General features: G+C 48.0%; 3 protein-coding genes and 1 long non-coding RNA gene across 21 annotated transcripts; 1 reads left to right on the top strand and 3 right to left on the bottom strand.

The window, feature by feature from the left end:
* Window positions 1–25797: 25797 nt before the first annotated feature.
* LOC100191925 (uncharacterized) lies at window positions 25798–31113 on the bottom strand. Its single transcript, NM_001137349.1, has 3 exons — window positions 30727–31113; window positions 26874–27033; window positions 25798–26270 (listed from the first exon to the last, which is right to left on the bottom strand). Exons 1-3 carry the CDS (start codon window positions 31082–31084, stop codon window positions 25934–25936), a joined length of 855 nt encoding a protein of 284 aa, NP_001130821.1. The 5' UTR covers window positions 31085–31113; the 3' UTR covers window positions 25798–25933.
* A 5507-nt stretch (window positions 31114–36620) lies between these two features.
* Window positions 36621–37229, bottom strand: LOC100274938 (uncharacterized). The gene has a single exon (NM_001149181.2). The coding sequence runs from the start codon at window positions 37111–37113 to the stop codon at window positions 36838–36840; it is 276 nt and encodes a 91-aa protein (NP_001142653.1). The 5' UTR covers window positions 37114–37229; the 3' UTR covers window positions 36621–36837.
* A 2665-nt stretch (window positions 37230–39894) lies between these two features.
* On the bottom strand, window positions 39895–47188 carry LOC100281180 (gamma-glutamyltranspeptidase 1). Its single transcript, NM_001154099.2, has 7 exons — window positions 47172–47188; window positions 46716–47074; window positions 41358–41873; window positions 41035–41270; window positions 40594–40858; window positions 40354–40491; window positions 39895–40225 (listed from the first exon to the last, which is right to left on the bottom strand). Exons 1-7 carry the CDS (start codon window positions 47176–47178, stop codon window positions 40004–40006), a joined length of 1743 nt encoding a protein of 580 aa, NP_001147571.1. The 5' UTR covers window positions 47179–47188; the 3' UTR covers window positions 39895–40003.
* Window positions 47189–50776: 3588 nt separating this feature from the next.
* Window positions 50777–57572, top strand: LOC103648594 (uncharacterized). 18 transcript variants are annotated; one of them, XR_004856190.1, is made up of 8 exons: window positions 50777–51698; window positions 52145–52231; window positions 52485–54950; window positions 55057–55126; window positions 55204–55450; window positions 55547–55588; window positions 55683–55779; window positions 57026–57572. It is a non-coding gene; the product is annotated as an uncharacterized lncRNA (long non-coding RNA). The 18 variants fall into 18 exon arrangements; XR_004856194.1 differs by having other exon boundaries at window positions 51504–54494; window positions 54575–54724; window positions 54877–54950; XR_004856188.1 differs by having other exon boundaries at window positions 52145–54950.
* The last annotated feature ends 13657 nt before the right edge of the window (window positions 57573–71229 follow it).

The following is a 71229-nucleotide window of genomic DNA, read 5'->3' as shown; positions in this document are numbered from 1 at the left end:
ATAAATCTTCGGTAATAACCAGCTAATCCCTGAAAACTCCGAATCTGACGGACAGTTGTTGGTGGCTTCCAGTTCATCACCTCTTGCACTTTATCAGGATCAACAGCTATTCCAGCCTGAGAGATAGTGACCCAAGAATTTGATTTCCTTTAGCCAAAAATCACACTTGGATAACTTGGCATAAAGGTGGTGCTCTCGCAGACGTTGAAGCACTACATGCAAATGCCCGGCATGTTCTTCTTCGTTCTTTGAGTACACCAAAATATCATCGATGAAAACCACTACGAACTTGTCCAATTCTGGCATGAAAATAGAATTCATCAGATACATGAAATATGCTGGTGCATTTGTCAGCCCGAATGACATCACCAAGAATTCATATAGCCCATATCTGGTTGAGAATGCCGTCTTCGGAATATCACTTGCTCGTATCTTGATCTGATGGTAGCCAGAGCGAAGGTCTATCTTGGAAAATACCTTGGCCCCGACCAACTGGTCAAAAAGAACATCAATACGAGGCAAAGGATACTTGTTCTTGATAGTTACCGCATTAAGAGGGCGGTAATCTATACACAGCCTCAAGCTTTCATTCTTCTTCTTTACAAACAGCGCTGGACATCCCCAAGGCGAAGTACTTGGGCGAATAAATCCCTTATCCAGCAACTCTTGCAATTGCTTCTTCAATTCTGCCAACTCAGCGGGTGGCATTCGGTAGGGCCTCTTGGAAATTGGGGTCGTTCCCGGTTGCAACTCGATGGCGAACTCAATATCCCGGTCTGGTGGCATTCCTGGCAATTCATCAGGAAAGACATATGCATACTCACAGACCACGGGGATCTTCTTCAGAGGTAACTCCGTCATAGAGAAAGCACATGACTGAGTAGAACCCTGACTAGGCAGAATTAAGGTGAAGTTCCCGCAGAACGGAGAATTAACTTCCATGGTACGGCTGGCTACATCAAGCACAACTTGGTGCAAGGTCATCCAATTTGCTCCTAGAATAATGTCCACATTTTCCAATCCCAACACAAGAAGAGTGGTTTTGACAATGTGGCTTCCCAGTTGAATAGGCACACTTTGGTTTAATTGATTAGTTGCAATTTTACCCCCAGGTGTGACTATCATGAATGACCCTTTTGAGTGAGAAAATGGCAGTTTACATTTAGCACTGAACTTTTGGCTAATGAAACTATGAGATGCACCGGAATCAAACAGAATTAAAGCAGGTTGATTATAAACTGAAAAGATACCGGTCATGATAGGAGCTCCCTCATGTACTTCCTCCAGAGTAGTGAAGTTGAGCTTCCCTTGCCTGACTTGCACCTTCTGCTTTCTTCCCTTGTCTTGATTTGGTGCTGGCATCTGCCTCTGCTGGTTCCTGGGACAATTCTTGGCATAGTGGCCCACATTGCCACAAGTGAAACACTTGTTCCCATTGCCCTGGCAGAACTGCTGCTGCTGCGGAGGCTGATTGTTCCTTGGGGCGGGAGCTGGAAAGCGGTTGGGTGCCGGCTACTGCTGCTGAGGTGGCCTGATCACCCATCTGCCAGCCTGCTGCTGAAAACCCCTGCTCTGATTATGAGAAACAATCTGGAACCTCTGAGCCTGAGCGGACGGTGCTGCCATTGGTGCCTTTCTCTTCTTCTCTGCCCGGTGAGCAACAATGCAATCCTCCTGGGAGATGGCCATGTTGACCAACTCATTGAAGCTATCAGCCCGGACAGTGTTGAGTCGTTCTCGCAGCTTGGTATTGAGACCCCTGCGGAAGCGATCTCTCTTCTTTTTATCAGAATCAGCATGGTACCCTGCATACTGGCATAAGTCGTTGAAGGCTTGCGCATACTGCAGTACCGTGCGGGTTCCTTGATTAAGGGCCAGAAATTCATTCAACTTCCGATCAAGAATGCCAGCTGGGATGTGGTGTCCTCTAAAGGCAGTCTTGAATTCCTCCCAAGACACTTCACGATCAGCGGGGAGCATAGCACGGAAGTGGTCCCACCAAGTCCGAGCAGGGCCGCGAAGCTGCTGTGCGGCGAAGCGAGCCTTGGCCTCATCAGGGCAGTCTCCCGTGAGGAGGGGAAACTTGGACTCGACGACGCGAAGCCACACGTCGGCGTCCAACGGATCCTCTGCCTTGGTGAACAAGGGTGGCTGCGTGCTCAGAAACTCCTGGTAAGTTGCCATAGCCGGAGGTCGCTGATGCTGGCCTCCACCATGCTGCTGAGGGTGGGGCTGGCGCTGCAAGAGCTGTCGCAGAATCTCATTCTGCTGAGCCATCAGCTCCTGCACTGTGGGAGCTGGAGGAGGTGGCGGGGGAACCTGCTCGTTATGCCCGCGACGCTGCCTAGCTGCCATCTGAAAACATAGATTGTCTCCATTGTTATCCCAACTCACAGTTTCGAACGACAAGATATCATCTCATATGGAAGGAAAAAATGCCATAATCATAATATTAGGTTCGAAATGAAGATAACATGGTGACAAATATCCCACAGATTTCAAAAGTTCACAGGGTTACATCAATCAGGGGAAGGTACCCATAAGCCTAGTCCAAAATCTGATATTACTAAGCTCGCATAGGTTTCTATCCGCCTAAAAGTGTCGAAGCGACTGCTTAACCCTGAGCGGTGGAAGCGACACTGGATACGGGTGAAGGAGGCATCGCGGAGGTAGTCCCATTGGCACCAGGGGCTGGTCCTAGCTCCTCGGGAGCCTCTTCTCCCTCGCTTCCTGCTTCATTGGCCTCCATCTCCAGGTGGTGCATGTCCAAGTGGTCATTCGCTTCTTCGAGTTCCCTCTGCACATCGTGAAGCTGGTTCTCCAAGACATCAATAGTGTTGTCTCGGATCTCCACCTGCTGCTCCAAGGTGGTGATGCGCTGGCTCAGCCTCTCCACCTGCAGATCCTTCTCTACCAACTCGGTGGATAGATCGACCACAAAATCTTCTCGACTGTCGAGAGTGAGCTTGGCAGTTTGAGCGGTGTTAGCGAGGAGTGCCATAGCATCGCTCTGAAGGGCCTGAAGGCGGTACAGCGCACTCATGCACTGAACGGTGATCCTCCCAACCAAGTCAGGATACATCGCCCACACATCCTTCACATGGCTCACGCGGTTACACCACATGGGATCATCCTTCTTCTCGGCAGGGAAGAGTCCTAAGGGGTGCATCACCATCTCCAGGGGATGGTAGCCATGGAAAGTCGTCAGAGTCTTCATGGCTGCTGCTTCAACGGTGTCGTCCGTCCTGAGTCCAATCGTCTCAGAATCAAGAGAACGCCAACCCGGCTGAAGGGGATGAGCCTCCAAAGTCAGCCAGACCCGACAACGAGGTACCCGATGCTCCTCATACAACTGCACCGTGTACAAAGGGGGCGTAGGGTAACCAGCGGAGTTAAGGACTTCCCACAAGATGGAAGGAAAGCCATCGCGAGAAAGGAAGTCAGAACTGAAATGAGAGTCTCCTCCACTGGCGGGGGTGGGTGAATTCATCTGTGGAAGGGAATCAAAGGTAAAGATTATGGTGGAAGGAAAAAGAAAAAGAGAGCCCGGATGGTTTTAAAGAAAGTGGGTTGGCTCAAATTTTTAATTCCTCTTTGTGTTTTATAATGCATGCATGCTGGAAGTAACGTTGCCTCTCAGAAAGAAAAGATAGGGTTCTTTTTAGGGCATCCATAAAAATATAAGTACTGGCCCACGGGGCCTAAGTAGTTAGCCACCTATTTCTCCCTCTATGCCTAAGGCCTTTCGTCCTAGGTCTAGCGGTCTAGTCCTGACGATCCGTAGCAGTTTCTAGGCAAGTTTTAGACTTTGAAAATTGGTATTCATGGTTTATTGTCCTTCTCTGTGGTGGAATTTGCTCCGATACCAGCTGTGGCAGAACCACCCGAATTATTCCAGCTTAAGTGCCTAAGTCACGCCTCAGGGGCCGCAACACACTTAAATCGGAATAACCCGTCAGTCCCTCAGATCTAGTCTGATAGAGCCACTTAACCAGGATCAAATTCCACAATCTCACTCGAAGGTGAGTCACAGAAGAAATACAATAAAACAGGAAACCTCAAATTAAGTACTGAGTTATTACATAAATCGGAGTTTTTGAGTAGCAAAGTAAGAGTTCACAAAATAAAGTGCAGCGGATAATCGATGTCGTCAGTATCGAGGAAATGGGCAAGGCCTAGCCCACTACTCCTCGTGCTCTTCTCCTGCTGGAGCAACATCTCACTCGACCGTCCAACCCGGTGGCAGGGTGGTAGGCCAAGTCACACCATCAACCATTTCCTGAATGGTACCTGCAAAAATTATGCCACAAGCAAGGCTGAGTATACTAATACTCAGCTAGACTTAACCGGTGTGAGGAGTCTACTCCTCTACCTCTAGACTATGCAGCTGTTTGGCTGAGGGGTTTGGTTTGCCAAAAGCACTAGCTGTTTCTAAAATCCACTTTTAGCTTTTCAAATTCTATTCTCATTATCTTAGCTAGATTGGCTCCTTCTAAGCATACATGGTGACAAGCATTTAGTTCAAGCAACAAGTTATCTCATGTAACCTCATTTCACTTCTTACTCGATGCAGTACAAGGGGTCAAGCAGTCTCATTAGCTGCGAGCACTGCTTCCTATTTGGGATCGAGCTCAGAGCCGATCCGGATCTGCTTGGAGGCGTCGTTGCTGGGGTCGAGAGGGACGGATTTAACCGTCTCCGCTGGCTCGAAGTTGCCGGCGTGGCGCTTCACGTCTGGCGCCTCCTTGGAGAGGCTCTCCAGGTCGGCGATGAGGGCCTCGGCGTACTCCACGCACTCCACGTCGCATTCGTACGCATGTCGGTATGTGGGGCCGACGGTGATGACCCCATTGGGGCCCGGCATCTTGAGCTTGAGGTAGGTGTAGTTGGGGACGGCCATGAACTTGGCGTAGCATGGCCTCCCCAGTACTGCGTGGTAGGTTCCTTGAAACCCGACCACCTCGAACGTGAGGGTCTCCCTTCGAAAGTTGGAGGGTGTCCCAAAGCAGACGGGTAGATCAAGTTGTCCGAGGGGTTGGACGCGCTTCCCGGGGATGATCCCGTGAAAAGGCGCAGCGCCTGCCCGGACCGAGGACAGATCGATCCGCAGGAGCCCGAGGGTCTCGGCATAGAAGATGTTGAGGCTGCTGCCTCCGTCCATGAGGACCTTGGTGAGCCTGACGTTGCCGATGACGGGGTCGACAACGAGCGGGTATTTCCCCGGGCTCGGCACGCGGTCGGGGTGGTCATCCTGGTCGAAGGTGATGGGCTTGTCGGACCAGTCTAGGTAGACTGGCGCCGCCACCTTTACCGAGCAGACCTCCCGACGCTCTTGCTTGCGGTGCCGAGCCGAGGCATTCGCCACTCGCCCACTGTAGATCATGTAGCAGTCGTGGACCTCGGGGAACTCTCCTGCCTTGTGATCTTCCTTCTTATCGTCGTCGCGAGCCCTGCCACCCTCCGCGGGTGGCCCGGCCTTGTGAAAGTGGCGCCGAAGCATGGCGCACTCCTCAAGGGTGTGCTTGACGGGCCCCTGATGATAGGGGCATGGTTCCTTGAGCATCTTATCGAAGAGGTTGGCGCCCCCGGGAGGTTTCCGAGGGTTCTTGTACTCAGCAGCGGCGACAAGGTCTGCGTCGGCGGCGTCGCGTTTCGCTTGCAACTTCTTCTTGCCTTTCTTCTTGGTGCCGCGCTGAGTTGACGCCTCGGGGACATCTTCCGGTGGGTGGCCCTGGGGCTGCTTGTCCTTCCGAAAGATGGCCTCAACCGCCTCCTGGCCAGAGGCGAACTTGGTGGCGATGTCCATCAGTTCGCTCGCCCTGGTGGGGGTCTTGCGACCCAGCTTGCTCACCAGGTCGCGGCAGGTGGTGCCGGCGAGGAACGCGCCGATGACATCCGAGTCGGTGACGTTGGGCAGCTCGGTGCGCTGCTTCGAGAATCGCCGGATGTAGTCCCGGAGAGACTCTCCCGGCTGCTGGCGACAGCTTCGAAGATCCCAGGAGTTCCCAGGGCGCACGTACGTGCCCTGGAAGTTGCCGGCGAAGGCTTGGACCAGGTCGTCCCAGTTGGAGATCTGCCCCGGAGGCAGGTGCTCCAGCCAGGCTCGAGCGGTATCGGAGAGGAACAGGAATAGGTTGTGGATGATGAGGTTGTCATCGTCGATTCCACCCAGGTGGCAGGCCAGCCGATAGTCCGCGAGCCACAGTTCCGGCCTTGTCTCCCCCGAGTACTTTGTGATAGTAGTCGGGGTTCGGAACCGGGTCGGGAACGACGCCCGTCGTATGGCCCAGCTGAAAGCCTGCGGACCGGGTGGTTCGGGCGAGGGACTCTGATCCTCCCCGCTGTCGTAGCGTCCCCCACGCCTGGGGTGGTAGCCTCGGCGCACCCTCTCGTCGAGGTGGGTTCGACAGTTGCGGTGAGGGTGTTCGTTGCCGAGGCGACCCGGGGCCACAGGCGCTGTGTTCCGCGTGCGCCCGGTGTGGACCGAGGCTTCCCGCATGAATCGGGAAGTCGCGGCACGATGTTCTGAGGGGTACCCCTGCCTTCGAGAGGCAGAGCTTTTGGCCCGTCGGACCGCGGCATCCTCCAGGAGATTCTTGAGCTCTCCCTGGATACGCCGCCCCTCGGTGGTTGATGGCTCCGGCATCGCGCGGAGAAGTAATGCCGCTGCATCCAGGTTCTGGCCGACCCCACTAGAAGCCGGTGGCGGCCTTGCCCTGACATCGTCTGCGATGCGGTGCTGGATGCCCTAGGGTAGATGACGTGCTTCTCCGGCCGGCGGTTGGCCTGCCCATTCCTGCCCGATGTCCCGGTGGAACGGCTCAAGCGTTCCTGCTCCCTCGTCGAGCCTGGCCTGCATCTCGCGGATTTGCTCGAGCTGTGGGTCATGACCCCCCGCCGGGACGGGGACCACAGCTAGCTCCCGAAGGATGTCAACGCGAGGCGCAGGCCTAGGGGGATCACCGTTTTCCCGCGTACCAAGATGGTTGCCTTCGCCGGGACCCCCTAGATCGACGTGGAAACATTCACGACTTGGGCCGCAGTCCTCGTCGCCGAAGCTGCGGCTACCGTCGGAACAGTCGGAAAGGCAGCAGTCACATGCGGTCATGAAGTCCCGCATGGCACTGGGGTTACCAAGTCCGGAGAAATCCCAACTAAAGTCGGGCTCGTCATCTTCCTCGGAGCCCGAGGGCCCGTAGGTCGAGACGGCTGTCAGCCGGTCCCAGGGTGACCGCATACGATACCCCAGAGGGTTTGGACTTGCCTCTATGAAAGCGTCCACCGAAGCGAAGTCGCTTGGTGGGTCGAGGCCGAATCCAAAAGGCACGAGATGGGAATCGGTCGGTACCTCTTGGTCGACGGGCGGTGACGAAGTCACGTCGGGGGTAGACTGCACCGTCGTCTCAGGTACGAGGGTGACGCCCGGCAAGTCTTTCACGAGCGTGCTGGCGTCGTCCGTCCGCTTGGAGTTGGCGTGTTGCAGGGAAATGGCGCTCGTCTTCGTCTCAGACGCGAAGTCGATGCCCGACGTGTCTCTCGTTGGGGCGCCGGCGCCGTCGACTCGCTCGACAGCCGACGAGGTGCCGCCTCCTACTTGGCCTTGGTTGCCCCGCCTCCTCCTCCGTCGGCGGGGGAGGGGACGGGACAAGCCCGAATGTTGTTCTTCCGCCATGTGGGGAAGACATCGTCGATTCCGACACCGGCGGGCGGGTTGTCGGCCGCCATTGTCGCCGTCGCGCGGCGGGGGAAGGAGTATCATGTCGTGGCTGCCGTCGAGGGACATGAACTCAAGACTCCCGAAACGGAGCACCGTTCCGGGATGGAAAGGTCGCTGGAGACTGCCCATCTGGAGCTTGACGGGAAGCTGTTCGTCAGATTGCAGCAGGCCCCTACCTGGCGCGCCAACTGTCGGCGTTTCGAACCCGGGGGGTCCCTGGACCCACGAGTAAATTGTCGCCACGTGCCCCAGCCCATATGGGTCGGCGCGAGACGGAGCGCGAAGGGGGGAAGAAGCCGGAGGGAGACAGGCGTAAAAGGGGAAACCCGCGGCCTTCGTGTTTGTCCCGCGCCCAGGTCGGGTGCGCTTGCAGTAGGGGGTTACAAGCGTCCACGCGGGAGGGAGCGAGAGGCTTACGCGAGCGTCGTCCCGTCCTTCCCCGCGCGGCCAACCCTCTGTAAGAGGGCCCTGGACCTTCCTTTTATAGGCGTAAGGAGAGGGTCCAGGTGTACAATGGGAGGTGTAGTAGTGTGCTAACGTGTCTAGCAGAGAAGAGCTAGTGCCCTAAGTACATGTCGTCGTGGCAGCCGGAGAGGTTTTGGCACCCTGTTCGTGTGATGTCGTGGTCGTCGGAGGAGCGCTGGTGCCTGGCGGAAGGATAGCTGTTGGGGCTGTCGAGTCCTTGCTGACGTCTCCTTGCTTCCGTAAGGGGGCTGAGAGCCGCCGTCATCATGGAGCATGCGGGGCGCCATCATTACTTGTTGTGGCAGAACCACCCGAATTATTCCAGCTTAAGTGCCTAAGTCACGCCTCAGGGGCCGCAACACACTTAAATCGAAATAACCCGTCAGTCCCTCAGATCTAGTCTGATAGAGCCACTTAACCAGGATCAAATTCCACAATCTCACTCGAAGGTGAGTCACAGAAGAAATACAATAAAACAGGAAACCTCAAATTAAGTACTGAGTTATTACATAAATCGGAGTTTTTGAGTAGCAAAGTAAGAGTTCACAAAATAAAGTGCACCGGATAATCGATGTCGTCAGTATCGAGGAAATGGGCAAGGCCTAGCCCACTACTCCTCGTGCTCTTCTCCTGCTGGAGCAACATCCCACTCGACCGTCCAACCCGGTGGCAGGGTGGTAGGCCAAGTCACACCATCAACCATTTCCTGAATGGTACCTGCAAAAATTATGCCACAAGCAAGGCTGAGTATACTAATACTCAGCTAGACTTAACCGGTGTGAGGAGTCTACTCCTCTACCTCTAGACTATGCAGCTGTTTGGCTGAGGGGTTTGGTTTGCCAAAAGCACTAGCTGTTTCTAAAATCCACTTTTAGCTTTTCAAATTATATTCTCATTATCTTAGCTAGATTGGCTCCTTCTAAGCATACATGGTGACAAGCATTTAGTTCAAGCAACAAGTTATCTCATGTAACCTCATTTCACTTCTTACTCGATGCAGTACAAGGGGTCAAGTAGTCTCATTAGCTGCAAGAAGCAGACGATTCGAATCGAGTTTTAACCTTGCAAAGTAAACCTAAACACACGGCATGTCAGGGTACTCCGACCCCACACATGACAACCGTCCCCATCGATTCCCCGTTCGCGTCCAGGCCTCACCGCCTTGGCATACAATGCTCCACTGACCCCGGCTGCCGCCGTGCAGTGACCGCACTTGTACCCACCATAGCTAGCATGGGAGACCCAGTCTCAGGTCGCATGAGGGATAAAGTCCGCGCCCGGCTTCACTCAGGTACTAGGTTTACCGGTTACCATTTTTCCCGGCATGTGCTTAGTATGTTCAAAAGCTTGACTCAGGTATCCACACATTAATCCTTAATTCTTTTTTCCCGTCTCATGGACAAGGCATCCTCCCTGGATCCAAATCCATAGACTAACATATATCCCATTATCAAGATGAATACAATCAATTCCTGACCTCGCGCAAGTGCTAGAAAAATCACTCGACGTCTACCGAGATCCTGATTAGCAAGCAGCTACTCGACCTAGCATACTACTCCCTCCGTCCCAGGATATAAGGCGTAACTACTTTTTATTCTTGTCCCACAATATAAGGCGTGCTCTCTCTATGCATACGTATATCGATGCAGTGGTATAGAGACAATTAAATGCATTTCTTGGTCTTTGAACCAGAGGTGGTTACGCCTTATATCCCGGGACGGAGGGAGTAGTATTCATCTCAAAAAGGAATCCTAAGTTCATGCAACTAGAGGTTTCAAGCAACTCCTACACTTAAGTGCACATTACAATCCTACAAGCATTAAGTGTAGTAAAGTAGCATATAATAATACAGTTATGCATAAAACCGGGGCTTGCCTTCAATTGCTGGGGCTGCGGGGAGATCCTCAATAGCAGCCTCTGAAGCCTGCTCCTGGTCCTCCTCTTGGACAGGTCCTTGCTCGGGGATGAGCACGTACTCTCTGTCGGCAAGATTACAATCTAATGAATGCAATGCGTAAAATATATGCATGATACGATATGTTCTTTTAGAAATTACAACTTTGGAGGTGTATGATCAAATTGAGTTAAACAAAGTTAACTTTACTTATGTAAGACCCTTGGGTGGTATACTTGGTAATTTGGGTCAAAATTTATCTAAGGTAAGTGGTAGGTTTATTTTTGGGGTTCCACTGAATTCTTTTTAAACCTTAGTGAGAATTGATAAGTACGCAAGTTAGACTTATTGGGGTGAGGTTTAATTCTCCTTTCCTTTTTCTTTTATTCTCTTTAATGTTTTGGAGTGGGTTTGAACTACAAGTTGCTTTTATAAAATTCTAAAAATTCTGCAAAAATTACAGTGGCTTGGTACTAGTGTATAATTCTTTGTCTCAAAATTTGGGGATCAGAAAGTGAATAGTTTTCTCTGGAAAAAATTATCAAATTTTAGGGCAGAAGGGGTGCTATGAACTACAACTATTATTTAACAGTGGGTAATTCTCTAAAACTTATTTTTGCTGGCTTTTAGGTGCTATAACATGACTTGATACAAATTTCTAGTCATTAATACCTTTTAGTTATTTTACTATGGTTTTCTCAATTTCTAGCCAAATAGGTGCTTTCTACTACCACTATAGTTGAAAAATATCAAACAATAGAGTTCTTATTTTTCTTAGTTATTGTTTTGCGCAAGAGCAATCATTCTGAAGTTTGACATCTTTTTGCTTAAGGGAAGGGGTGGTATGCATTATTTGAATTAAGTGGCCTTTCTCATAAATCCTTAGCAATAGGTATGAGTTTGCTCCTTTTTCATGGGTTTGCATTTTTCTCTGGTGGTTTATCTCATTATGGACTTAGCAAATATTTGGTTGCCCATTATTGTATCATTAGGGGTTGTTCATGATTTATTTGGAAAATGCCTCATTATCATTTTATATTTATTTTCCTTACTTAAAAGGTTGGGCTGAGGTGTTCTTTATTTTTGTAGTGGGGCTCTGGTGGTTGTAAATCCACTGGATTTTTATTATCCATTTTGGGTATAGTTTGGTAACTCTAATAATTGATTTTCAGTCCAAATAAGGCTAAATAAAACATTTTAATTTAAAACTGATCTGAACTTGTTGGGGACTTGTTCTCAAATGCTAGGAGTTAAGAACAAGGCAACATAAAAAATGTTAATCGCTAAAGTCATTCGTCCTTCGAAGCATTATTTCCCTTAGGACATAATGATTTTCGGACGAAGGTAATGAAGAGCGTGTCTTCATAAATTTATTATACAATGACGAAGGATAAAATGTAGAGAATATAAAAGATAACATAAATAATTATATATTACTATCAGACATAGACATAGATATCTTTGAATTACAAATGTACCTCCAACTGGAAGGAGATGATAGTACAAGCGTGACGCAAAAAGCGAATGCCAAGTCAGCCCGAACAGTACGGGGGTACTGTTCTCCTATTTATAGGCACGGGACACAACCAATACAAAATTACATTCATGCCCTTTACACTTGATAATAATTCTATAGTAATCTGTCGAGGTTTAAATAGCCTTTTCATCTTTAAGTCGGTTTCACTTTTTGCTACCGCGCCGAAGCTTTCCTGCTCACACCTTCGGCTCTGTATCAACCTTCGTATTACTCTGGTCTACTGTGATGCTGACTTGAATCCGAAGATACCTGTTCACACATTATACTCCAGAAATACTGTTAAATCCTGTTTTTGAGGACCTTCGGATGACGAAGGTCCCCAACAGTAGCCCCTCGCAATATTAATTTGTTTAAAATAATAAATTTAGATTGCGACATGGACGAAGGCTTTACGCCGAAGGTCCGAAAAAACACCTTCCCTTTGCTAGAATAGCAACATTCACTGACAAGCGGGGTCTTTCAATTTTCAACGCACTTGGCGTATAAATACGGCCATACCGCAAACTCATTTGATACGCTCTCTGGCCAACTGCTCCCACTCACTCAATTTTTAGCTCTTGTGCACTAAGATTTGCTAAGCTTTTAGTTTTGAAGCTTCGGCTTTGAAAATAGTTTTTTAGCATCTCCGAAGATGTCCGAAGATAAGAAGATTGCTGCTGAGACGAAGCTAAGCCTCGACGAAGAGAAAAAATTTGGGGTTTCTTATAGCGATGTCAAAGACCAACACAGAAAAAATCACCAAGGAGATTCTGGAAGGTTTGTCTGAGGATACTGATGACAGTGACAGCTATGATGTGGACAGTGGTGCTGAAGACTCCGAAGATCGTCCCTGGCGACCAAGCCATTCAGTTTATGGTAAATCAACTATCAAAGAAAATCATCTTGTCAATATGAGAGGAAGGTATTTCCGGGATTTGTCCATTGTGAGGGCGGACGAAGGGGAAAAAACTTGCCCACATCCCGAAGAGAATGAAGTCGTAGTGTACCGAAGCTTTTTGAAAGCTGGACTGCGATTTCCCTTGAGCAGCTTCGTTGTGGAGGTGCTGAAAATATTCGAAATTTATCTCCATCAACTTACCCCCGAGGCAATTATAAAGCTGAATATCTTCGTGTGGGCCGTGAGAAGCCAAGGTCTGAAGCCTGATGCAAAAAGCTTCTGTAATATACACGAATTATCATACGAGACAAAACCTTGGGGTAAGGAACAGTATCACAATAATTTTGGCTGCTACAGTTTCGTTTCTCGGTCCGGGTCAAGCTGCCCCGTGCCAACCTTTCGGAAGAGATGGCCCGGCGACTGGATGACAGAATGGTTTTATGTGAAGAATGATCTGTCAATACAAGAAGATATCAAAGGTATAATTATGCGCCCTATTTGGCAAAGCTTCGGCCTTCGGAGGCCGAAGGTTGAAATGAATGAAGCTACCGAAGAATGCCAGAGGGCCTTCGGCGCAGTCTGCTCTTTCATTGGAACGAGGGACTTAGTACAAGAGCATATTGCCTTCAGGGTATGGCCGCTCGCGAAGAAGTGGGAAATGCCACAAGAAACCGTAAAAGAGGCCGACGAAGGTGGACTTATCAGGTTGAAGTACACTTTTAAATTTGGAGATAAATTCGTTGAGCCAGATGATGACTGGTTAAAAAGTATTGAAAATTTAAGTGATGAACTGCTTGGGGCTTATTCGAAGGCCGAAGACACTGCAATGTCAGCAGCCTTCGGAGGCCGAAAAAAGAAGAGGCTGAATCGGGTATTTGATGCAATCGGGTTTGTCTACCCTGACTATTGCTATCCCATTCGAAGGCAGAAGAGAAAAAACACAACCTCTACAAAAGAAGAAGCTGCAACTGCTCCTAGCGAGCCAGAACCGAAAAGAAAGAAGATAAAGGTCCTTACACATCGGCCGCGCTATATTGAACCAGCTTCGGTGCCTGAGTTTACCGGAGAAACTTCTTCGGCCACCGAAGCTGAAAAACCAACCGAGCCAACCTTGCTGCCAGAAGTCGCAGAAACGGCCGAAGTGCCAACAAAGATAGAATTGGAACAATCAAAGATTTTGTTATCAGAAACGAAAGAGAAGGCCGAAGCGCCATCCACAGAAAAAATGGAAGAGGTAAAAGAAGCAACTGAGGGATCCAAAACATCAGAAGTTTTGAGTCCTGCAGCAAACATTGAGACAGTAAAAAATCAAAAAGTGCCAGCAGTGACTCCGAAAAGAAAGAGAATGGCTAATGTGCTAGATGTACTGGAAACGATCAAATCTTCAAGCACACCTCCGAAGAAGGCTGCTGTCATTCCTGAAACAACAACTGAAATTTCTGGTTCTAAAGCTCCAGGGCAAGAGACTGAAGCCGAAGCTGGGCCCTCAGAGCCTGCAAGGATAAAATCCTTGGAAAGTGAGGCAGAAAAAATAACAAAGCCAACTTTTGTTGAAGAAACCGATGTCATTGCCCCCGAAGCATCCCCCAAAGTTCGTGATTATATTGTTCGTCATGCTTCGAGGAAAAAACTATCAGAAAAAGAAGAGCAAGAGGCCCAACACTACGCCCAAAAACTGAAATATCCAAAGGGGGCGTTAATATTCAATGGCAGTGGAGAAGAAGACTTCTTGTATTGTCTCCCTGACAGCAAGGAAATTTCTGTCTGTCGGGAGATGAGCAAGAGCTTCGGATTCCCAACTTTAGAAGACGGGCTCTCGGTGCTATCGAAGAACGATCTGGCCGACAGCCTGGCTTACAATAGCTTAAAGGTGCGACAAATGAAATCCTTGTATTTTTTGTTGAGTCCAAAATTTTTCGTTTGTTTAAACCTATTGACGCACACATATTTCTCTTTGCAGGGCCTGATACTTAGCAATGCCCTCAGGGTACAGAAAGATGCTGAAGACGAAGGGTGTTCTATATCCCTGAGCAACCTTCGTTCCGAAGTTATCGAACTAAGGAACGAAGGTCTCGAAAAAGATAAAATATTACACTCATTGATAAATAAAATAAAGGAAGACGAAGCTGCTTTTAAAGGTCAAGCTGAAGCTCAGAAGCGCGAAATTGAAGATCTTCGAAAACAACTGGCCAGAGCCAAGGAAGAACACATACTTGAAGAAACAAAGCGAGAACTCAGCGACCAATGGGCAGATCACCTAGAAATAACTGTTGAAGAGCTTCGTTCGTCCAGAAAGAGATGCTATAACAAATCTATAGAGTGTGTTAAGAAGTTAAAAGCTAGCTTCGCCAGGGTCGGCGCCTTCTCAAGCGAAGAAAACTTTACGAGAGGCAATCCCGAAGGTCCCATTGAATGGATCGACCACGAAGCTGAGGCCTTCGAAGAAATTTTAAATAGCCGAGGAGATATATGTGCCTTCTCTGGTGCCAGAGGGATTGCCACCATCTTAGAGAAGAAGGGCTGCGAACATGTAAAAATTTTAGCACAATCCGAAGCTGCTTTGTCTTTTGAAGATGCAAGAGATCCTTCGGCCGAAGCTAGTATAATTGGTGGAAAATTTTTTACCGATATCTGGGATAATGGTGGCCGAGAAATGGCCGGAGAAATTATTCGAAGAAGTGAAAAGGGCATTCACGATGCTAGAGAAGTAGCTGAGGCTGCTGAAAAGAGCGCAGAGGCCGAAGGTCAATTAGGTATTAACTAATAGTTTTTATTGTGTTGTAATCTTAGGCTTTAAGATTTGTTTGCGATTTGTAATAGCAATGTAGCCGTATCCTGTCTTACTTCAGATCCTGCTAAAGCGTCTTCGGGCCCTCAGCCGAAAGAAGACGACGAAATTAAAAAGATGGCCGAAGATATTATGGACGAAGTCGTCACTCGGCTCCTGAACGAGGCTGCAGAAGTTGTTTTGAGAGAAGATTAAGTATTTTTGTGAAAACTTCTGAAATGTAATATACTGTAACATTTTGTAACCCCAAATGTAATATACCTATTTTTGTTAGTCAATTCTTTACGATGCATGAAACTTTACACGTACCGCTTTTGAGTCTTTGACGAAAAAACACCTTCCCTTCTTTTCATGCTTCGTGAAGAAGAATTTTTCTTTGTCACAACAATATCCAATGTTCTGATGAATAATATCCAGGCTTCGTGAAAATATTTTCCGAAGCTACACTTCCGAAGATCAATGATGTATCTTTTTGTGACTATGATTTCTCCCTTTTTCCAAAGCGTTCTTCTGTAGATTGATAATGTGTCCACCTCTTGTGCCATGTGCAAAATGATGTATGATGCTTATGCTATGCGAAATGATGCGATGATGTTATGTTATGTGAGATGATGTTTATTCCGAAGATACATACGCATCCCTGCAATAAAACACAATCTTTTATAAGCCTCCCTTAGGAGCTTCTTCGCCTTTTACTTCAACGGAATCAGCGTTTATTTTTCGCTGTAAGCCTCCCTTAGGAGCTTCTTCGCCTTTTACTTTCAGCGGTATTCGCGTTGACTTTTCGCGCTTCGCCTTTTACTTAGGCGGTATCAGCGTTGACTTTTCGCTGTATGCTCTGCATTCCCTTTGGAACGACTTTGGAGCAGAAAACTTACACTGTGCTCCCTTTGGAACGACTTTTTTGTGACTTCGGCAAACTTACTCTGCGTTCCTTAGAACGACTTTTTGTTGCTTCGAAGAATTTTCGATAGTTCGAAGGTCCTCTTTGTTATCACAAGTCTTTGAACTTTAATCAATATAAGCCTGTGAAGAAAATATATTTTCCTTGTAGGAATCAACGAAACTAATTACATGAAACCTAAACAATGTCCTTTATTATAGAAAATAAAACTGAATGAAAAAGATTGCTATTAAGGTAGGATATTTGTCAATAGATGTGCTTTGACTCTGGCACAGTGCTATTGACTGTACGAGCTTCGGACTGCTCTCTGAAGTCCCTCTGGTGTGGAGCATACTGGCTCCCTTCTGGCTGCTGGCCTTGTTGCAACGGAGGTGGAGGCGGAGGCTGTTGCCAGGAAGCTTGAGGCTGACTCGCCGAAGCAACAGAAGCTGCAGGATGATTGCCCACATATTCTGGGATGTAGGGCGAATGATATGAAGCTGTATGCATGACTTGCTTCGGCTGAGCTTGTTGTGCTGCTGCTTCAGCTATTTCCTTTTGCTTCTGAATAGTAACATGGCACATCCTGGTAGTATGGCCTTTGTTCTCACCGCAGAATAAGCAAAAGATTCTTCTCGGTTGATCGCCAAATCTTCCTCCAAAGCCTCTGGCGCCTCTGCCTCTTGGAGCTGGTGGTCGGAAGGAGCTTTGCTGTTGCCCCGAAGCCTGTGAGGAACATTGTGGCCTTTGCTGTTGGCTTCCTCTATCATCATTTTGTGTAGAGTTATGAATTGATCTCACGTGCCTCGGGTAGAACCTCCCTCCGAAGCCCCTGGTCATTTCAGAAAACCTGAAAGCCTCCTCCCTTCTTTGGCGAAAATCATTATCGGCCCGAATGTACTCGTCCATCTTCTGGAGCAGCTTCTCCAAAGTTTGAGGAGGCTTCCTAGCGAAGTACTGAGCTGACGGTCCTGGCCGAAGCCCCTTGATCATGGCCTCAATGACAATTTCATTGGGCACCGTTGGTGCCTGTGCCCTCAAACGCAAGAACCTTCGGACATACGCCTGAAGGTATTCTTCGTGATCCTGGGTGCACTGGAATAGAGCCTGAGCAGTGACCGGCTTCGTCTGAAATCCTTGGAAGCTAGTTAACAACAAGTCCTTCAGCTTCTGTCATGAAGTGATTGTTCCTGGTCGAAGGGAGGAATACCAGGTTTGAGCAACACTCCTGACAGCCATAACGAAAGATATGGCCATGACTGAAGCATTGCCACCATACGAAGATACTGTTGCTTCGTAGCTCATCAAAAACTGCTTCGGGTCTGAGTGGCCATCGAATACAGGAAGCTGGGGCGGCTTGTAGGACGGAGGCCAAGGTGTAGCCTGCAGCTCAGCGGACAGAGGAGAAGCATCATCAAAAACAAAATTCCCATGATGGAAATTGTCATACCAGTCATCTTCGTTGGGAAAACCCTCCTGATGAAGATCTTGGTGTTGAGGCCTTCGGTGCTGCTCATCCTGGGCAAGATGACGAACTTCTTCAGAGGCTTCGTCTATCTGCCTCTGCAGTTCAGCTAGCCTGGCCATCTTTTCTTTCTTCCTCTGTACTTGTTGATGAAGCATCTCCATATCTCTGATTTCTTGATCTATCTCGTCCTCTGGTGGTGTCGGGCTGACAGCCTTCCTTTTCTGGCTTTGGGCCTCCCGCAGGGAGACTGTCTCCTGATTGTGGTCCAGTGGTTGCAGAGCTGCAGCCCCAGTCGCTGAAGCCTTCTTCGGCGCCATAACGAAGGTTTATGATCCCCGAAGGTGTTCAAAAAACTCAGAGTGGAAGTGAGTTCACCGGAGGTGGGCGCCAATGTTGGGGACTTGTTCTCAAATGCTAGGAGTTAAGAACAAGGCAACATAAAAAATGTTAATCGCTAAAGTCCTTCGTCCTTCGAAGCATTATTTCCCTTAGGACATAATGATTTTCGGACGAAGGTAATGAAGAGTGTGTCTTCATAAATTTATTATACAATGACGAAGGATAAAATGTAGAGAATATAAAAGATAACATAAATAATTATATATTACTATCAGACATAGACATAGATATCTTTGAATTACAAATGTACCTCCAACTGGAAGGAGATGATAGTACAAGCGTGACGCAAAAAGCGAATGCCAAGTCAGCCCGAACAATACGGGGGTACTGTTCTCCTATTTATAGGCACGGGACACAACCCATACAAAATTACATTCATGCCCTTTACACTTGATAATAATTCTATAGTAATCTGTCGAGGTTTAAATAGCCTTTTCATCTTTAAGTCGGTTTCACTTTTTGCTACCGCGCCGAAGCTTTCCTGCTCACACCTTCGGCTCTGTATCAACCTTCGTATTACTCTGGTCTACTGTGATGCTGACTTGAATCCGAAGATACCTGTTCACACATTATACTCCAGAAATACTGTTAAATCCTGTTTTTGAGGACCTTCGGATGCCGAAGGTCCCCAACAGAACTAATGGTCTCTTTATTTTTTCTAGGTTCTCTGTTACTTAAGCAAACTAGGAAAAATAATTCTAATCACTGTTCATCAATTTCTAATGCCTTTCTGATTTTTCCTAAGTTTTGGGCAAAATAGCTTTAAATGAATATCTACATCATATTTTTCAATGTTGGGGTTCCTATTATTTTTAAACAGTGTCTAAATGAGGTTTGAATACCTACAAATTTTCTTAGGTTCAGTATAGAAGAAAAACTAATTTTCCTTAATTAAACTAGGTTTGGTAAGTTTCTGTTTTTAATTTTAAACTCTAAGAATTAGAATAAAAAGCATAGGATTTATCATTTTTAAATGATAGTCCATAATATTTAGGAGCTAACAAAATTAGTTTGACAACTTTTTATTAAGAATTCCTCAAGTTATGGATTTTCAAAGTTCTCTGGTTATTTAAAAAGATTAACGAAATTGATTAAATGGAAAACTACTTTGCACTGGGGTCCCTGGCGGGTGTTTTAAATTTTCTTCGCGGATCAGTCCCTAGGCTACTATTCACATGGGTCACTGACGTTACAGAAAACCCCTCGGGTTCTTCAAATCCTAACCCGAGGTCCTTCTCCTAACTTAAACAGTAACCGCGGCGGAAGAAAGGGTGGAGGGGCTTACCGGCGGTGAGATGGCTCCGGTGAAGTGGTTGAGGACGTAGGGGAGGTCTCGGGGATCACAACAGTGTGCGGGTCGCCGTCGGGGATGGTCGGAGTTGGCCGGTCCACGTGCGCAGGCGGGGATGCTCGTCGGCGGCGAGGAGTCCGGCCTGCTCACGGCGAGATAGCTCAATTGGACGGGTCAGAGAGGTTCACGGGATGCCAGAGAAGATATGGGTGCAAGGAATTGGACGGAGACTCACCGGTTAGCTTTGTCCACGCGCGGCGGCGAAAGACCGAAGTCCGGTGAGGTCGATCTCGGGCCTCCGGTGAAGTCCGACCTGGTCCGAGGGCTTGGAAAGCTTTACGGGCCACTGGCGGAGCTAGCCGAAGCACTGGCTCAACTTAGGGGTGGCTGGAGTGGGCTGGCCACGACGGCCGAAGCTCTGGCGGCAATGGCGGGCAGAATTGAGCTCGCCGGAGCTAAGGAGAGGTGGCTGGCCGGTGAAGGTGAGCGCGGGGTGAAGTGAGGCGCGCCCGGGGAGGCTTTATAGGCGCGGGCGAGCACGGCCGAGGGCGGGGCTCTGACATGCGCTCGGGGCGTGCGCGGCGAACACCAGTGCGCGCTCTGGCGCCTGGCACAGCGTCGAGCACGAGGCAGCGTAGAGAGAGGTCAAGTTCAAACGCGGATTGGGCCCAAATCTTTGAGATTAAGCCATGATCCCGTTGAAAGATCTCTTCCTCTCAGGTCCCTTTGTCGTTTGTGTGTGGAGGCTAGCAAGTTTCGCTGACTGGATTAAGAGATAGAGAGGGGAGAAATCCTGTTTGTCTCACTGCCACGCACAGGGAGAAAAAATCTCTGGTTTGACGTGTCCGAGGCACACGTCCCAATGCCATCTCCTGGCACATGACACAGGGGTTAATTAGGCACATTTTTGTTAATGGGGCCATTAGGATTCGAGTTAGGGATCAAGGTGAACATCCTTGATCTTTGGCTCAAGGTCTGAATTTCAGAATTCTGAAATTCAGAATTCCCATTAAGTCCCCACATGAGAAGCTTGATTTGGGGTTTTGTTTGAGTTATTTTGGCCAAGCTTTCTCAACCTTTCTTGTTTCTTATTAAATATACTTAAATTTTTATAATTGGATCAAGTCATAATTTTAAATTTTTCATACCCTTTTCCTTATTTTCTTGAATTTTGCTCATGGGGCTCACTTAGGGTTTTATTAGGGTTGCAACATTATTACCCTTTTTGAAAGACCCATTTGTTTTGATCATGATACTTTTAAGTATATGCTTGGTGAATTCTTTATTCTCAAGTTGATTTGATGCTCATGCTTACTTTGGTTCACATAAAATGATGGTTCTTGGTTTGGCATTTTAAGAGAAACCCTAGGTGACACTGGGGTGTCACACTTGTTTACCGGGGCGAGCCAGATGGGACGCCGGTATTGTTCCCCGTAGCCAGAGTTAGCTAGGGGTAGGGTAATGATGGCCCCTCCTATGACGTGGTCGGTCCGAGCCCTGGGTAGGGCGAGGCGGAGGCTCCTCCGAGGTCGAGGTTGAGTCTGTCTTCCGAGGTCAAGGTCGAGTCCGAGCCCTGGGTCGGGCGAGGCGGAGTTCGTCGTCTTCCGGGGCTGAGCCCGAGTCCGAGCCCTGGGTCGGGCGAGGCGGAGTTCGTCGTCTTCCGGGGTTGAGCCCGAGTCCGAGCCCTGGGTCGGGCGAGGCGGAGTTCGTCGTCTTCCGGGGCTGAGCCCGAGTCCGAGCCCTGGGTCGGGCGAGGCGGAGTTCGTCGTCTTCCGGGGCTGAGCCCGAGTCCGAGCCCTGGGTCGGGCGAGGCGGAGTTTGTCATCTTCCGGGGCTGAGCCCGAGTCCGAGCCCTGGGTCGGGCAAGGCGGAGCTTCCTATGGCGCTCGAGGCCGGACTTGGCTGCTGTCAGCCTCACTCTGTCGAGTGGCGCAGCAGTCGGAGCGGCGCAGGCGGCGCTGTCCTTTTGTCAGGCCGGTCAGTGGAGCGGCAAAGTGACTGCGGTCACTTCGGCTCTGTTGACTGAAGGGCGCGCGTCAGGATAAAGGTGTCAGGCCACCTTTGCATTAAATGCTCCTGCGATACGGTCGGTCAGCGTGGCGATCGGGCCAAGGTTGCTTCTTGGCGAAGACTGGGCCTGGGGCGAGCCGAAGGTGTGTCCGTTGCTTGAGGGGGCCCTCGGGCGAGACGTGAATCCTCCGGGGTCGGCTGCCCTTGCCCGAGGCTGGGCTCGGGCGAGGCGAGATCGTGTCCCTTGAGTGGACCGAACCTTGGCTTAATCGCACCCCATCAGGCCTTTGCAGCTTTGTGCTGATGGGGGTTACTAGCTGAGATTAGGAGTCTTGGGGGTACCCCTAATTATGGTCCCCGACAATCTTCGACCTGCAGGGGCACACCCATTAGATTAATCTTGCGGATCATCCCCATTACCTTTCCAACGCGTCAGATTGTTTCTTCGTCCTCAGAGGATGATGTGCACAGTTGATTATCTTCATTATCATCACTTTCTTCTTCTTCTTCACTTGAGGAACTTGGAGTGGGAGCCTTCTTTTTACCCTTCATTTCATCACATGCAAAAGCATATGGCCTTGAGGAAGTTGGCTCCTCTCCCCGACACATTTTTCGCGACATCTCAAAAGCCACGATTTTCCCAATCACAATGGTCGGAGTCATGGTACTCAAGTCCTCCATGTTGTCAAGGATGGTGATGATGCTCCCATATCTTCGTTGTGGTAGCAGGGAGATAATCTTCCTTACAATGTTCGCATCACCTAGCTTATTTATGCCAATAGAGTTGAGCTCGTTGATGATTAGATTTAAACAAGAATACATGTCTCTAACAAGCTCATCATCTCTCATAGCAAAAGAATTATACTCATTTAAGACTAGGCAATGTTTTTGCTCACGGACATTTGATGTGCCGTCATGGAGCTCATGCATTTTTAGCCAAATCTCATTAGCAGTTTTCAAGGTAAATACTTGATTAAAAATATCCATGCTAAGAGATTCATACAAGCAATTTTTGGCTCTAGCATTTAAATGAATTTCTTTTTCCTCACTCGTGGTGGGCTTCTCGGGATTCTTGGGGGGTTTCATCCCGTCACGAGTGACTCGCCAAACACCTAGATCAACGACCTCTAGGTAACAAGCTATTCTAGCACTATAATACGGGAAGTTAGTGTCGTCGAAGTGTGGTGGCCTATGGGTATCCATCCCTTCCTTTAAAAAGTGTCGGCTCTTTTAGCGGTGAAGCTAAAGCGTTTCAAATGAGCCAAACCAGCCTCTGATACCACTTGTAGGAAACGGGTGACGCCTAAGAGGAGGGGGTGAATTAGAACTTCTAAAACTTTCGCTAAACTAGGCCACAAATAAATCCTTAGAGCAAAACCTATGCAAATAATCAAACTAGAATGTGCAAACTAGGTTTTGTCTAAGTGTTGTTATCTCTACCGCAATGTCTAAGTTTCAATCTACACTATATAAGCATGAATACAAGATTGAAACTTAAATGCTTAATATAAATGCGGAAACTTAAAGAGCAAAGTAGAGAAGCAAACTCTCGTGGATGACGCCGGTATTTTTATCGAGGTATCTGGAACCGCGCAAGATCCCGACTAATCCTCGTTGGTGCCTCTACGCAAAGGGAAGCCCACGCGAGGACCAACCACCTCGGTCGAGTAACTCCGTAGAGAGCCACGGGCCTTCTCCACGCACAAGTGGTGCTCCGCTTCCGGCTCCTCTCGGACGCTCCCCGCCGTCTCCACTATCGAGCTTCCGGTCGAAACGCCGCGGGCCTTGTTCCCTCCGGTACACGGTGGCAGCCGTGACACAAACACGGTTGTCACGGTCTCGCAAGACTCTCGCCCCACTCGGTACAATTACAACGGCCCGCGCAAGAGACGAGGGGTTGTGTGGTTTGTCTAAACTCACTCAACTAACTAGGATTCACCTAGAGCAAGCGCTAATGCGGTCTAACTAACCTAAGCACTTCGCAAAGCACCTACGCTAATCAACGAGTGATTCTATTAAGCACATGGGTGTTTGAGCACTTAGAAATGTCTACAATATGCCTTGGTATGTTGCTTGGGCTCCCACACCTCCAAATGGCCGGTTGGGTGAAGTATATATAAGCCCCAACTCAAATATAGCCATTGGAAAGAAGTTCTGCAGCTTTCTGCGGCGCACCGGACAGGTGCACCGGACATGCCACGTGTACTAGCCGTTAAAAGTAGCCGTTGGAGCTTCCGAAGATGGTGCACCGGACGGTCCGGTGTGCACCGGACATCCCGTGCTCGCTTGTCGTATTTTGGCCATAAATTTTAGCTCCAAACTCTGATTTCGATGATCTTGTACTTTTTGAAAAGCTTATGAAATTCTCTACATCCCAGAGTTGAAGCCATACCAGGTTGAGAAAATTTGGCACACCGGACAGTCCGGTGTGCACCGGACATCCCATATGTTGTTCTTGTTTTTTCAGCAATTCCGACTTCGTATTGTGGGCATAACTTTTAGCTCCGAACTCCGATTTTGATGATCTTGGACTTTTTGGAAAGCTTATAAAATTATATACATCTCAGAGTTGAAGCCATGTCAGTTTGAGTAGATTTGATTTTGTGAAACACTTCCAATTCAGTCAGCCTTTCCTCTCAACTTTGTCAAGTTCACTTTTGTTTTGCATCTTTGTATCTCACTTCTACTTCTTGATGTGTTGGACTCTTAGCATGTATAAAGTGTCTTAAATATGACTTTGTAATGTCTTATATGGGTATTATAATGTCTTCTTTGAGGTGTGGCATCCTCAGAGCCTCAGTCCAATCCACTTCGCATCCTGTGAACTACAACACACAAACACTTGGAAAATACATTAGTTCACAGGTTGTGTTAATCATCAAACACCAAAATCTATTAAGCCAAATGGCCCGGGGTCCATTTTCCTTACAATTCCTTTAGGGTTTTATTTTACTAAACTTATAAATATGCAAAACAACATAACTCCCCACTATCTAGGAAAAAGAAAAGAAAAATTAAGGAAAAGAGAGGGTAACACCTGAATTTGGTGGATATTAGAAAAGAAATTTTATACCCTAAATTCCGGGGGTTACACCCCGACACCGACTCACGCAGTGGCTATTGCATGTCCACGAGAATGTTTCACATCATGCGCGCACCATCGTTTTCGCCGTCGTCGGACGTCCCGTTCGTCTTCCCGGCCTTCGTCGTGTTCTTCCTCCCCAACCTGCTGCCCCAGCCCACGGTCGCAGCCGCGAGCCGACCGACGCTCGTCGACACGGGTACGAGGTGAGTCGGTCATGCTCCTGGCCAACTAAGGCTCGTAGCGTAGCAGCAGTCGGCATATGCTACAGAGTTGGTGGTGGTGTTGTGTCGCTTCGGCGGGTCCATGGCTGGGAAGACACTCTCGCCCTTCTCGGACTGACGCCTGGTGCGGGCGCCTCTTGGTTTGGAGCCGCTCCGGGTAGGCTTCTTTCTCTGCTTGCGTGCTCTCTCCCTATACATCTAGTGGTATACTACCTATGTCGCCTCCAGATGTCTAGGTCTTCGTCTTGTCCTTCTCCGGCAACGAACAAGTATGCCTGCCTCTCCCCTTCCTCTCCTGCTCTACGAAACCTTGGAAGTGGGGGAGACGAGTGGTGTGAGTCTCTGATTTGCTGCCTATGGTACCCGTGTGTTCATAAAAAATATTATGCGGAGAGTGGAGACAACCAATAAAAAATCTTGAGATCTTTTTGGTCGATAATTTACGTGGGTATTGTTGTGAGCCGTCGCAACGCACGAGTAACTGACTAGTTAGACTTTAAGGGTTTAGGATCGATAATTTAACCTTGGAAGCAGGGTAGCTTGATGTCCTCTGCTCTATGAATTTCAGTTCTGCTTCATAAATCCATTGTCAAACACTTCCAACTCCAATTAGTGTCACTCTCATCGCCATCAATTAGTGTCACCCTGCTCTATGAATTTCAGTTCTGCTTCATAAATCCATTGTCAAACACTTCCAATTCCAATTAGTGTCACTCTCATCGCCATCAATTAGTGTCACCCTCATCGCCATCAATTTCAGCTCTGCTTCATAAATATATCATAAAAATATTATAGATATATATAACTATATTAATTTAATGTTACAAATATTAACAGACTATTTTAGAAATTTAGTTAAATTTTAAAATTTTAACCTAAAATAAATATAGAAATTTATTTATATAAGGATGTAGAGTATGTCAGAGTTTCGTGGTTGGGATTGAGAGAAACGACCTCAGGTCAACTTGCAAAGAAGCCAGGGGCGGAGGCGCGGAGCCATCCCATTCTCACGCTGTCACATGGCATCAATGATTTTTTGTGTGTGTGTTTTTCCTTGCAAAATAGTGTTCACAGATGAAGATTTGTCATGGTTTAGTGAAGAGGAAATCAAGCTTTTTGAACCTGAATCTGCCCCCTGAAAGAAGCTGTAGTATGCCAAGTTGCCAACAGGTACAGAGCATAGTTCTATATATACAATATAGGAGTACGACGTAACAGGCTGTCAGTACAATGAAATGAATTGAACTGGGCCTGTCCAGCTCTCTCTTTGGTCCATACAGCCATTATTCTTCCAGGGACTAACATTTCATGACAAACTTATAGAGGCAATCTCTGAACCATAGCGGTGCATAATACAAAATCGACAGAATAGCAGAGTACTGGCCGTAAGCGAACCAAGCTGGAGGGTTCTTCTTTAGAACCGATGCAACCACCGCCTTTGCAAGCTCTTCTGCTGGAGTGGACCTGGGGCCCTGGGAAATGCCAGTCCTGGCTCGGAGCCCTTCCTCGTATTTCTTGTAGTACTTCCACTCGTGCATCTGATCATACTTGGCTGCAGAAGAATTCCCAAGATTCGACCTCGTCCCTCCTGGGGCGACGGTCATCACGTTTATGCCGAAGCTTCTTAGTTCAACCCTGGAGTGAAGTACTGAAGTGAGCCTCTATTAAGTTACGATGGCAAATTGAAAGAAAGAACTAAAGAAAAAGAAGCCACGAACCTTCAGGTAACAACAAGTTGAAAAGACTTAACAGCACAAGAACAAGACATGTTGTAGTAAAAAAACAAAATTTGGATACCGACGTATGTTGCATGTGTTGTTGACTTGTTGAGGATATTGTCACATGATCAATTTATTCTGATGTAGTGATGTGATACTTGAGAGCAGTGATAAAGTAATTGCATCAAGACAAACACTAAAGAATATGCCATGCTACTAGCTATTCGTATTTCACAACGGTTAAATCCAAAGTTTTATCATTTAAAATAGGGTGTTTAGAACCAACATCCTGATTCTTCAAAAAACAGGGTATCTAGAAGTAATATCCTTCATTTAAAACATACTCCAGTATTTAGAAACAATGTCCACCTATATACAACTTACCTGTTGCCCCTAAAGCTAGCTACACACTCACACTTGGAACTTGAAAGCTTTTCTGACGTCTTCCAATCCAAGTTATAGAATTTAAGAAAGTACCAAAATGTCAATATAAGAATAGGTAATACTTCAATTCACAAACCTTAACGAGTCACTCAATGCATGAAGAGCAGCTTTGGATGCTGAATACACACCAGCCCATGGTCCAGGTGCCAGAGCGGTAATACTTCCAACATTCACAATTGTTCCTTTCCTTCTTTCCATCATGTGAGGAATAACAGATTGAATTAACCTCATTGCACCTATTGAAAAGGGGTTAAAGTTAATCTTGACATCAAGCTAATACTAACAGAACTTGTGAGTCAGACAATTCCCTTTTCAATACTAACACAAATGAATATGATGCTTCCCCTCCCAAGCCCTCTCTGCAACAAATTGAAACCCCCCTTCCACAAATGAATTCCCCGTAATCCATTAAGGGGGTGTTTGGTTTCTAGGGACTAATGTTTAGTCCCTTCATTTTATTCCATTTTAGTCTATAAATTGTCAAATTTAGAAACTAAAATAGAGTTTTAGTTTCTATATTTAGCAATTTTGGAACTAAAATGGAATAAAAAGTAGGGACTAAAAATTAGTCCCTAGAAACCAAACACCCCTTAAACCAGAATCCTACATAAATCCAAGCCAATAGAATTCAGCATGCCCCGTCGCAACACAAAGATCCCAATCCAAAGTGAAACTGGAGCCAGAGCCATAGCAGTCTCCAACAGTGCAAACAACCTTGCAGTCTGCGTACAAGCTCTTCGCCAGAGTCCGCATAATCTGAAGGTTAGTATACTGATTCTTGCTAATGATGGATACAAGGAACGTCCTGAGCTGGGTCATGAAAGATTTTCATAATCTAGCCCCATTGTTGGGATGAAGGTCATGAAGAGTGAATTTCACGTCTCAGATGCCTCTTGAGAAGGTGGTGATACAGACATTTACAGGTAATAATCTAAAGTTAAAGAGGGAGTTACAGGGTTCTCATGTAATAATCTATATGAGGGGTCAGGAAAGAGTGAAACTTACAGAGAAACCATATTCGCTGGGAAGTGTTGTATATCCTCCTGGTTCTGACAGCTTGTGCATAGGGAGAAACCTATTGCTAAACTATTTCTGGAATGGAAAGTATACAGGTATGTAGATATACTATGGATGTGGAACAGTGGATGAAGTGAAAGACTTGCTGTTTACCAGGGAGACATTTTGGGGCCAAATCTCCGAAAGATTGATCAACAGAATACTATGATTGGGGGGGGGGGGGGGGGGGGGGTCTGAGCTTTTCTGGAAAGCATGGTATGTTGGAAACTTAAAATTCAACATTGATGATGAGTGTCAATTCAAGAATATATGTGATTATCTCTAAGCGTAGCAGGAACTCGGTTTCCGGTAACCCAGTTAACTCCCTGGACAGTTCAAGAGCTTGTCTGTTGAACTGCTGAGGGGTAGGGCTGTAGGGCTCCCTCCAACAGTTCAAGAGTTTGTCTCTCTGTTCAAAGGGAAAAAACTGGATGTCGGTCCTGCCCAAAGGGGACCGGTTGGGGCGGCTGCCGCTCCTGCCGGCAGCAACTAGGACAGGGGGTGACGGCATGTTAGAGGCAAGCTGGAGCGAGCGGAAAATTGAAATAGAGACAAACTACGGCAGGGGGAAGACTAGGGATGAAAAAATTACTGTTACCGAATATTTCATAAGTAAGCATGCCATGTCTGCTAGAGCAAGTGGATATTGTTTTTGCTTGAATTTTTTTTCCTATTTGAGATGAGCATATGGACACTTAGATGCACACCGTTGCATGCTAAACTCATATGAACCTTTTGTATGAAATTACCGGATTTGTATCTTGGAATTGTGAACTTGTTATGTTGTACTTGTGAACTTGTGATCATTGTAAACTTGTGTACTTTGAGTTTGTGAACTTGTGATCTTTATTAGCTCGTTATATTGTGAACTTGTGATCTTTATGAACTTGTTATATTACAAATTTGTAATCTTTATGAACTTAGTATATTGTGAACTTGTGATCTTTGTCAAATTTGTTGTATTGTGAACTTGTTATACTGAGATATTTTTATATTGATATGTTTACCGATCGTATTTTTGATTTCGACCATTATCAGTGTATTTTCCGTGCTGAACTTCCGTTTCCGAAATACCGATATTGTTTCCATTTCCGGAGTTACCGTTTTTTATTTTGTTTCCGATAAAAAATGGAAACGGTAACGGTTTTAGTATTTTCCGACTGTTTTCATCCCTAGGGAAGACTTTTGTGCTTATAAGTTGGGTTTGTAAAAGGCTTATGATGATCAGCCCAAATTAGCAGCATGGCGAATTTTGTTTCACTGTAAGGATGCTGAAGATCAAGAGACTAAGGCGGCTGCTAGCCTGGAGGGTGTCTGTCTGGCTGCACAATGGCCAGAGATACCAATAACCCTTGAGGCTGACTGTCTTGCAGTCAAAGTGGTGCAGAAGCTGAAGGCAATATGCCATGACAGATCGATGGTGATGCCCCTGATCCAGGAAATGTTACCGGAAGGCTGACTCAACTAACTATTAGGTTTAGTGGGTTCGTGTTTTCTTTTCAGACTTCCCCGAATGTGTTGGTGCACTTATCTGTAAAGACACCACTTAACTTCTAATAAAGGCCTGTCAATATTTTTTTAAAAAAAGAACTGTAACAGAACTTGTGAACATAATGATATCAGGAAATAAGTAAAGTGGGAACCATCCAAACACATCAACTGAGGTTAACAAGGTACTCAATCATTCAACAGCTCAACTAGCTTTAGTAAGTTGGAATTATAATACTCCGTATTATATTCAGTCACTTTGGTTGATGACAATTAACCTCCATGATGAGATAGTAGCAAAACTACTTGTTCGCAACCCTGTGCTTTGCACCAAATACATGAGTTCAAGAGGTAATCCTTCTCATCATTCAAAAAGATAGATTCAGTGGGTTCATAATCCCTGAGGCCCCGTTTGTTTCCCTTCATTTTGAGGAATTGGAATCTAACTAATGTAGTATGATATTTTTTTAGAATGTGACATTCCACAATTTTCCAAAGTTTATAAATAAGCCTATCTCAAATTCATGGGGTGAGAGATGAAAATTAATTCTATAGATTTACATGCTACTTTTCTAATGTACAACTTATAGCACACTCTTCTACCTGCTTCTCTATAGCATAAGTGTACTATAGAATAGGTATAGTGTATAACTATCTCTCTTATATGATTTATGATAATATACAAATATATTACATATACAAATATATTAACTTAATTAGTCTGTGTCTAAATTATGATTATTAGAATGAAATTCAATTCCAACGAAACAAACGGGGCTGAGACAATTTCCATTACTTCATTTAGCTTCCTATCAAGAATCTTCATACCAAACCTGCACTTGTTACTGTGATCGTGCATTTTAAGCACAAGGGTATTGCCAATTATGACTGAAGAAGGGTTCCACTTGAACTGCTGAATTCACTGGTTCAGCAGATTTTACCGTATGCAACAGATCCCTTCTCACAGCCATAGGAATCTGACTATATTACCCGTTGCTGTATGCCTGTATACGATGCACTAAACACACTCGGGGATGACCTAAATTTAAACCAACTATCATGCTAACAAGCACACAGGTCATGTAGCGCTCTGCCCAGTTCCCCGAGTTACTAGTAAATAAAATTCACTGTTTGCAGAAATTTAAATCATTCATACAAACAACGTCTGGTAAGTTAATTTATATTTCTCTACCTTTCTTATCTATCGAAGGACCAAAAAAAAACCTTTCGACTCCTTCATTAACCTCTAATTGCCTAATTCAGATTCCAGGATCCAAAATCTTGTCTTTATTGGAGAGCATCACAATCAGTCAATCAAGGCATACCAGCAAACAATGCAGTAGACAGAAGCAGAACAAAAAAGCAACATTTTTTTTAAATCCTACCATAGACATTGGTGTCGAAAACCTGGTGGAAGGACTCCATGGGCACCTCGGCGAGTGGTGCGACGAGGTGAACCCCAGCGTTGTTGACGAGCACGTCGATGCGGCCGTGCTCCCGCAGCGCATCCGCCACGGCGGCGCGCGCGCTCTCGTCGGAGCGCACGTCGAGCTCCAGCAGCAGGAACCGCGGGTCGCCGTCGAGACCGCGCATGGAACCGCGTGACCGCGCCGTGGCCACGACGGCGCACCCGGCCGCAGCGAAGGCGCGTGCCATCGCGTGGCCGATGCCGCCCTCCGAGCACCCCGTCACAAGCACCACTGGCTGATTCTGATCACGTTCCTCGCTGCGGGATGCTGCCATCGCTGTGAGGTTGGGATTCTTGGTCCGGGGGCGGACGGGATCCGGTGTCTCGCACTCGCTCTCGCTGCCTCTGGGTTCAGCACAAGGCGTAGAGATGGCAACGGGTACAAACCCGCTGGGTTTTGCCGTCTCAAACCCGTACCCGTGAAAAATATCTATGCCCATTAAAAAACCCGTACCCGTGACGGGTTTGAGATTTTGCCCAAACCCGTACCCATCGGGTTAACGGGTACCCATGGGTTACCCGCGGGTTTCATCTCCAATATAATTATCTTCTCATAATCAATAAGTATCGTAATGATTAATGATATCATGATCCAAAATCTATGTAATGAACAACGAGTTCATGATTTGGTATAAAAATTATTAGTAGAGAGAATGAAATACAAATAATAAGTTGTATAATTAAGTGACCTTGCACTAAGTTATTCATCCACCACATATATAACGCTAGTAAAAACTATAATAGCAAGCAAGCAACACTCTCACCGATTACTGATACATTCACCAATTGTAAAAAAATTATGAAGTAAATAAGGAATAACAAGTTTGTTGTTCGTTTATAAAATAAAATGACAATATGCACTAGGTTTGGTCGGGTTTAAAAAACCCACGGGTTCACGGGTTTGGGTACTATAGGAACAAACCCGTACCCATAAACCCGCTGGGTACAGATTTATGCCCATTAACAAACCCATGGGTATGAAAATTGGCCCAAACCCGTACCCTAATGGGGTAAAAACCCATCGGGTTTCGGGTTTCGGGTACCCATTGCCATCTCTAACAAGGCGGCCCGTGTGATAATCTCCATTCGCTGAGCCGTGAGAAGTAGACTCTTTGCTTGATTAGGCGGGGTTACGGTGGACGGGTGGAGTCCACAGATACATGTACATGTGGCCTGGTCTGGTCCGGCAAGTATGGCTCATAAAAGCACATATCTAACTATAGACCGTACCTTGACAGTACGTGTGCTCAGTCATCGGCTCACGGCACGGCCCACAGTTAGTTATGTGTGCCAGACCGGTCCAAATAGCTCAAAATATCTTAATGTGCCAGACCGGTCCATATACATACAACAGTAATACATAAACAAAAAGTACATAATATATATAACCAAAATAAAACTAAGATGTTTTGTGGATGCACGTTAAAACCTTTGGTCAGAAAGAAAAAATATTAGAACTAGCTCAGAAATAATATTCAGTTCTCTATTCAGTGTTTAATTGAGTACTATACAACCATACAGAATACATATACAATGATAATCATCACTATTCACTATCCACATCTAGGTATTGGTTCTTGAAGGCTTATTGAAGCTCTAAATTCTCCAAGTTGTGCTAGTGATGTGGGTTTTGACGGACCTTAGTTAAATAATGAGTCTATATTTAGTGGGCCTCGATGGGCCTTAGTTAAATGGGTCGTGCCAGGCCGGCCCATGGGCTTGACTTGAGGCCCAGGCACGGCCCACATATTAGGTCGTGCCGGCCCAAACCCACAATTAGATTGGGCTGTGCCAGATCTGAGTCGTGCCAGAAATTGTGTGATTTGGACTGGCCTATTAGGCACAGAACAAATGTACACCTATAAGTCCACGTAATGAATTGGGAAGAAAAGGAAGACAGCCCACACACACCAAGTTAATTCTCAAAACTCTATAAATTACTAGAAAAAATAGCATTAAAGTGCCCAATAAATATGTGGATAGGTCACCCAATATTGCAAATACGCAAAAAAATAACCTAAACTACCATTGGTGCCTGTTTGGATGCTAAACACCTACAGTAAAGCTAAGAAGATCTCCGAGAAGTCTGCCCCGAAATTCCAGTTTTTTGGAAGAAAAAAACGTGTCTCCAACAGTTCTCCTAAAGCGCTCCTAACTTTTTCATAGCCCTTAAAACTCCCTCATTTAGGGGTTTTGGATCCCAGAAACAATCTGCCGCTTTAAAGGATATGTTGAAGAAAAGATTAAAATCTACCCCACTAATTATTTAGATGTCCCTTAAAACTGATTTTGATGAGTCGTTTTCTGGAGAGCTCTTGAAAATGCTCTAAGCTAAGACCCTCTTTGGAAACAACTAAAAGTTAATTACTAAAATTAGCTATAGATGTTCCAAACACCCTTAGCTAATTATTAGCTAACTCATATTTAACAATTAATTCATTGTCTGGCTTAATCTAGATAACAATTTATTAGCTCACTAACATTAGCAATAGAAGTTCTACATAGGATCTAAGTTAGAGCATACCTTTTTGAATTATAATGTGCAAATCTCGATAAATCAAACCAAGCCTACTTAGACCAATCCAACTTTTTCTAAGTGGCCGTTTGGATCCTTTCAATTTTAAAAAAGTAGATTTTACTTTGATTTGGAATTTGACATCCCGCCACTTTCCAAAGATATAAATTTATCTCAAATTTATAGGATAAAGGGGTGAAAATTAATTTTGTGTATCAATAGTTTATGTTTCTACTCTGTAAATTATAATATGTCCTTCGCTTGGCTCTCCTACAGTATAAATGTAGCATATAAACCCTACAATTTAATCGAGACATCCATACTAGGGCTAGATATCGGGCCAGCTCGGCTCGTACGAGTTCGAGCTGACTCGCTAAGCTAACGAGATGACTCGGCTCGTTAAGCTAACGAGCCACGGAATCATTTCGGTTTACGAGCTGGAGCTGGCTTGTTTAGCTTGCGAGCCAGCGCAGAAAAAACTATATATATAATCAATTTCTAGTTAATTTCAAACAAATTTAATAATAGAAAATAGTAATTATACTCAGTTTTATAGAACACATCGATATAACACCAAATTAACACAACTCATCACTCATTAATTCATCATTAATTCACAATTCACACACATATTCATCAGTTTAACCCACAATCATAGTTACACGGACCAATTCAACACATAGACATAGTTCATCAATCATCACTTTAACTCATAGGCAATAGACAACACATATACATATAATATATTCACCAATTAATGCATAAATGATATGCATATAGTTTCATTTTGCTGAAATGTGATAACTCATTTAGCTCGCGAGCTGGTTCGTTAACAAACCGAGTTGGCTTGTTAACGAACCGAGCTGGGATGTCAGCTTAGCTCGTAAAAAAATTCAAACGAACCGATCCGAGCCGAGCCAAGCTAACCACGAACCGAGCGAGCCGACGAGCCACGAGCATTTCGTCCACGCCTAATCCAGACAGAGTTGATCACTGCTTCTACACATGTGGTCATTTTTATCTAAATAATTATTGATAAATGTTTTATTTTGTCGTTCCTTGATATGTGTTATTAAATTACTAATAAGTTGGTGGTATAAACTTATTTTTGATCATAAAAGGTGTCTTTTATTTGGTTATTTCAGTGGATCGATGTTCCTAATGAATTGGACAAAAGGTCTTTTCGACCATTGGTGGGGAGACGGATAGCCACATAATCACTTCCAGTGATGGATCCCCCAACCCTTTCACTAATAACTAGGAGTTTGATTGAGTTTGAGGGTGGTAACAAGAATAAAGTAAATGTATCTTTGTTTTTCTTGAACCTTATATTTATCTATCCGGAATTAATAATTTGTCATTGTTTATAGCATGGATTTAAGAAGTGTTATTTTAGTGAGTGGGTATATGAACCAAACTCTCATTGATCAGAGCCAAAGAAAAAGGAAAAAGAGAAGAAGCATATCTGTATGTGTATGTGTGTTTACGAACTATCTGCATGCAAGCGAAATTAACACGCGCAGACCAGCCAGTCCCAGCCTCGCTTGAGCTGATCGACGCAAACCTGATGGTCGATTCCGCCCCCTGATGGTCGGGAACAGGGGGCGGCGTGCGGCGGATGGTCGAGAACGTGCGTGCTGATCAGGGTATGGGGATTAGCGTGCCGTGGATTGACTGGGTTAGTCAAAATAATTGACCTTTGATCCCAGATGATAAATAGCTCTGCCAAAACAATCTTCTCGGAGACGATGGTGATGCGCCGAACACACTCCGCTTGCAGACTTGGGCTGAAAGAGGCCCGTCCGATACACAAGCGGGACATGACTATTAAGGCCTATTGGGTTTGATCTTCCATATTTTTCGTTGCCTGATAAGACTGAGCGGATTTAAATCCTATATATGTCAAAGTTCTTCATATTTTTTCCAATCCTATTTAATCCATGTGAAATACAAATAACCGAACAAGCTTAAGGGTATGTACAAAATAGAGCCATTTGCTCGGTTTTCTAAGTAGAAGAGAAATGTATTATACAACCCTGGGCCACTAGAACATTAATACAGTTAAGATACAATATGTATAGAAAGTCGTGAAGACACGGACTTTCTGTTAACACTAGTCTTATGAGCTAGCCAAATCTTATTGTTTTATAACATTTTTAATAGAAGTGAGAAAAAGACAACTTTGGATCAAGAGGTACCTCATACATATATTTCAAGATCAGGGGTTTCGTTGTTTCATTGCCTGATAACTTGTTATATTTTATCTAACTTTTTCTATCTAATATTAGTTCTTTAATTTGACCGGCTAATCATAGCCAAATTATGCCGTAATTAGTTGAGAACCAAACAGAAAGAACCAAACACACATGTGTCAGATGTAAATATTCATGTTACGAGCTTATATGCTAGTAAATGTTAGAGAGGTTTTCCTGGTGCTAGCTTAATCCATTACGATACTCATCTTCATCTTCTATTTTAAATTTCACCTCGTAAACGGTGCAAAACAGTATTTTATAGGGCTATATGTACCACCTGCTGGCCATAGCTAAGTAGAGCTCGCATCCCCGCCCGAAGATCATCAGCGAAGAGGACAAAAGTCGCCGCATTGAGTCGTTGTCTCACGTTGTACAAGTGTCGAACTCTCTGGTTGGAACTTGTGACTTGTGACTTGTGAGACACTGTGTTGTCAGCTAAAAGCTTCACTTTAGGAGCCTAGCATGGAAAGAGGAGCAAGACTTGGAACCAGTAGCATGTAGGGACAAAATATCGGTAGCAAAAAACATGACTTCGTTTTTACGTTGGACTTTGTAGGGCCAAATATTGAAGTTGTTTTCATCAGTAGGGAGAGCTAAGATGTGAAATGAACCGCTTCGTTTCTGGGTGTGAGGATCGACTCGGATGAACAAAATGTCCTCCCCAGCCTGCAGGGCCCCCAAACCTCCCCCAAATTGTTCAGCACCTTCGTTCTCCTTTGATGTTGACAACTCTGGAAAGGCCGTAACGCCGTCGTTTTCCGCAAAGAGCTCCCCTCGCGAAACAACTCGCTTTGCCAATCGGATGCCAATATATGGAAGTGCAGACTCTGTCGTGAGGACCTTCCAATTGTGGCGAACTGGTGTAGGATCCTAGACATGGCATAGGCCACCAATGAAATCACCTCTCTCCTCTACCCCGTCTCATGTACTTCCTCTGATCTCCTGTATCCTCAAGGCATGTTTTGGTATAATGGCAATATAACTAACCAGGTGGGGGCCCTCCTCCTCCGTTGATAGTCAAAAAAAAGTAGAGAAAGATGGTGAAAAGAACTGCTTCGTTTCCTTTCCCCTAAACATTTTACTTCCACCTCTTTATCAAACAAACAGGTACATCTTATTCAAGGAGGATGAAAGGGAAAGTAACGAAAAAGGCCAAAAATCTGAACTGAAACCACTTCAAGATGGACACGGGTAAAATTCTGAAATTTCTTGCATGCATGCAGCATGCTTGTAGCCACGCGCAGATGCATACAGGAGGTCAAGAATAAGCTCCTGAACTTCCACCGACTTTGGGGTGAACCTTCTTCTTCAGCAGCCCGAAGAGACTGCCTCCTTCTCCCTTGTTGCTACCAGCTGCAGCCTCTTTGGCCACTTTCTTCTCGGATGATGCACTAGCGTCGGCCTTCTTGTCTCCTGGTGTCGCCGCCGCCGCCACCCCGCCGGCGGTGCTTGCTTCTGCCTTCCTCGTCTCCTCTTCGCAGGCGTTCTTCCGTACGTAGGCCTCCGCGAAATCTCCTGTTATTATGGACGCCATATCTCCTCTTTCTCACTCGATCTTGTCCCCTGTTTTTTTCCTTGTCCTTCTCTCTCGTAGTTGCGTTTGTGCAAGGATGGAGCGTCAAGGCGATGTATCTATAGAGTTCGACTATAGAGAGACATAGAGAGGAGGGCCCTAGTTATGTAGCACAGACTTGGCATGCAAGGAAGGTAAATTTGCGTGTAGTTGCGGGGAGTTTGACGGCTTGATTGACTTTTTGGTGTACCAGGATTATTGGTGAGACGCCAATATACTATTGTTCACTACGGCTTGATGCGAGTATTTTGTTTTTAAGCCGTAGCTGTGGCTGTGTAGGACAACCGAGCCTAAACGACCTATCACTACTAGTCTCACATCGATTAATGAGTGAGTAGCAGACAGTCTCACTGTTGGCCGGTACAGCCGATCAAGAGACCCATCGACAGATTTTTCAAACCGATCGATACATACAGTACAATATACAGGTGTTTGGTAGTGAAGTTTGTTTGACAGTTTTGGAAAAATGCTTCAGTATTTCCAAATACTGTAGTATTACATACAAAATGGTGTTTTACAAGCTAGCTAAAATCTATGTTTTCAAACTGAAGTATTGCAAAAACTGTAATGTTTTAAAGTATTCTAAATCTAGGTCTGGACCTCAGTTTCCAAAACTTTAATATTTTAAACTATAGTATTGTCTTGATTAAAGTATGTTATAGTATTTTAAATACTGTGGTTTTCAAAAACTTTGTTCTCAAATAAAGCCATTCATGTTTGTATCTGTATGTACCTTGAATGGGAGAAATTCCTACTCAATTCACAGCGATCACGTACTTCATGATTCAGTTTGGGAGTCATTTCTCGTGAGGTTTGGTTTCGATGGCCGGAACGGTCCACGATTTATTTGAGGGAAAATCCACCTAATAAAATATAACATAATAAAATATAACATGATAGTCCCAAAAATTTATACTATTATCGAAGTTTAGTTCTTATCACGGTCCATACATAATGAATAATTGTTTTAGAAGGATACAAATAGGAAGATTTATCCATAATTATTACATCATTATATTGGCGGAATTAAACATCACACACGTTTAGAACCATAGCAGAGTAGACGTAGTTTTTCAGCGGGTGAAGAACTGAAGACTATCTTCACAGGCAACTCGAGTCTAGAACAGACCCTCTAGCCATCTGTTGGCAGTGTAGTTTTGCTCTAGCTATCTGCACTCAAACACCTCTAAATTTCTACTAAAAAAGAAATATTATATCATTGTCAGCAAAATTCTTTACCTATATCACAATCCTCCGCAGTCATATTTACTCTATATCTAAACTCTAAATCAACTATTATATATTATATCACCTTTTAAATCTCTTTCGTACACATGTTGTCCGGATGTAGTGCATAGAGTGCTGCCGTACATACGCCGGATGTGCAGTTTGTGGGCTTATACACTCAACGCTTCAAGTTCATGGCTGCAGCTGACTTTTACGCTATCTTAGATCCAGTAGTATTACAAGTACTCCACCACGGACAACTTCATACTTCTCACATGTTAAACAACTCTCAGTATGACTCGGACTGGCCACAATTTTCCACCATATGCTTTGCTTTACAATGTGGTAAGTGGTATGCATTATGCAAGATAAGAGGAAATAATCCCTTATCTCATAATGAATGTAAATATCCACAAGCTATCATCTCGTCTATTTGTCCATCTCGTCCCATATTGAACATAACACACCACACTCTCACGGTTGGTGACCGTGCTCTCTAGTCAACAAGGGATGATTCCCTCTCCTCCTTGCCTTAGCGTTTTCGGAAAGGATCCTTAGAGGGTGTTTGGTTTTAGAAACTAATTTTGTCCCTTTTTCATCTATTTTAGTTTCTAAATTGTCAAATACGGAAACTAAAACTATTTAGTAATTTAGGTACTAGAATGGAATAAAATAAAAAGACTAAAAATTAGTCCCTAGAAATCAAACACCCCGTATCCAATCCAAGCTAAAGTGAGAAGCATAAGAATGTCCATGATCGTGTATACAACTATACATATAGATCATCAACTCTTAGAGCATATACACATGTGCCCACAAGATCACCATCATCGATTCTAGACCCCATCTAGGATGGGATGTCATCTAACTGGTACGATACCACCCTATAACTCGCACTGAGGTTGAGTCATCCTAGAGTATCACCAACAAGCAGCTGTGGACGCATTTTGTATGACACCGGCATACTATTCACGCTTCCAGTAGAATGTGGATGTGGTCGTGCAAAATGTGCGTTCAGCCACTCGATCGTGCAAAATCATGTGTTTGTTCTCTCTCCTCTGCGAGAGACATTCCGTATGCCCATGTGCGAACTGCAAGAGGGGGTCACTTTTTCTACTGCACAAATTCGCATCGCAAAGGATGCGGATTGACATGCGGCAGCCACGGGAGTTGGCTCCGTTTGTTTTCATTCTAAATTATATAAACTAGATTATGATAAAAAGATAGAAGTTAACATATCAGTTTGAGATAAAAAAATCTAGATTATGATAAAAGGATAGAAGTGTAACAAATCATTTTGAGATAAAAAAAAACTGAAATAAGCTATTCAATGCTAGCTTATTTTAGCTTATTTATGGTTTCAAAGTGATATTTTACTCTTCTAGTTCTACTCTTCCACCGTAATCCAATTTATATAATTTAGGAGATAAACAAACATGCCCTTAGCCTTAGTCTTAGGGAAGAATTATATTTTGAGGCTCAAGAAAATAAACCAAAAACTTTACCAGTGTCAAATAATGAATTGTCTCTTGTATATTCCATTCCATATAATTCCTGGCTTCGCCGCACATCACACACGGATCAGCAGGGGACTAATGAACCGTGCTTGGAATTCCGATCCTGCTCAGTAACCGGCCGGGACACCGCCTTTTCTGGGGTCGCTAACGGCGGTGAGGTCGCCTTGGCGCCCGACGTTGTGCACCACAAGCTGGCTTATGGTCCCTCCAGCTATCGGCGTCAGGACGTGGCCTCTCCTGTGCAGGTCGGCCCTCGTGGCGGCGTCGAGCTCGAAGTGGTCGCCGGTCACCGTCGTCCAGTTCTCGTACCTGACCTCGTTTGGGATCAGCTGCGGACATGGCAACCAAAACCATGCTCAGGAGAAAGACCATCGATCTAGCCCGTCCGTGACATGTCTCCCAGTCTCAGGGTGACACCTAAGATGGATGGATCGGAGTTTTTATGCAGATACCAAACCTGGTGATACACCCTTGGCGCCATGACCGAAGCCAACGGGTCCATGTTCTTGACGAAATGGTTGATGAACACCTCGATCGTTCCGGCGGGGATCATGCCGCCACCACTGGCACCGACTGCAGCCACCAGCTTCCCGTCCTATGCGAACGCAGCAGATGCATGACAAAACAATCAAGCTCTCATCAGAAACATGGTCTAAAGCTCGTTTCAGCTTCCATTACGCGCTATATGTGCAGTTACCTTGACAACCACGGTCGGAGCCATGGAAGAGAGAGGCCGTTTCAAGGGGCTGACGAAGTTGGCAGGTGCCGGCGGTGGAGAATTCTCGGACGCGTTCGCTGGCATGGAGAAGTCATCCATCTCGTTGTTGAGCAGGACGCCCGTGCGCGGGGAAAGGATCAGTGACCCGAAGTACGCGTTCACGGTGCTCGTCATCGACACCGCGTTTCGCTCGCTGTCGACGATGGACAGGTGGCTGGTCCCATGGTCCTCAAGGATGTTCCACCTGAAACACAGGTTGGTTGGTCAGGATCGGCGCCCCCTGTTTGCGAGATGGGAGTGGGTGGGACGTGGAACTGAATCTGGACTGGTGAGGCAATGAACATAGATCATCCATAGCATCCAGAAAGGACTAACTGAACAACAATGCGTCATCTTTTTACGACGAGTCCGTGTCTTTACCTTCCTCCGTAATGTTTAGGCGCAAATGTCATGTTGTCATAAATGGTTTTCTTCAGCTCGGCAGCAAACTTGGGGGACATCATATCAGACACAACCTCGCTATTGTTCACAAAGTCAGGGTCGCCGAGGTTCATCTTTACGGCCATGTAATGTTTCAAGGATTCGATCAGGCGATGGATCCCAAGAGATCCAGCGAAACCAGCAGGAACACCATACTGTTCAAGGATGTTCAGGACCTATCCACAAGTGAACAACAAGTGAGCCAAACGAATCGGTCGGTGTTGACGAGAACGCAGGTTATTCGGAAGAGTCAATTAACTTACAAGCATCATCCCGGCGCCGCCGGCGGAAGGCGGCGGCATGGTGACCACCTGGAGCCCCAAGACGTTCCCCGTCAGCGGCCGCCGCACCTTCACCTGGTACCTCTTGAGGTCCTCCAGCGTCACGACCCCACCGGCCTCCCGGACATCCCTGACGAGCCGCGCCCCGACCGCGCCGCCGTAGAACACGGTGGGCCCGTGCTCCGCGACGGCCCGCAGCGTCTGGGCGAGCCTGGGGTTGCGGCACACGTCCCCGGCCCGGAGGATGTCGCCGCCCGGCGCGTACACGGCCCGCGTCCCGTTGTTGGCCAGGATGCCGTCCCTGGTCGCCTCCATCTGTATCCGCAGGTACGGCGAGACCCTGAACGCCAGCGCCAGCCGCGCGGCCGGCAGGACGAGGCGCTTCCATGGGAGCTTGCCGTGGTGCTTCCACGCCTCGTGCAGGCCGGCGATCTCCCCGGGAACGGCTATGGAGAGCGCGCCCCGCGCTTTCAGCGACTCGTTGCCGCCGTACATGTCCTGAAGAAGGCATGGTTGGCGGTTCTAGTGTTCATTCTCTCGTCCTTGGACTTGGAACATACAACATTGGGTAAAGCAAAAAGGACAATGGAGGAAGTGACACAAAGGAAACGCCGGGCAGCCGAGTGACAAAGAAGACGTCGTTACTCTGCTCATCGCTCACGACTCAGAACTGAAGCTAGTTGCAGTGTCCTCCCTTGTTTCAAAGGACGGGACCTGGTCAAGCTATACATGAGCTACAACATGTCACACTCCCTCGTTTTTTTAGTCAAGTCGTCCTCTAAGTAAAACCGTCATAGGTTCGATTTAAGTTTATAGCGGATAAAGAGTACTAAGATCAACTGCAGCAAAGAAATACTACAAGTAAACAAGGTACAACTCAAGATCCATTATATTGCCAACACGTAGGGAGTATGCCTGTGCGTTTCCTCCTGGCCCGTCAACACAATTCACACAGCCTCTATCCGTTACTTCAGCTACGTTTCCCCTATGTTGTTCGCTGCGTCTTATTCCGAAACAGCTTCTACTTTTTTTTCAGTATTATCCTATAAAGTACACCTACAGCAGTTTAAATAGCTGACTTAAAAGCCGCAGCGATGCATCGTTGGTCATGGATACCATTGTCATCACCATCCCGTCCTTAGCACACTTCTTCCTTCCCAAATCCCAACTAATTGATTTTCTTCTACACTGTCATATGCTAATATCATCGTTGCCAGGTCATCCCACCCCTCCCTACTATTTGTACTGGTCACTGCTTTCCCGGGCTCAACTTGACAACTTTGGGTCGGTTTGGGAACTCTATTTCTCAAAATTACAGTTTATAACACCACAATTTATTATATGACATGACATAAATATGGTATATTTTATATCAATCTAATACAACACCTGCTTAGAGACACAATATTTCAGTTGCAGTGAGAAGACTGCAACTGTGTGCAAACAAAAAATTTTGATCGAGACCAAAGTTTTTTTAACCTCAAAAATATTGTGGTATTGGTAAAACCATGGTTTAAAATACAGAGTTTTCAGATGTGTTCTCAAACACCTTTTATCCTAAAATACCATGCTATACTCAAACGTTACGGTATTGTCTTGGGACTAAAAAAATATTGTATTCTCAAAAAAGCGGGCTTCGTTCCGAAAAGGCCGACAGAATCCCATCTTTGGGGATTTTGGTTGTCACCTATGACTACTAGTATAGAAGGTTCTTAACAAACAAGTACTTGTTTTTAACGGTACTCCTAAAGATGTGTGAACCATTGACATTAGATTATCTCTAGCACCTTACCAATCCTATCTCTCGTCATATCTTCTATTTGAAGGGGAAATGTGGCCTTAGACTATTTTTATTTTATTTTAGTGATTAAATGCTCAACACATTGTTTTGAACTAACATCTTCTTGTATTAGCACGAACACAAGTAGTCGTAAAGCAAATTGAGAGAAAACACTTTTAGGCTAAAAAATGGGCATACTACAAGTCTAGATGGTTCCAAATGAAAATTGTATGCTTCTATCAATTGGTCAATTGTCTTAGATACTAATCATGTTTGTCTAAGTGCTAGAAAACTCATCAAGTTGAGCAAGTTTGGAAAAAAGGAGTTTGGCTAAGTTTGGCCAAATTTGGGTCAGTCTGGGCCTCACCGGACAGTCCGGTGCCCAGACTACTCGGCTGGCCACCAGCGATCGTACTGGCGGCTCTCGAGAAAAGTTGCAGGTGTGTTGCTTAAAATTTACCGGACAGTCCGGTGAGCCAGACAACCAGCAGTTCTTCTCGCGCCAACGATCGACACGCAATCCACGGCGACCACATGGCGGCCACGTCTGCTGGTCCAACGTCGGGAGGCACCACCGGACAGTCCGGTGTGCCAAGCGACCGAAGGCTCCAACGGCTGACTCAACGGTCAGCTCGGCCAAAGATGGAAATAAATCGGCAACTGTACAGTGTCCGGTGTGCACTGGTGCACTCGCGGACAGAAGCCAACCATGCCTTCCAAATGGAGCTCCAACGGCTCCTAGGTCCCTTGGGGATATAAAAGGACCCTCTAGGTGCTATGGAGCAGTACACAAGCATACTTTGAGCACACTACAACTACGAGACCCTACGACCACACTGTTGATTCATTAGAGAGATATTTGAGTGCGTTCTTGAGTTGTGACTCTGTCGTTTTGATTCTTGCGCTCTCTTCTTGACTTGTGTGCGTGTTGTTGTTGCGATTGTGTTCTTTTGTGTGTTTCTACTCCCATCCTTACTCCATTTTGATTGTAAACATTTGTGTAAGGCGTGAGAGACTCCGATTTGTGGAGATTCCTCACAACCGGGAATTGATATAAGGAAGACAACTGTGGTAATCAAGTTTGATCTTTGGATCACTTGAGAGGGGTTGAGTGCAACCCTTGACCGAAGGAGATCAACACAACGTGGAGTAGGGATTGGTCGAACCACGAGATAAAATCGTCGTGTCTCTTGTCTAGTTATTTTACGATTATCGTCTTCTTGAGTTCTCATATTCACTTGTATTATCGCTCCTAAGTTTGATACACATCTTAAAGGAGCAATCAAGCGAAGAGTTCTCCTCTCTCTATTTTCACTCATACCAATTTGGCTTTAACTTTCAATAACATTCATTATAAACCAAGTTTATGTTGTTTACAGTTATTTTTTGCAGGATCACCTATTCACGCTCTCTGGGTGCTCTCACTATTCTAAATTTCACACTGCGAACAGTGCGGTATACAATGCAAAACGGTGTTTTTTGTGACTATATAGGTAACCTGTTGGACACAGTCTTCTCTCTTTGTCTCCATTTCAAAATTTAGAAAGAGAAAAAAACAAAACCTAACAGCTAAAGAATTGATGTTCGGTACATTGGTGTGTCGATGACGACATAATTCAATAGTGTCGTCCAAACGAAAAACAAAAACTAAAGCGTAACAGCGAAAAAAAAGCTGCGCTGGAGCATATAGGATGTAGGAGAATCTAAACGCACGATAGATAATTTAAAAAAAAAGTACTTATAGCTCCGAAAAATATGAGAAAAGTATAATGGATTGAGCTTAAAGACAACTTTAGGGAAGGAAAAGCCTCTGGCCTGCTATGCACGGCGCTGTGAATCTGTGATACGATGTGACCCCCAAACATGCCTGCACGCCAGTGCACAGGAATTGAGTGATATATCAACTTTTATATATGAAACTATGTATTTTAAGTTTTATCTAGATGAAACCCTCTCTCTCTATCTTTCTCATCATAAATACTATATCATATCATTAAATATGATGAGATGTCATCTAATTTAATAAAAATGAAATTATGATGAAACTGATACTGACAATGGCCTAAAAGGAACGCTAGTTGCTATGGGCGATGTTGTACTGTAACCATCAAACCCCTATGGGTATTCGTTTCGGCTTTCCCGATTCCCGTTGCTCGCCAGCGGTCCAGAGTCCGACACTACAGCGCAGCAACACTGTAGGGGGAGTGGGGGACACCAAGATGTGGATGAAAGCGCGCCCGAAGCACTTTCCACACGGCAAGAGAGGAGAACAGGGACACGTTTTTTTGTCCCTTTGATGAGGCGTTTGGAAAGTACAGGATATCTACAATATTCTGTTTCTATTGGGGAAAAAAACTATGAAATCTGTACTGTTGCCTCGTGTTCTTCCCGCCTGCTACGGCGAATACAATAGCACTGTCATGGCTGCTACGCCGAAGACAATGCCTGTCCTTTGCAAGTAAAAAACCGATGCAATTTTCTCTTTTAATTCGCAACCGAAATGCAATTTCCTTAAGCAACAACCATGTGAACCACCTACCTGCTCTACTGGCAGGTCTTGCTCCAATCGTTTACTTTCATAATAGTTAGTTTATGAACAATATTTTCTCAAGGATTCCTATTTTCCAAAAAAATAAACTAATTTCCCTTAGAAAAATAAAAATCTTTTATAAAAATAAAGTTCTTAAACTAACTCTTATAATATTTTTTTTTGTCATCTATCGACGAACTGTTAAAGTATGTACAACCTAATTGAATAGGAGGGCTTCTGAGCTGTCTCTAGTGAAAAAAATCAAGAAACATGTTTATAAATATTGTGTATTAACTATAGAAGAGGTCGTCTTTACGTGACTCTTTATAAATATTGTGTATTAACTATATTTATTATTTATAAGTTTAGGATTATATTATACGGTCTTTTATCTGTCTCTAATATTTAGAAAACCGTCAGTTACATGCTCTAAGTGCTAACAAAGACCAGATTAAAAACATATTCCTATGGGCAAGCGCAAATAAAAATCGCTCGCAAATTCCTGCCAGTACGGCAGTGCTTTGACCACCGCTCGCACACGCAGACACGCGGTGTAGCTTACTGGCTCTAGGCTCCTCTTTAAATCCAAGAGAGATTCGCTTTTCTGTCCAGCACCGTTCTCTAGATAAAAAGGTGTCTATTTATTATATAATTGAGTTTTTTTCTTTTCTCTATTTATTTTAATACTTTAAATAACACATATATAAAATATCTGAAAGTATGATACATACATACGGATAAAAAATTCAAATAAAATATATTTTTAATATATTACTCTCTACGTCTCAAATTAAAATTTATTTTACCTTTTTAATATATTAATAAATAATTAATGTATGTGTTCTATCATCTATTTAAATATAGAATAAAAAACTAATAGCTATGATGATTAATATTTTAAGACGGAAGGAGTATTTATGTATAGAGAATGAGTTGCTGCAGAGGAATAAGTGAAGACAATTTACTAGAGCAGAGGTAAGGACGTAAGGTCCGAATAGAAAGGATAAATATAAGCACGATCTTAACTCACCCTGGAGGCGGCGAGGGGCGCGGTCTCGCGGGAGTCGTACACGACGGCCGTGCCGTCGGCGAGCCTGACGAGCATGAAGGCGCCGCCGCCGACGCCGCTGGAGGCCGGGCTGACGACGCCGAGGCAGAAGGCGGAGGCCACAGCCGCGTCCACGGCGCTGCCGCCCTCGCGGAGCGCGTCCCGGCCGATCCTCGAGCACCGCAAGTCGTCCGCCGCCACGGCGCCGTGCGGCGACGTCACCGCCTCCCTGCGCCCCGCTGGCGCTGCCGAGGCAGCAGCCGCTCCCGCGGCGGCGAGTAGGAGGAAGAGGAGGAGAGCGGCGGTGCTGACTGGCTCCCATTGGAGTTGGAGACGTCGGGCTGCAGAGCTCAAGATGGGGAAGGCTTAGAAAAAAATGAATGGATAGTGTTACGAATACACCGTCCAGAAGGAAAGACCGAAAGATTGGGCACCTACCCGCCATGGCGCGGGAGAACGAGAGTAGAGGGAGCCTATGAGCAAAGCCTACTCCTAGATGGCTATATTGATTGGAAGGACGAGTTACCGGTTTTATTCTGTGGGCTGTATCTCAGATTTTGATTATTTTGTATTGCTGAGCACGGTTTGTGGCACCGGCCGCGATCGGCTGGACCGACCGGATAGTCCGGTCTACGCTTGCGGACAATTCGTGGATAGATCATATCAGTCGAATTAACTTATATCTTTACGTGTGTTTATTTTTATAAAGTTATAAGAGTTAATGGAGGACGACTAAGAACGGCTACAGACCTTCTCTTATATATTTAAAGATGTACGGTTGATTGAACAACCAAAATCGAACTAAAATTAATATACCTTCCGTTCTTTACTTTTTACTCTATGAGTAGACACTTCTTCACCTTGATCTCCACCCCTATTTGACTCTATATTGTTTAGAGACGTCTTGGATGACCTACCGATCCCAAAACAAACTCTATGACCTCTCCTCCCTGACGGACCCCTCTTGGTCTTGGGGTCAGATCCAGGTGATGTTGGCGAACGCCGCCGTCTCTGCACACGCGGACCGTCCGGCTCGACGCAGAGAAGACTCAGTTCCCTGCTGCAGGTCGTGGACCGTCCGACCCTATGCCGCGGACCGTCCGTGCTGCCATCAGCGACGGACCGGAGGTTTTAGGGGCCCAGTGCAAATTTAAAATAGAGGCCCATCAAACTATTGTTATATAAAAATGGTACCAATATATAAACTCAAGACACATCTAAAAATGTTCATACCAAGCAACAAATAAATAAAAAGATACATATTATAGTATTATCTTAAAAGTTCTTTTAACATGTTTAAATACGACCGGGTTGTGAACGCTTCGTGACTGCTAATTATTCGACATTTCACTATTAAGCTATTGTGTCTCATAGTCTAATTACTGAATGTATAACTAGGTTCGGGGCCCTATATAATTGGGGGCCCGGGGAGGCAGCCCCTCCGCCCCACCCTCAGGGCCGCCACTGGCTGCCATAAGGGCACCGCCGCCGGTACACCTCGTAGTGATTGACGTCAGATCGGCGGCAACACACTTTTTCACGACTCCGCTGGAGGAACCACATAGAGTATCAGATCGTCCCAATGGTCAGTTCAAAGGATAATTCCGACGTCTCTCCAAATAACATCATCAAGCCGACTATGGAGACTCTATCAGTCGAAGATCAGCAAGAGTTTGAGGAACACAAAGAGTAGGTGATCAAGGAAGCACAAGCGAAATTCCTGACCAACTTTAAGGTGGACAGGAATCACAAAGTTGTCTGACAGCGGGTAACTGATCTGGCTTCGCTCCGGCCTGCTACAACTACCCCAAAATAAGTGAAACAAGAGAAATCTAATATCTTAGATCTTACATAGATGAACAATGAAAACAAATGCAACATGAGAATACCACTCAAGCAGTGCGTAACTCTCTCAAATGTATGTCAATGATCATCGCCTAGATCTACAATAATTTGTCTCGGTTTGCTAATCACAAAGGAGATATCAGGTTGGCTAGCACAAGCTAAGTACATGAATGAACCAATTATCTGAGAATACCTCAGTCGATCTCTTTCTAATCCTTTATTATTTCGAAGAATTGGACTAATAAGATCATATAGTGTCGGAGAAAACTTGTAGCTTTTTATAGCCAAAGTAGTTTAAGATGTTCTCAACATAATAAGATTGCATAAGAGTAATTCCATTTTCATTTTTACCAGCTTAATATTCAGGACAACATCAATCTTATCCATGGCTTTCACATCAAAGTTTTAGGACAAAAATGACTTCACCTCATTACAACGTCAATCAGTGGGGCTAAAATTAGTTGTAGAGGTTTCAAACACCCCTAGCTAATACACAACTAATTATTAGCTAACTCACAACTAACAATTAATTCATTAACTAGCTCAACTCAACTAATAATTTATTAGTTGGCTAACTTTTAGCTTTAGGGGTTCCAAAAAAGACCTTCGAGATTTATTCTGGATTTTATTGTTAAGTAAACAGGCCAATCCTATTAAATTCAAACATTATGACATAATGCTATTTTTATGAATTGACATATTCTCAAAAGCCACTCTTACAAAGATTTCTATATATTTGCTGCTAATGGGAGATGAATTCCCAAGTTTATGCATTTTTACCAACATGAGAATGTAGGAGCGACCAACATGGAGGTCAAATGCCAAATACCCTTACAGTTTGTTTGTTTGAGCTATGAGTTGCGATAAGTAGATAATTTTGGGAAACCTTTTTTTACCCCACAACCGAATAGGGTAGGAAGCATTTTTCTTCTATAAGTATGTATGTGTTTCCACTCTACCTTTAGGTAGTTTTTTACTTTTCATAGCCAATACCTAACCAAACACACCCGTAATAGATCATAACGCAGTAGATTGTTTGGTTTTCTACCTAAGCCGCCACAACTTGCCTAACTTTTTTATTTAAGGTTTGTTCTACAATTCAAGCGACTAAGGTTAGGAATGTTGCAACATCTAAGGTAGGAAACCAAAGAGACCTTATGTTCTTCATTGATTGTAACACACTACGTCCTCATATTGTCTTCTCCATTGTACTTCTTCAATCCTCTCTCCATCCATGCAGATTCTATCTTGAACGGTTTTCCACACACACTAAAATCGTGTCGCCAATGCCCAGCTCTGCATCAACCCTCGCGCTTGGGCAAGCAGTCACGTGCACGCCTTGACTTCTGCCAAATCTTCACCCTCGCGCTTTCGCACCGTTCTGTACCCGCTATGATGTTTCGTCTTGCCTACATGCCGCTAATGCTTCTGCATCCGAGTGCCATCATGTGCAAGTTCAACTGTCATCTGGCCTCTATGCCGCCGCCACTCGTAGCAAGCTTATATCCAAAATACAAGGGTCAGACATACGAGAAATATAGCTGAATGAGAGTAGGGGATGGGAATTTAAAAGATGGTATAACGATCACATCTAACTTTAATTTTCAATCATAGATATGAGCCAGCTATCTTTTTAAGTGATAAAAATTGTTCCTACGAGAACTAGATAGCAAGGTCATAAATAGTTCTTTCAATACTCTTATCCCCAAAATACAGAATCGTGTCGGACATGTGGATTTTAGGCCCATCTCTCTTCTTAACTCTATAGTGAAACTCCTGTCCAAGTTCATGGCCAACATGGTTCAATCAACGGTTATGAGAATCGTGCACCAAAAACAATATGGTTTCATTAAGGGGAGATCCATCTAGGACTGTCTTTCTTGTACCTTTGAGTACATCTACCAATGCAAGCAGTCTAAAAGAGAAGTGGTGATTCTAAAGCTAGACTTCAAAAAGGCTTTCAACTCTATTGAACACGACACAATTACTGCTATGCTGGCTAGTCTTGGTTTCCCTAGCAAGTGGATTAATTGGGTTTTAAAGCTTTTGAGCTATGGCAGTTCTTTTGTTTCGCTCAATGGTACTCCTAGGAAGCAATTTGCTTAGTTAATAGGGTCTGATATGGGGTCCTCTATTGCCTCTTCTATTTGTCATGACGGCTAAATCTATACTACTCCTTAAGATGGTAGTGTAGGCGTCCACATCCGTATGGTGCACGGTTCTGCCATCGTCTCCTCTCCGCGACGCACGCCTCCCTCTCCTCCGCCCCACCCTCCTCCCCACGCCATCGGCACCGCCATCATCAGATCCGGCCCAAGACGCCTCTGCCCCACGCGCCCGAGTCGTCGAGGCACACTCCTGCCCGCCTCCGGCGTCCACGCACATCTCCGCCTCACCTCGGCGCCCGAGTCGTCGCACGCGTTCGAGGTGGCGTCCATCCCGGCACCGGCCTCACGCACCATCTACAGCTCCCAACTCTGCTCCTCTCAGTTCTCCCTCTGCATTCCACCTTCTCTCCCTTCCTCTCCAAGCACCGTCCTCCTCGCCTAGATCCGTACAAGCTGCAAATAACCTCTCCGGTGGCAAGACAGATGGAGTCGATCTCCGGCGAGGATGCTCCGAAGCACAACCTGATCCTGTCCGCGCTCGTCTCCAACCTACAGTGCATGCTCGCCGCCCGCCGCCCGTTCACGGCAGAGGTCAGCACCGCCGCCACAGCTAGCGAGGCTGAGGCCTTGGCTCAGGAAGCAGAGGCGTCCGATGCCCCCACGGGAGATGGGACGCTGGCGAGGCCCATCGTGCTGCTGACCTGTGCCGGAGGGGAACCGGTCGGCGGGTCTCGCGGCGCTCGTCGACGCCCTCGTTGCCGCCGGCCGCTGCGATGTCCACGTGTGTGCCCCCGAATCGTACATGCTGTGACTTAGAAAACCAAACCACAGCGGGACCGGTGCTCGGATAGGGTCCAACGGCGATGCAAGCAAGGAGTGGCATGCGGCCGGAGGGGCGCAGATCGGCTCCTGCACGTGCAGCGCAGCCGCGTGACAGTGAAGCAGGGAGGCCGCGATAGGCGGCACAGGGAGGGTGCGACGGAGGCAAAGTGCAAGCACCTGGGGACTTCAGGTAAGTAGAAAACCAACACTGAATTTGTCGGTTCTCTGTTTTGTGATTGACCGATTGGTTTGTTGATCTCAGAAACAAAAAATTGTTTCACCGTCAAGCACCAATTTTTAGGTAGGTCAGTGTTTTGGGATGATTCTCCGATGCATCAATAGCAACCTTGTGCTTGGCAAAGTTATTTGCCCTGATAATGTTGTAGGTTTAGTGAAAAGAAATATACTGACATATCCATCGATCCATCGATGCCCAATGGAGATTGACCTCTATCAAGATTTAGTTACGTGTCTCAATAGGGCAATATTTCTGTGAGTTGTATACTGTGGATTCCTCATCTGCATCATGAATTGATCGCACTATTTATGCCCTATTTTTCAAACCATGGTTTCTGTAATTCTTTGCACCATGGTATTTTTCTCAAATGATTTTATCTTTCACAACCCGGACTGAAGTCACTGAAGCAGAAAGAAAGAGTACAAGTCTACTACTGCAGAAAGCAAGGAGGATGCCAACAGAAGCAGATTTCATGTTTGGATCGGGTATTGACCTTTTTGTGTTCTCCTCAACTCATTATTTAGCTACATATCTTATTAAATCTTAATATTTGGTCATTAGCTACCAACTTGCACTATTATTGTGAAAATCCATTAACTTTAGCCAATGAAATGGTTAGACTATCACCACGTAGGTGATATTAGTGGCATTAAGTTATTAATCTGTGGCAAATTCTATTATCAACTATTTTCTTGGCTAATCATTACAATATATAATGAAGAATACTATGGCTTGAAGGGATATTTATACAGTTGGCTATGTATACGGTCTGCCCAAGCGCCCAACAATGAATGATGTGGTGAAGGAACTTGAGATCATCAGATAGAATGAAGGGGCACAATTGCTAAACTCAACGTCTTTATCAGTTGAACAATTTGGAAAAAAAGAGAAGAGATCCTTATGCATTTGCCTATGGATGATGGAAGCAACAACAACACTTTTGACTACAACAGTGGGAGTTCAATTAAGTTGTTCACCCAAGTAGATAGTTGTCTCCACTCTTTCAACAAGTTATTGGAGTGATTATATATGTCTGCTCCATATGAATGCCTTTTCGTTTTAGTATCACATCTGAAATTACCAACCTTTTAGATCGGGTATTGACATCTTTGTGTTCTCCTCAACTCATTATTTAGCTACATATCTTATTAAATCTTAATCTTTGGTCATTAGCTACCAGCTTGCACTATTATTGTGAAAATCCATTAACTTTAGTAAGTGAAATGGTTAGACTATCACCACGTAGGTGATATTAGTGGCGTTAAGTGATTAATCAGTGGCAAATCCTATTATCAACTATTTTCTTGGCTAATCATTACAATATATAATGAAGAATACCATGGCTTGCAGTGATATTTATACAGTTGGCTATGTATACAGTCTGCCTAGGCGCCCAACAATGAATGAAGTGGTGAAGGAACTTGAGATCATCAGATAGAATGAAGGGGCACAATTGTTAAACTCAGCGTCTTTATTAGTTGAACAATTTGGAAACAAAAAGAGAAGAGATCCTTATGCATTTGCCTATGGATGATGGAAGCAACAACAACACTTTTGACTACAACAGTGGGAGTTCAATTAAGTTGTTCACCCAAGTAGATAATTGTCTCCACTCTTTCAACAAGTTATTGGAGTGATTATATATGTCTGCTCCATATGAATGCCTTTTCATTTTAGTATCACATCTGAAATTACCAACCTTTTAGATCGGGTATTGACATTTTTTGTGTTCTCCTCAACTCACTATTTAGCTACATATCTTATTAAATCTTAATCTTTTGTCATTAGCTACCATATTGCACTATTATTGTGAAAATCCATTAACTTTAGTCAGTGAAATGGTTAGACTATCACCACGTAGGTGATATTAGTGGAATTAAGTGATTAATCAGTGGCAAATCCTATTATCAACTATTTTCTTGGCTAATCATTACAATATATAATGAAGAATACTATGGCTTGAAGGGATATTTATACAGTTGGCTATGCTGCTTACATGATCCATTTAGCTGTCTTTGGATTTTTGGGGTAACTCTCCAATATCTCACATGAGGTTCTTTGTGATAGCTGTTACTTAATCTGTGGTGATCTATGTAAATGTGGCAACACTTGCAGTTCCTCGAGCCCTTGTGCATGGATATATCGTTTAGTTGTGTCTAATAATTTGTAATTAGTGGCAACATCTTTTTGTTATTTTGGTTTTATCTGCTTTTTATTGTTATAAGATCTCGATTGCAAACTGGCAGTTAGTACACCATTAGGTTTTCCTTTGTCGTATCAAGCTAATAATGTGTGAAGCAGGGTTCCCATTCTGATCTTTAGTTTTTTGTGATTTTAATAGCAATAACCTTTTTTCGCAAAAAAGTAACAAACTTTATGCAGAATGCGGTCCGTATAGTTCCCAGTATCCTTTTGTACTTAGATTTAGTTTGATATATGGTTATGTTTATTGACAGAATGCTTTTTAGCTTTGCAGATAAAATCTTAAGCAAAATGGGAGAAGGTTTGGGTTTTCTGCAATCTGTCGTCTCCTCTTCTGCTGGGTATCTCCGTTATTATTCTAATGAAGAGGGCTATGAGTTGGATTTTCGTAGGTACATTTGAGCGTGTTTTGGAATGCTGGGACCGTGAAACACATGAATATGTTGCCATAAAAGTTGTTCGCAGTATCCACAAGTACTCTGATGCTACAATGATTGAGATAGATGTGCTCAATCGCCTTGTAGAAAATGAAAAATATAGATCTCTGTGAGTATCTCAGAGACCTAATTGCTTAAAGTATAACCCTATTCTATTTTTGACTTGACAGTTCCTCTTCAATTTGTCAGCTGTGCTCAAATTTAGAGATGGCTTGACTATCGTAATCATATATGCATGGATGCGTTACTTTATGTTTGCTTGTATTTAATATAGAAGGCTCCCTTGCCTTCGTTCGATCATGTGGTATTTGAAAGTGATGTCTCTATAAATGAAGTAAGGTAGGGCAATGCTTATGTTACTGTTGTCAGTTATTAGCTTTTTAAACCATGCATCTGTCAATGTGTCCTGTTTCAATAGGGTCTTATTATAGGACGTGATGGCACTGAATTAGGATGTTTGTTCTTTTGCTACCTTTGTTAAACAACATCAGATCATTCGTATTGTATCCTTCCTCGGATTGCTTCTTTTGTTCTACTACAAATATGCCCAACATGGCAGGGAGAGGTATGCTCCTAAATTTCTTATTTTGTGCATTGTGAAATGATTGTTCTAACAACATCAAGTTTGTGTTCTTCATATAATCTATCTCAGATTGCTCTGTGTTTTGCAGGTCTCGAGGTCAAGCCTGGACCCACTGTCAAGTGTGTGCTTGGACATGACTTTATCCTGCACTTTCCACTGTAAATCTCATTGTAATGTGTACTTACTTTTCTCTGTTGGATTTTCTCTGTATACTTACTTGGATTTAATCCTGTAGGCTGCACTTGGGGAATCAAAGAAAAGTGAAAGTACCATGTCAAAGTTGATGACCAGAAGCTTGCTATTGGAACCCTCTCTATTGAAAAATACCCCTAGATAGAAATTGATTTGGTTTTCAATAAAGAGTGTGAGTTGTCACACACATAGAAAACTACCTGTGTATTTTTCTTTGGTTACAAGGTTGAGCAACCAATCGAGGAAGATGAATATCCTTTTTAACATTGATTTTTTTAGTTTTATTTCATGTAAGACTGATCTAAACAATTTCTTTGTGGAGTATTTTGTTTCCTTGATCTCATTTTTGCTTCTTGCCTCTTACATAATGGATCTTGATTCTGAAGATGAAGAGAAGGAGCTAAACATTCCAGTAATCAAGGAAAATGGTATATATATCTTCTCTTTTGTTCTTTGTGGGTTTTTTCTAGCATTGTTGGGGTTGAATTATGGATTGTTTGGATCATGAACATATCTAATTAGGCAAAGGTGATGGGAAGGCAGTTGCTGCAGCTTCAAAATCAAGTCTTGGGCTTGAAAAAAAGCAAGGATGAGTATGAGTCTGATGATTCTGATGAGGGTGAGTGATTATCTCCTGAAGAAGGAAATGTTGTGATTTGAAGGGTATGGTGCAGAAAAGTTTTGTCTGCATGTCATGACAGTTTCATACAACGCACGGGCGAACGCACTGGGAGCCTACCACCTCCCGTGCTCACCATTGCCGTGTTTGATACCTGACTGCTACTGATGTTACTTCGAATCTCTGGGGTGCTCATGGAGTCATGGTGCATATGCTCATGTTTGCAGGGTGTCAGTTTTTTTCATCGTCTACTTCTAGAGATAACAACTTTAGCATGTTGGTTAAAGATTCTTGGTGTGCTAAGCTTTTCTTTTTTGCTTCATTTGAAACTCAACTATATAGATGGTGCCCTACTTTACATTTTGCAAACACAAACTGCTCCAAAATAAATGGAAGCTTATGTCTTCATCTCTCGTGTGCTTCATCCGTGTGCTTGGAATTTTAGCCCCTTCTTTTGCTTCTAACATAGATGCTTTTGTGTTACATGTATTTGGTTACCGAATTAGGACCATGTTTTCTCTTTGGATATTTCAGAACTAATATCCCCAAAAGATTCCCTTATCTAAACACTTGAGTAGGGGAAGCAACCATGTTGTGCTGCGATAAGAGCGTAGCTGATATGTGATTTGTAATTTGCATCTTTTTAATGTCATGTAACAGTAAGACCCCATATGTATGACTCATAGTTTTTTGCTTTCCCTAAGCTAGGTTCCAAGTGAAGACATACCCCACAGACTTATCAATATCGATAAAAAGGATTAGATTAGTATAAATATATTTACCTATCACTAAAAATTGTATATTGACTTTTTAGAAATAATTTGTGCGTATTGATAATGTTTGCTCGGCATCAGTTCAAACTATTTGGTTCGACGTATTTATAATATTATTACATATTTATATCGTCAATATAATATTAGTACTACGATGATATTTTCTCACATGGATTTTACATATCATATTAATATTTGTTGTTTCATATCTATTGTTAATTCATATTATTTTTAGACATGAATTTGGTACAATATAGAAGAAATTGGTTGGTGCTTTACTGTATGGAGTATGGTTTTCTACAATATACTTATGCATGTGACTACAACATCGATTGTTGTCAACTGTGCAAATATAGAATTGTTCAGACATTCTTGTACCTATCTCTAATTGTTGTTTGAAAGGCATGACCTTAGTGGGTTTTCCCAAATAAATTTTCTTTCATTAGTGCTTTGTCATTATTAACAACTTGTAGGAGAAGGTGAAACCGGAGAATGAGGAGATGTGGTTGTTCATGGACGACAGCATCAAGAAACCTGCAACATGCAACCTGATTTTAAGAAATCTGCCACCTGCAACATGACTGGGCAGTGGTATCTCTGAGATATAATGTGGACAACGGCAAAGAATACTATGCATACACAACAAAAGAGTCCTACAACCTGATTTTAAGTCCATTTGTAGCAAACCATCTTGGAAGCCATTAACTCGTTGAATTTGAAGCTGATGTGCAGTTTTATTTTTATGTCAGTTTTACTGATGCAGTTAGTTCCTAAGAAGATCCATGGCAACTTGTTTCACGCTGATGCTTGAGAAGTTGAGAGGGATGGAAATGACACTCACAATAAAAATTTGATTTTCTTTCTTGTGATCGTCGATCACAATAAACACAGTGGCACAATATACCGTGTAATTGTCCTTTCCTGGTAGAACATGAAATGTTGAACTTCCTCTTGTGATATATAAAGCCTATGTATCCTACATAATATTTAACATCTTACGGAAATTTATTTGTGCTGTCCCATGGAATAGTACAGCTCTTGTCAACTAGATGATAGACCCAGTTGCACGTTTAAGCATTTTATAGTGTAGTGATTTGTCGTTCCGTATCTATGCTTCATACAAATTTTTTTGCTCCCGTCGCAACGCACGGGCACATACCTAGTTACTTCAATATATTGTCAACAAAGTAGCCAGGGTTGGAATTCTCTTCAATCCCCTTGGTCAAGATGTTTCTTCTAATTTTCCAGTTGTCTAGTGTTGATGACACTCTTCTGATCATGAGGGTGTCCCAAAAATAGCTTTTCTTCCTAAAGGGCATCCTTCACACTTTTTCTCATTCCACTAGTTTGAAGGTCAACTTTAACAAATCTTGCCTTATTCCCATAAATCTGGACGAGATCAAAACTGCTCAGTTGGCCTAGGTATTTGGTCGTCAAATTGGATCTTTCTCCTTCACCTACGTGGGCCTTCCTATGGACACAACAAAACCCAAGGTTTTCTCACAATCATGAACAAAATTGAAAGAAGGAACTCGACAACAGCCACTTGGCTCACTATGGCTAGAAAATTAACTTTGATCAACTCCACGTTGTTTGCTGTTGCAACATACACTATGTGTACTCTCAAGCCCCCGAAAGCGGTTGTTGAATCAATCAATAGAGCCAGGAGAGATTCTTGTGGAGAGGGGATGACATAACCTTTTAAAAAAGCCTAGGATAGCTTGGGACAAAGTTACCACTCCCAAAGATAATGGTGGTCTGGGAACGGTTAACTTTCATGTTCACAACAGAGCTTTGCTAATGAAAACCTTCACAAGTTTTATAACAAGCTGTCGGGGACCATAATTAGGGGTACCCTCAAGACGCCTAATTCTCAGCTGGTAACCCCCATCAGCATGAAGCTGCAAAGGCCTGATGGGCACGATTAAGTCAGGGATCAGTCCACACGAGTGACTCGATCACGCTTCACCCGAGCCTAGCCTCGGCCGAAGGCAGCCGACCTCGGGAGACTTCCGTCTCGCCCGAGGCCCCCTTTTTATGGCGGACACATCACCGGCTCGCCCAAGGCCTTGGCTTCGCTCAGAAGCAACCTTGACTAAATCACCACACCGACTGACCAAATTGCAGGGGCATTTAACGCAAAGGTGGCCTGACACCTCTATCCTGACACGCGCCCCCGGCAGAGCCGAGGTGACCGCTGTCACTCCACCGCTCCACTGGCCAGTCTGACAGAAGGACAGCGCCGCCTGCGCCACTCCGACTGCAGTGCCACTCGACAGAGTGAGTCTGACAGGCAATCAGGCCTTGCCAAAGGCGCCACGGCGAACTCCGCTCCGCCCGACCCCAGGGCTCGGACTCGGGCTAAGACCCGGAAGACGGCGAACTCCGCTCCGCCCGACCCCAGGGCTCGGACTCGGGCTAAGACCCGGAAGACGGCGAACTCCGCTCCGCCCGACCCCAGGGCTCGGACTCGGGCTAAGACCCGGAAGACGGCGAACTCCGCTCCGCCCGACCCCAGGGCTCGGACTCGGGCTAAGACCCGGAAGACGGCGAACTCCGCTCCGCCCGACCCCAGGGCTCGGACTCGGGCTAAGACCCGGAAGACGGCGAACTCCGCTCCGCCCGACCCCAGGGCTCGGACTCGGGCTAAGACCCGGAAGACGACGAAACTCCGCCTCGCCCGACCCTAGGGCTCGAACTCCGCCTCGCCCGACCCCAGGGCTCGGACTCCGCCCTGGCCTCGGCTGAACGACTTCCGCCTCGCCCGACCCCTTGGCTCGGGCTCGGCCACGGCAACAGAAGGCAGACTCAACCTCGGCTTCGGAGGAAACCCCACGTCGCCCTGCCTAGAGCACAGACCGCCACGTCAACAGGAGACGCCATCATCATCCCACCCCGAATCGACTCGGGTCACGGAGAACAAGACCGGCGTCTCATCCGGCCAGCTCCGCCAGAGGGGCAATGATGGCGCTCCACAAGCTCCATGACGACGGCGGCCCCGGGCTCTCTTACGGAAGCAGGACAACGTCAGCAGGGACTCGACCGCTCCAACAGCTGTCCCTCCATCAGGCTCCGCCGCACCTCCAACAGCCACGACATCACGCCAGCAGGGTGCCCAGATCTCTCCGGCTGCCACATTGGCATGTACCTAGGGCGCTAGCTCTCCCTCCGCTAGACACGTAGCACTCTGCTACATCCCCATTGTACACCTGGATCCTCTCCTTACGACTATAAAAGGAAGGACCAGGGCCTTCTCAGAGAAGGTTGGCCGCGCGGGACCGAGGACGGGACAGGCGCTCTCTTGGGGCCGCTCGCTTCCCTCACCCGCGTGGACGCTTGTAACCCCCCTACTGCAAGCGCACCCGACCTGGGCGCGGGACGAACACGAAGGCCGCGGGACTTCCACCTCTCTCACGCTCGGCTCCGGCCGCCTCGCCTCTCCCCCCTTCGCGCTCGCCCACGCGCTCGACCCATCTGGGCTGGGGCACGCAGCACACTCACTCGTCGGCTTAGGGACCCCCCTGTCCCGAAACGCCGACAGTTGGCGCGCCAGGTAGGGGCCTGCTGCGTGCTGACGAACAGCTCCCCGTCAAGCTCCAGATGGGCAGTCTCCAGCAACCTCTCCGGCCCGGGACGGTGCTTCGTTTCGGGACTCTCGAGTTCATGTCCTTCGACGGCAGCTACGACATGACACTTCTTCCACCGCCGCGCGACTACGACAATGGCGGCCGACAACCCGCCCACCGGCGGCGGAATCGACGACGTCTTCCCCGCGTGGTGGAAGAGCAATATTCGGGCTCGCTCCGTTCTCTCCCCCGCCAACGGAGGAGGAGGCGGAGCCGTCAAGGCCAGACGGGAGGCCGCGCTTCGTCGGCCGTCAAGCGAATCGACGCCCCCGACGCCCCGACGGAAGGCACGCCGGACGTCGACCTCGCGTTCGAGACGGAGGCGAGCGCCGCCCCCCCGTGGCACGCTGACCCCGAGCAAGAAGACGACGCCGGCGCGCTCGCGGAAAGCCTGCAGGACGTCGCCCTCGAACCAGAGATGACGGCGCAACCAGTCCCCGATGTGACTACGTCGCTCCTCGTCGACCAAAAGGTAACGACTAACTCCCATCTTGCGTCATTTCGACTCGGCCTCAACCCGCCAAACGACCTCGTTTTGGCGGGCGCTCTCATTGAGGCGAGTGCAACCCCACTGAGGTTCTGTATGCGGTCGCCTTGGGACCGACTGACGGACGTCTCGACCTACGGGCCCTCTGGGTCCGAGGAAGAGGACGATCCCAGCATCGGTTGGGATTTCTCCGGACTTGGCAACCCCAGTGCCGTGCGGGACTTCATGACCGCATGTGACTACTGTCTATCCGACTGTTCCGACGGAAGCCGCAGCCTTGGCGACGAGAGCTGCGGCCCAAGCCACGAATGTTTCCACATCGAGCTAGGGGATCCCACCGAAGGCAACCATCTTGGCATGCCGGAGGATGGTGATCTCCCTAGGCCGGTGCCTCGCGCCGACATCCCACGGGAGCTAGCTGTGGTCCCCGCTCCGGCGGGGGGTTACGACCCACAACTCGAGCAAGTCCGCGAGGCGCAGGCCAGGCTCAACGAGGGAACAGGAGCGCTTGAGCCGATCCGTCGGGACGTCGGACAGGCATGGGTGGGCCAACCCCTGGCCGGAGAAATACGTCATCTGCCCCAAGGTCTCCAGCACCGTGTCGCCAACGATGTCAGGATCAGGCCGCCGCCCGCATCCAGCGGGGTCGGTCAGAACCTGGCAACCGCGGCGATGCTCATCCGCGCGATGCCGGAGCCGTCAACCACCGAGGGTCGGCGAATCCAGGGAGAACTCAAGAATCTCCTGGAAGGCGCTGCGGCCCGGCGGGCCGAGAGCACTGCATCCCGGAGGCAAGGATATCCCTCGGAACCTCATGCCGCGACCTCCCGATTCATGCGGGAAGCCTCGGTCTACACCGGGCGCACGCGCAACACCGCGCCTGCGGCCCCGGGCCACCTCGGCAACGAGCACCATCGACGCGACCGTCGGGCTCACCTCGACGAAAGGGTGCGCCGAGGCTACCACCCCAGGAGTGGGGGACGCTACGACAGCGGGGAGGATCGGAGTCCCTCGCCCGAACCACCCGGTCCGCAGACCTTCAGTCGGGCCATCCGACGGGCGCCATTCCCGACCCGGTTCCGACCCCCGACTACTATCACAAAGTACTCGGGGGAAACGAGACCGGAACTGTGGCTCGCGGACTACCGCCTTGCCTGCCAACTGGGTGGAACGGACGACGACAACCTCATCATCCGCAACCTCCCCCTGTTCCTCTCCGACACTGCTCGCGCCTGGTTGGAGCACCTGCCTCCGGGGCAGATTTCCAACTGGGACGACTTGGTCCAAGCCTTCGCTGGCAATTTCCAGGGCACATACGTGCGCCCCGGGAATTCCTGGGACCTTCGAAGCTGCCGGCAACAGCCGGGGGAGTCGCTCCAGGGCTACATCCGGCGATTCTCGAAGCAGCGCACCGAGCTGCCCAACGTCACCGACTCGGATGTCAACGGCGCGTTCCTCGCCGGCACCACTTGCCGCGACCTGGTGAGCAAGCTGGGTCGCAAAACCCCCACCAGGGCGAGCGAGCTGATGGACATCGCCACCAAGTTCGCCTCCGGCCAGGAGGCGGTCGAGGCTATCTTCCGAAAGGACAAGCAGCCCCAGGGCCGCCCATCGGAAGAAGCTCCCGAGGCGTCTGCTCCGCGCGGCGCCAAGAAGAAAGGCAAGAAGAAGTCACAATCGAAACGCGACGCCGCCGACGCGGACCTTGTCGCCGCCGCCGAGTATAAGAACCCTCGAAAGCCCCCCGGAGGTGCAAACCTCTTCGACAAGATGCTCAAGGAGCCGTGCCCCTACCATCAGGGGCCCGTCAAGCGCACCCTCGAGGAGTGCGTTATGCTTCGGCGTCATTTCCACAGGGCCGGGCCACCCGCCGAGGGTGGCAGGGCCCACGACGACGACAAGAACGAAGATCACCCAGCAGGAGGGTTCCCCGAGGTCCGCGACTGCTTCATGATCTATGGAGGGCATGCGGCGAATACCTCGGCTCGGCACCGCAAGCAAGAGCGCCGGGAGGTCTACTCGGTGAAGGTGGCGGCGCCAGTCTACCTGGACTGGTCCGACGAGCCCATCACTTTCGACCGGGCCGACCACCCCGACCATGTGCCGAGCCCGGGGAAATACCCGCTCGTCGTCGACCCCGTTGTCGGCGATGTCAGGCTCACCAAGGTCCTGATGGACGGGGGCAGCTGCCTCAACATCATCTACGCCGAGACCCTCAAGCTTCTGCGCGTCGATCCGTCCTCCGTCCGAGCAGGCGCTGCGCCCTTCCACGGGATCATCCCTGGGAAGTGCGTCCAGCCCCTCGGGCGACTCGACCTCCCAGTCTGCTTCGGAACACCCTCCAACTTCCGAAGGGAGACCCTGACGTTCGAAGTGGTCGGGTTCCGAGGAACCTACCACGCCGTGCTAGGGAGGCCATGCTACGCGAAGTTCATGGCCGTCCCCAACTACACCTACCTGAAGCTCAAGATGCCGGGCCCCAACGGGGTCATCACCGTCGGCCCCACGTACAAACACGCGTTCGAATGCGACGTGGAGTGCGTGGAGTACGCCGAGGCCCTCGCCGAGTCCGAGGCCCTCATCGCCGACCTGGAGAACCTCTCCAAGGAGGTCCCAGACGTGAAGCGCCATGCCGGCAACTTCGAGCCAGCGGAGACGGTCAAGGCCGTCCCCCTCGACCCCAGCGGCGACACCACCAAGCAGATCCGGATCGGTTCCGGGCTCGACCCCAAATAGGAAGTAGTGCTCGTCGACTTTCTCCGCGCAAACGCCGACGTCTTTGCGTGGAGTCCCTCGGACATGCCCGGCATACCGAGGGATGTCGCCGAGCACTCGCTGGATATTCGGGCCGGAGCCCGACCCGTCAGGCAGCCTCTGCGCCGATTCGACGAGGAGAAGCGCAGAGCGATTGGCGAAGAGATCCACAAGCTAATGGCGGCAGGGTTCATCAAAGAGGTATTCCATCCTGAATGGCTTGCCAACCCTGTGCTTGTGAGGAAGAAAGGGGGGAAATGGCGGATGTGTGTAGACTACACTGGTCTCAACAAAGCATGTCCGAAGGTTCCCTACCCTCTGCCTCGCATCGACCAAATCGTGGATTCCACTGCTGGGTGCGAAACCCTGTCCTTCCTCGATGCCTACTCGGGGTATCACCAGATCCGGATGAAAGAGTCTGACCAGCTCGCGACTTCTTTCATCACGCCGTTCGGCATGTACTGCTACGTCACCATGCCGTTCGGCTTGAGGAATGCAGGCGCGACGTACCAGCGGTGCATGAACCATGTGTTCGGCGAACACATCGGTCGCACAGTCGAGGCCTACGTCGATGACATCATAGTCAAGACACGGAAGGCTCCCGACCTCCTCTCCGACCTTGAAGTGACATTCCGGTGTCTCAAGGCGAAAGGAGTCAAGCTCAATCCTGAGAAGTGTGTCTTCGGGGTGCCCCGAGGCATGCTCCTAGGGTTCATCGTCTCCGAGCGAGGCATCGAAGCCAACCCGGAGAAGATTGCGGCCATCACCAGCATGGGACCCATCAAGGACTTAAAAGGAGTACAGAGGGTCATGGGATGCCTCGCGGCCCTGAGCCGCTTCATCTCACGCCTCGGCGAAAGAGGTCTGCCTCTGTACCGCCTCTTAAGGAAGGCCGAACGTTTCGCTTGGACCCCTGAGGCCGAGGAAGCCCTCGGCAACCTGAAGGCGCTCCTTACAAAGGCGCCAGTCTTGGTGCCGCCGGCGGACGGAGAAACCCTCTTGGTCTACGTCGCCGCGACCACTCAGGTGGTTAGCGCCGCGATTGTGGTCGAAAGGCAGGAGGAAGGGCATGCATTGCCCGTTCAGAGGCCGGTCTACTTCATCAGCGAAGTGCTGTCCGAGACTAAGATCCGCTACCCACAAGTTCAAAAGCTGCTGTATGCCGTGATCCTGACAAGGCGGAAGCTGCGACACTACTTCGAGTCCCATCCGGTAACTGTGGTGTCATCCTTCCCCCTGGGGGAGATCATCCAGTGCCGGGAGGCCTCGGGCAGGATCGCAAAGTGGGCGGTGGAGATCATGGGCGAAACGATCTCGTTCGCCCCTCGGAAGGCCATCAAGTCCCAAGTGTTGGCGGATTTCGTGGCCGAATGGGTCGACACCCAACTGCCGACGACTCCGATCCAACCGGAGCTCTGGACCATGTTTTTCGACGGGTCGCTGATGAAGACGGGGGCCGGCGCGGGCCTGCTCTTCATCTCGCCCCTCGGAAAGCACTTGCGCTACGTGCTGCGCCTCCACTTCCCGGCGTCCAACAATGTGGCCGAGTACGAAGCTCTGGTCAACGGATTGCGGATCGCCATCGAGCTAGGGGTCAGACGCCTCGACGTCCGCGGTGATTCGCAGCTCGTCATCGACCAAGTCATGAAGAACTCCCACTGCCGTGACCCGAAGATGGAGGCCTACTGCGACGAGGTTCGGCGCCTGGAAGACAAGTTCTTCGGGCTCGAGCTCAACCACATCGCTCGACGCTACAACGAAACCGCAGACGAGCTGGCCAAGATAGCCTCGGGGCGAACGACAGTCCCCCCGGACGTCTTCTCCCGGGATCTGCATCAACCCTCCGTCAAGCTCGACGACGCGCCCGAGCCTGAGGTACCCTCGGCTCAGCCCGAGGTATCCTCGGCTCAGCCCGAGGTACCCTCGGTTCAGCCCGAGGTACCCTCGGTTCAGCCCGAGCCACCCTCGGCCCGGCCCGAGGTACCCTCGGCCCCCGAGGGCGGGGCATTGAACGTCGAGGAAGGGCAGAGCGGGACCACGCCAGACCAAGATTGACAGGCCCCGTACCTGCAATATCTCCGTCGAGGAGAGCTACCCCTCGACCAAGTCGAGGCTCGGCGGGTAGCGCGACGCGCCAAGTCATTCGTCTTGCTGGGCGACGAAGAGGAGCTCTACCATCGCAGCCCCTCGGGCATCCTCCAGCGATGCATCTCCATCGCCGAAGGTCGGGAACTGCTGCAAGAAGTACACTCGGGGGCTTGCGGCCACCACGCAGCACCCCGAGCCCTTGTTGGAAATGCCTTCCGGCAAGGCTTCTACTGGCCAACGGCGGTGGCTGACGCCACTAGAATTGTCCGCACCTGCGAAGGGTGCCAATTCTATGCGAAGCGGACACACCTGCCCGCTCAGGCTCTGCAGACAATACCCATCACCTGGCCCTTCGCTGTATGGGGTCTGGACCTCGTCGGTCCCTTGCAGAAGGCGCCCGGGGGCTACACGCACCTGCTGGTCGCCATCGACAAATTCTCCAAGTGGATCGAGGTCCGACCTCTGAACAGCATCAGGTCCGAGCAGGCGGTGGCATTCTTCACCAACATCATCCATCGCTTCGGGGTCCCGAACTCCATCATCACCGACAATGGCACCCAGTTCACCGGCAAAAAATTCTTGGATTTTTGCGAGGATCACCATATCCGGGTGGACTGGGCCGCTGTGGCTCATCCCATGTCGAATGGGCAAGTAGAACGTGCCAACGGCATGATTCTACAAGGGCTCAAGCCTCGGATCTACAACGACCTCAACAAGTTCGGCAGGCGATGGATGAAGGAACTCCCCTCGGTGGTCTGGAGCCTAAGGACGACGCCGAGTCGTGCCACGGGCTTCACGCCGTTTTTCCTGGTCTACGGGGCTGAAGCTATCTTGCCCACTGACCTGGAATACGGCTCCCCGAGGGCGAGGGCCTACACCGAACAAAGCAACCAAGCTAGCCGAGAGGAATCGCTGGACCAGCTGGAGGAAGCTCGGGACAGGGCCTTACTACACTCGGCGCGGTACCAACAGTCCCTGCGACGCTACCACGCCCGAGGGGTCCGGTCCCGAGAACTCCAGGTGGGCGACCTGGTGCTTCGGCTGCGACAAGACGCCCGAGGGAGGCACAAGCTCACGCCCCCCTGGGAAGGGCCATTCGTCATCGCCAAAGTTCTGAAGCCCGGAACATACAAGCTGGCCAACAATCAAGGCGAGATCTACGGCAACGCTTGGAACATCAAACAGCTACATCGCTTCTACCCTTAAGATGTTTTCAAGTTGTTCATATACCTCGCACCTACGCAAAGTTTAGTTGTCAAGGAAGGGTCGGCCTAGCCTCGGCAAAGCCCGACCCTCCCTCGGGGGCTAAAAGGGGGGAGACCCCCTCTGCGTCGAATTTTTCCTCGAAAAAGGATCTCTTTTTAGCAGGATTTCTTTCGCGCTTCTTGACTACTTCGGAAAGCGGATCCTGGAAACGACGAGGTACACGTAAGCAGCCAAGGCTGACCGAGCCGAGGGACTCCTACGCCTCCGGGATACGGATACCTCACTCGTCCCCTTCTGCGATAAGTAACTTGCGCTCGGATAAAGCGACTCCGTGGACCGAACGAGTCATCACGTTCGGAAGCTCTCCTGCCGAAGCAGTCCTTCAAGCTTTCTCGACTAAGTCGGGGACAGGGCCTCATGGACGGGTGAAAGTACGCGTAAGCGGCAAGGCCGACCGAGCCGAGGGATTCCCACGCCTCTGGGATACGGATACCTCACTCGTCCCTTCCGCGAAAAGCAACTCTCGCTCACACAAACATACCTGTTACCGACAGAGTCCAGATGCTCGAAACAGGAGGAAAAAAGGCGCAGCTTCGCAAGTGCAGCGAGGGTGTTTTCTTCTGGCCTCGGCGGCCGCAGGAAGCACACGCTACAAGATGATCGGATCCTGCAGGTTCGGGTCTTCACGCCGAAGGGAGCTGTAGCACCCTCGGCATCGACGACGTCTTCAGCAAAGCCCGACCCAGCCTCGGGCGGCGCCGCGGTCCAGGGGCTCCTCCGGGAATCCGGCCCGAGCAGGCGGCTCAACCGGTTACCCCTGGGGCCTCGGTCAACCGGCTTCCAAGGGCGCCAGCCCGATCCGAGGCCTCGACTGACCGACTTTGGCGTCGGCCCCGCTGACGGACGACACGGCTAGGCTCCGGCCAACCAGGTTCCCCATTCTCGAGCCAACTCCGCCTCTGTTCATACTGATATCGCTACCCCCGGCCTCGATCCACCGAAGGGCGGCCGGGGGGTCTCTTCAACTAAGCTAGAGGAGCCTCACATAACAAGGCCGAACGGGCCGAGGGATTCCTACGCCTCCGGGATACGGATACCTCACCCGTCACCTTGGCACGGGGCAACTCATGCTTGGTAAAGCGGTTCAGATAATCAAACAGGCGAGACTTAGTGCTCGAAAATGAGGAAAAAACACGGCTCCGTGCCAAAATTACATACACGTTCAGGCCTCGACAGCCACAATGAACGAACCCACTGGCATACGAGATGCCACTACCAACGGAACTCCAGTTCCCCCCCTCCGCAGGTACGAACGACCCCACTCCATGGGGAAGGCCTGCGGAGCCACAGAAGACCGATGGCCGGCTCGCCGCCGCCCGTCCTGACTACGGCAACAGTGGGTCGGCGCTGCTGCGATCTTGCCCCCGCCCCCGCCGACGCTCGAGGGGCGAGGACAAGCACGCCGGCGCGGTGGCCCGGGGCGCGGGCAGTGGCAGGGATCCCGTCGGTGACGAGGACTTCTCGAGCCGCCTCCGCACCGGCGCCGATGGCAGGGGACACCAGCCCCCCGGCAGATCCCCACTCAAATCCTCCGAGACGAGTGGGGCGCCGGCCTCTGCGCAAGGGCGCCGTCCCAGTGCAAAAGCAGGACCACCCCAGAACACGAACGCCGCCCTAACGGCGCGCGGAATCCTGGGTGGTCCTCCTATGTGCACGATGCGGCGGCCACCCTCCGGCAGGAGAGGCCGCCGGAAGCCCGGCCGACGACTCCGACACGCTGGAGGTGACGACGTCCGCCGTCGTTCAGCCCCTCGTTATCGAAGTCCGCGCCGTCCGCAGGGCCAGCGAGCGCCTCCACCCCCGAACGCCGCGGGAAAGGGCGACCCGCGGACCCGCGCGGAAGGTAGAGCGCCGGCTCAGCGTGGCTCCCGCCCCAGCGGGGATGATGAACATCCTTGAAGCTGAGGGTGGGACCAAGATCGCAGCCTGGCTTGCTCTTCCCCACCTAGAAACCGGCGGTCACCATCCTGGGTGATCGTCGGCATGGGGGTACGGCCGGGCCGGCTGATGAAAATCCTTGAAGCCGAACGATGGCTGAGAGGTACCAACTCCCATGGAGTTGCGTTCCTCCAACGAGGAGGCGGAAAGGCGGCGGATACCCCCCATCCGGGGGCTTGGAAGACGGGAAGACCCGACGCTTAAGGGAGGAAGAAGACATGGTTGCCTTACGAAAGGAGCCTCCCTCCTTTTAAAGGCAACTCCCCCTACGTGCGCCCCCAGGCGCCGCGGGCCGAGTCTTCTCCAACACGCTCCAAGGCCCTCCCCTGCGACTCGGGGGCTGGGTCCCGCATGTCATGCAAGCCGGCTCAGGGCAGAAGAAGCCAAACCGCCGCGCATGGTGCGCACGACCGTCCGGCGGTTACAGGCGACCCCCCATTTTCGCCCAGACCAACGGGCAGAAGGGGCGGGCAGCCATGCAGGCGGCATGCAACCGCGCCAGATGGACGCGCTTCTCCGACTTCTGACACGCCAGCTTGGAACCCAGGCCCACGCGTCGAGCAACCGGCACGCCAGTTGCTGCATGCAAGCAACCGCACCGCCACTTGTGCCACCATCGCGCCTCTTCGGTTGCGAAGCCTATGCCACGACTCGAGGCGACCCAACAGCGCCAGACTGGCGCGTCGGTCAAAGCGACCGAAAGTGGGCCGACAGTAATAGCGGTGGCAGGCGGGCGGGCGCAGCGGTCACGTCGTCAGCCAGGCTCACGTCCCATCCTGAGACAGCAAGAGAGCCTCCTCTCACGGCGTGAAGACGGTGCACCCGTGACCCGTTCCTCGAACGGATCGCACGCGCGCAACGGCCGCCCCGCCAACCACTCGCCCCGTCGCATTAACTCCGCGGCGGGACATGCGGCGCTTCTGGCAGGAGGAGCGCGCGACGCTTCACCTTCGCCGTAATAACCGCGTCAGAAAAGGTACGTCACGTCGTCCGAATTCGTATCCTTTTCCGTTTTCCTCTTTCTCTATCTCTTGCAACAGGGACCGGGAAAAGGGGAAACCCCGAAAGGGATCCTTCTCCGCGAAGGAACCGGGCTCCGAGCCCCCCATTACTGATCAGGGGTTCGAAGGCTGGCCCCCCGAGGGTTCAACAGTCGCCTCAGATCGCGTGGGCCCGACACCCACTACTGGTCAGGGGTTCGAAGGCCGGCCCCCCGAAGGGCTCCATGGCCGCCTCAGGCTACTCGGGCTCCGCGCCCATTACTGATCAGGGGTTCGAAGGCTGGCCCCCGAAGGGTTCACAGTCGCCTCAGACACCGAGCGAGGGATGACCAGGGGTACGTTCGATACATAACCGAGGCTCGGGCTGCGCTCCCGAGGTACCCTAGGACATTTCCGAGACCAGCGGGAACGATCTTGTAACGGAATCCCATCGGAGGGAGGCATCGAGCCCTCGGACCCCGTCGCCAGGGGACCGGGTCCGGCAAATCACCCGCAGGTACTTTTGGGCGTGCCTCTGGGCCCCTAGCCGACCCCCAACGAACGGGGCACGGACGTCCACTCGGATTACCCGCTTGCAGCTCACCGGAGACACCATGTTCGGTGCCCATCAAGGGTAACATGGCGCACTCCCCCCCTCCTCCTTGCGGAAAGGCGACGTAGGGGCGTATGTAAAAAGCCGAGTCTGTCCCTGGTCGTCCTCTCGCCCTGTGCAGAGGCTCGGGGGCTGCTCTCGCAAAAACCGGCTCCGGCCAAATCGTTGACAGCGTCAACATACCAGCCCGAGAGCTTGGGCCCCGACCGTGCACCTGGGCTACGGCCAGTTCGCATGAGGGAACGACCAGACCAGCCGAAGTATTAAGACCTCGAAGGAGTGTAACCACTCCTCCGAGGCCTCGGGGGCTACACCCGGCGGGTGCGCTCGCGCGCACCCACCGGAACGAAATGCAACCGAGAAAGGCTGGTTCCCTTGCAAAAAAGTGCGACAAAAAGCCTCCAAGCGAGTGCTAACACTCCCTTTGAGGCTCGGGGGCTACTGTCGGGGACCATAATTAGGGGTACCCTCAAGACGCCTAATTCTCAGCTGGTAACCCCCATCAGCATGAAGCTGCAAAGGCCTGATGGGCACGATTAAGTCAGGGATCAGTCCACACGAGTGACTCGATCACGCTTCACCCGAGCCTAGCCTCGGCCGAAGGCAGCCGACCTCGGGAGACTTCCGTCTCGCCCGAGGCCCCCTTTTTATGGCGGACACATCACCGGCTCGCCCAAGGCCTTGGCTTCGCTCAGAAGCAACCTTGACTAAATCACCACACCGACTGACCAAATTGCAGGGGCATTTAACGCAAAGGTGGCCTGACACCTCTATCCTGACACGCGCCCCCGGCAGAGCCGAGGTGACCGCTGTCACTCCACCGCTCCACTGGCCAGTCTGACAGAAGGACAGCGCCGCCTGCGCCACTCCGACTGCAGTGCCACTCGACAGAGTGAGTCTGACAGGCAATCAGGCCTTGCCAAAG

This window comes from Zea mays, chromosome 2 (assembly GCF_902167145.1).
Source record: "Zea mays cultivar B73 chromosome 2, Zm-B73-REFERENCE-NAM-5.0, whole genome shotgun sequence".
NCBI lineage: Eukaryota > Viridiplantae > Streptophyta > Magnoliopsida > Poales > Poaceae > Zea > Zea mays.
This window is presented reverse-complemented; position numbering and strand designations above follow the sequence as displayed.

Bases quoted from the DNA above. Each gene is read 5' to 3' on its own strand.
- LOC100191925 (NM_001137349.1), bottom strand. From the start codon at position 31,084: ATGGCAGCATCCCGCAGCGAGGAACGTGATCAGAATCAGCCAGTGGTG. The intron at 27,034-30,726 runs GTAGGATTTAAA...CCTTTTCAATAG, and splicing joins TTTCGACACCAATGTCTATG to GTGCAATGAGGTTAATTCAA. The intron at 26,271-26,873 runs GTTTGTGAATTG...ACTTCACTCCAG, and splicing joins GCATTGAGTGACTCGTTAAG to GGTTGAACTAAGAAGCTTCG.
- LOC100274938 (NM_001149181.2), bottom strand. From the start codon at position 37,113: ATGGCGTCCATAATAACAGGAGATTTCGCGGAGGCCTACGTACGGAAG.
- LOC100281180 (NM_001154099.2), bottom strand. The intron at 41,874-46,715 runs GTGAGTTAAGAT...TGCCTTCTTCAG, and splicing joins CGCCCCTCGCCGCCTCCAGG to GACATGTACGGCGGCAACGA. The intron at 40,859-41,034 runs GTAAAGACACGG...CCTGTGTTTCAG, and splicing joins CCTAAACATTACGGAGGAAG to GTGGAACATCCTTGAGGACC.